The sequence below is a fragment of the Pygocentrus nattereri genome, chromosome 27, assembly GCF_015220715.1.
Source record: "Pygocentrus nattereri isolate fPygNat1 chromosome 27, fPygNat1.pri, whole genome shotgun sequence".
Classification (NCBI taxonomy): Eukaryota; Metazoa; Chordata; class Actinopteri; order Characiformes; family Serrasalmidae; genus Pygocentrus; species Pygocentrus nattereri.
Window position 1 is genome coordinate 12,859,027 of NC_051237.1, and position 72,089 is coordinate 12,931,115.

The window sequence follows — 72,089 nt, forward strand, 5'->3', positions numbered from 1 at the left end:
AATATTTAGGTCTCAAATGCAACATCAACATTATACTGAAGAAAATATGATGAAAATAGTACATAGTTCACTTACACGCTCAGAAGACACACGTCCTTCACCCGGTTTTGACTGAGTTCTCTTTGAATATTTTCACAATCATCAAAAACATCAAAATGTTCTTCTGTGTGTTATGTGCAACTACATATTTCCACCAAAGAGGTCCCCAAATCCCCAGAACTTACATATTGCAGCTTTAAACTAGTATTTACAAAGCCAATATCTAACATTTTCCCTCTTTTCTGGGCATGATAGTCCACATCACTGTGGACAGCACTGTGTATTATTGCCAGTTTATTTAAATGGGTTGCAGACAATAATCGAAAGCCTTCAAAGCACACCTACACCTACACACCTACTGTGAGAAAGGTTTTAGGCATCTAAGCAATTTTTTAAACAATGTACCTCAGCAGTGAGTTTATCACAATATACATTAGAATAAAGTCATATTCATAATTCAAATAAACATAAAAATAATAAAAAATAACAAGAATTTCTTGGGTTCATATTTTTTCTTGACGCCTTCACAGCCGCCACAGAGACTTGTTAATATCATCAATTACATCATGAGCACAATTTACTGAAGCACTGATTGGTCAAACCAGGAGCTATATATATAATATCATTATTAATCAATATTCCATACATTTTGTTTATTCAAATATTAACACTTCACAGCAAATAAACACATACTACACAAATAAATAGATTTTGAAAATGTGTCTTGTGCCTAAGATTTTCGCACACATACTGTATATCATAGCTGTTTCTGATAAAATGGACAATAAGTGTACATGCAAGGGACTTGTACATAATAAACTGCTGACTCAGAATATGTGGTATAATGTAACAGGGGACCCTTAGTAGTTCACTAATAACATTGAAAGTATGTTTTACTTATATACAGTGGGTTGCAAAAGTATTCATACCCCTTGAACTTTTCCATATTTTGTCACATTACAACCACAAACATAAATATATTTCACTGGAATTTAATGTGAAAGACCAACACAAAGTGGTATACAATTGTGAAGTGGAAAGAAAATTATACATGAATCAAAACATTTTTTACAAATAAAAAACTAATAAGTGCGACGTGCAAAAGTATTCAGCCCCCTTTTCCCTGAGTGCAACCAATTGCATTCAGAAGTTGCCTGATGACTGCTAATGACTCAAAAGGGTCCACCTGTGTGTAATCTAATCTCAGTACAAATACAGCTGCTCCGTGACGGCCTCAGATGTTGGTTAAGAGAATATTGGGGAGCAAACAGCATCATGAAGTCCAAAGAACACACCAGACAGGTTAGGAATATGGTTTTGGAGAAGTTTAAAGCAGGCTTAGGTTATAAAAAGATTTCCCAAGCTTTGAACATCTCACGGAGCACTGTTCAATCCATCATCCGGAAATGGAAAGAGTATGGCACCACAGTAAACCTGCCAAGACAAGGCCGTCCACCTAAACTTACAGGCCGAACAAGGAGATCACTGATCAGAGAGGCAGCCAAGAGGCCCATGGTGACTCTGGATGAAATGCAGAGAGCCACAGCTCAGGTGGGGGAAACTGTCCACAGGACAACAATTAGTCGTGCACTACACAAATGTGGTCTTTATGGAAGAGTGGCAAGGAGAAAGCCATTGTTAAAAGAAAACCATAAGAAGTCCCGTTTACAGTTTGCCAGAAGCCATGTTGAGGACACAGCAAACATGTGGAAGAAGGTGCTTTGGTCAGACGAGACCAAAATAGAACTTTTTGGCCACAATGCAAAACGCTATGCGTGGCGGAGAAATAACACTGCACATCACTCTGAAAACACCATCCCCACTGTCAAATATGGTGGTGGCAGCATCATGCTCTGGGGGTGCTTCTCTTCAGCAGGGACCGGGAAGTTGGTCAAAGTTGATGGGAAGATGGATGGAGCCAAATACAGGGCAATCTTGGAAGAAAACCTGTTGGAGTCAGCAAAAGATTTGAGACTGGGGCGGAGGTTCACCTTCCAGCAGGACAACGACCCTAAACATAAAGCCAGAGCTACAATGGAGTGGTTTAAAAAAAAGAATATTCATGTGTTAGAATGGCCCAGTCAGAGTCCAGACCTAAACCCAATTGAGAATTTGTGGCAAGATCTCAAAACTGCTGTTCACAAACGCTCTCCATCCAATCTGACTGAGCTTGAGCTGTTTTGCAAGGAGGAATGGACAAGAATTTCAGTCACTAGATGTGCAAAGCTGGTGGAGACATACCCTAAAAGACTTGCAGCTGTAATTGCAGCAAAAGGTGGCTCCACAAAGTATTGACTCAGGGGGGCTGAATACTTTTGTACGTCGCACTTATTAGTTTTTTATTTGTAAAAAATGTTTTGATTCATGTATAATTTTCTTTCCACTTCACAATTGTATACCACTTTGTGTTGGTCTTTCACATTAAATTCCAGTGAAATATATTTATGTTTGTGGTTGTAATGTGACAAAATATGGAAAAGTTCAAGGGGTATGAATACTTTTGCAACCCACTGTAGTTCCTCTCTCAAACCCAAGCTTGCTTTCAAGCATATCAAATAAACACATAGCTTGTCTGATGATATGCAGAATTCCAAGCACATCAAAGAAACACATACACATTGTCTAAAGATATGCAGAACAATGACTGCACTCTGCTTGGGTCATCTATGAGCACCTTTTGCCAAACAGGATTGCATAAACCAAAAAAAGCTTTGGCATAATAGTGGCTATGTTATGCCTTGAAAAAATAAAACTAAAAAGCTGTTTTGCTTGTTTTGTTATTGTTATTTTGCTTGTTTTGCTATTTTGTTTCATTACTACTGTCATCCTGTTGGTGGATTTTTTAGATGTGCATTATAGCAGTGGTCACATTACATATTTTCAACACGGAAAACTTGTATTTAAGCTGTCTTTGTTCTGCAAAGGCACTATATCAACCACTGGGGAGTACGTCACAGTAAGCATTCAAAGACCACTGACTTTAATGGACAATCAGAGAATTCTTTCATGATTCGGAATTTTTGTCCGCAACAGCATTATTATTGCAAAAATCATGTAAAATTCCACTGAAGTCAAAATTAAAACATAAAATAGTAATGTTAAATATTATTAACTAAAAATGGCACAGGAGTTCCAAAACTGCAATACTCATTAAGGATGTGAAGATTTATGAATATGCATGATTATGCAAATATTAAATGCTGCTAACACTAGGACCTATATATATATATATATATATATATATATATACACACACACACACACACACACACATATATATATATATATATATATATATATATATATATATATATATATATATATAGGTCCTAGTGTTATATATGTAGCTAATAGCTACATATATGGACCTAATATAGATCCTTATGCACCAGAATAGGTTTGCTCCCTCAAAATTTATCCTTTAGGCTTGAATCAGTTTGGCTTCAGTGAGCCAGTTAAGCTTTTAATGGGAGTTAAGCATTAAGTGGGAATCAAACCAGTGCTGTGGTGTTTGAAACTGAAGCATGTTAAGCTACTGCTACCTGCCACTAGAACAACTTTCCACATCACATTTGACAGTTTATTAGATTACTTCTGGAACTTTGACATATCACCATTTTAAATTCCACCTTTATTTATCTGTTTTAGCTAACTGCACAAACATCTCAAATATTAAGTTAGCAATGTTAGCACGGGAATGTCCTGAATATAGGACTGTAATGGGTTTAAAGTTGTTCATGACATGTGAAACTAAGCTGCTATACATAGCACCCCACAAATTCCTGTTTTATGAATGTCCTGAGAAAGTCTGCGTTTTCAGTGAAAAACCAGATAACGCTAAGGGGTCATTTGACACAAATATCCAGAGGGAGTTAACCATTTAACAAAGACGTTTCTAGGGGTCTACTTGAGTGCAGTCTTTGAGAGACTGGGGGAGAGTATTTTAGAGTTTGTAGAACGACATTGAATGAGCTATCACTCATACAGAGCTTGTTTCCACATAGACTTTATGACCAAGTTCCGGTCCTGGCTTTGCCCTCCAGCCAGCTCCTCTGATGAAGCCTGACAGTATGTTTACTTTGGATGCCACTTCTTTGAAATTTCTGCATGGTTTAGCAACCACCGTTGGCCTCTTTATTGAATTAGCTCTGTCACCCAAAAAGGAGGCCCAATTCCCCTTTGTTTCCTATATGCACCCATCCATGCTCTCATCCTCTCTCTCTCTTCCCCCCTACTCCGCCCCTATTGAGAGCGCTATAAATTAAAGGCACACTCTGACACGGGCACATACTAACCCTAACCCCAGTGCAAACACAAACATAGGGCACCTATTCAGAGGGCTATAAATCCAGGCTGCACTCTGACACGCAAGCACACAGACGCAAATGGTGGGCCGGGTCCTGTGTGATAATGTGAATGAGTGGACGTGCATACAGAGGGGCTTGGCTGGTGCTGGCCCGAGAGGGGCTGCATTGCATTTTATAGCGAGTGGGCCCCAGGGACAGATGCTACAGCTGACACACAAATCGCTCTATGGAGGAAGGCACGTCTGCACATCTGCCATGGCTAAAGTCTGCCCTGATCCCTTGACCAACCCCCAAATCAAGAAGAACAAGGCAAAGAAGACAGCAAATAAAGCAGTACTGACCATACCAGTGGAAAGAAGCTAAACATGTAGCCTGGTTTTACAAATGGAAAGTAACAAAGAGCAGCAACTTTGTTAAGAAAGCTTATAAAGTATCTGTACTAGAGTTTTTCACTCAGTTAAGACTTTTGACTTTCACTCACTACATTATAATACACTTCATTATATTTAACACTCAGATTTGTGACTGTATAATTTACATATTTATGGAAATCATACTGACCTTCCAGCAAGCAATTACGTGCCAAATAACATAAAGAGAGGCAAATTGCTTGATAAAGTTATTTGCAAATTTCTCCATTTCACCCATGATTAGCATTGGCAATGCCTTTTTAGGACGCTACTTTGGTAAAAGTTGAACTTTTAAATGAGTATTTGTACTCAAGTAAGGAATTTGTGTACCTCTGTGTGCCTAGTGTCAAACAAAGCCACCAAAATGTATGAACCAATGAATTAATCCGATTCTAATTTTAACACAATGTCTGTCTAAACTGATCTTCAGCACTAGTGAAGGCTTGCACCATGTGATTTCTCAGAACCCCTCAATCAGTTTTTATAGTTTAATAACTTAGTCTAACGTTTAATAATTTAGTCTTACGTCACCATGCGTTCTCAGATTATTACACTGGTGAGGTTTACAAAGGTTATCATTTGATCCTGTTCCTAACATGACCGTTTTAATCCAGTCTACAGACCAACTGGGATTAATCGCAAACATTATAATCCCAGTACTGAACTCATAAAGATTAGTCACATTGGATCTGGGGACAATGAGTAAACCACCAGAATGTAAACCTGTTTAGCATCAGTCCCCATGAATGTTACTTTTCTATTGTAAAGCCCATTGCTATAGCTTTCTTTTATTTCCCGCACACAGATATGTTCATATTCTCATGCTATAGAAAATACAAGTAAATAAAAATTAAGGGGACAAATAGTCCTTTTTTTGTTCCTTAAACCTTTCAATGCATGGTTCTTTGAAGAACTTATTTTTTATAGTAAGATGTAAAGTGTAAGAACCACCTTTTAAAGTTTAAAGAACCTCCACGTTATGTAAAGGTTATGTAAATGTTCTATAACTTTTTTTAGAACCATGCATTCCAGCTAAGGATTTTAGAGACCTTTATATTTATATAAGAGCAGCAAGAAACAGACAAGAAATGGTCAAAAATTAGGCCACAATGTTTATTCAGTAGTGTTGTTTCAACTTATAGATACAATACTGTCTGCATTTTGTAAGACTAAAAAAAAGTTACCAATACAGTCAGCTGTGCTTACACAACATCGCTCTGGCCGTTCTGATGTACACACACCTCCTTCAACCAAGACAAACACAAGCACATTTCCAAATGGTAGGCACTTTGAAGGTTTAAAACATTTTGTGAATATACATTTATATATATTTCTATATATTTTTTATATATGAATAAACAATTGGACGCGATGGTCAGGTCTTTACTTAAAAAAAATCTAAAGGCTAAAAAAATGTGAAAACTCAAACATGGCCAAGGGAATATGAATATGACACAGCAATGTGAGAATCCTATGAGTCTTTGGGTTTGCTTGTGTTTTTTCCCCAGTACCTTCCTTTGTTCACCTCCAGCTGAGCTAGGTAATGTTTGAGGCCAGGAAAGTCACTCAGAGAAGTTGGCAACAGCTAGGTACAACAAGAAGACAGTAAAGAGCAACTTAGAGGAAGTTAGATGTGAATGTGTGTGGAGTCCATTAGAGACCATGCCTTCATGACCTGTCAGGTTCATGTAGATTCAGATGGGGGGAAAGACAAGAAAAAAAAACAAACTGCTTCTTACTGGCCTTCATATTCAGCACCAGAAGATTAATAAGAGCAATACTCCATACCTAAGATAGCCTATGAGTCCAAAGAGTTACACAGGCTCCACAATTTATTTGGCCTGGGTCACCATTTACAGAAGACGCATGCCTTTCTCAGAAGAAGCATCAGACCTTTTGTCAAAAGGACACTTACATGTCTGATGGCGGCTGAGCCATGCTCAAAAACCAAAGGCATGGTGGCACAAATACGCCAGGGCAGAGGTTTGGACTGTTCAGCTTATGCAAAGCCCAAAGAAAGTATGCTGTGAGTCACTGTAGCCTAAATTTTGAGACAACATTATCTCTTAGACTAAACCTCCAAGCTGACATCAGTCATCCCCCTTATAGGAAGAGACAGGTTTCTGAAATACAAGTGTGTTATTTGCTTCTAACCTCAGACAAGACTTAAAAAAAACTGGAACATAAGTCAAGTATTTTCCATCTGCATGGACTAAATCTAATCTGACCTCAAGATGAATTCACAATGGACCCAAGTGGAAGTTATGATGACAGAAACTGAGACTAGGACCACTGAGACAGTACGGGGTGTCATGAGCAAGAAACAAAGTGGGGGTTGGAAGGATGGGTACCAAATTATTTGAACACTTCTCAGAATCTCCTCCACATGCCTTAAACTGATGAGCACCAAGTACCATATGAGTTTCAGATTAAATTAAATAATAAAACCTCTCCAGCTCTATATGGGAAGAGGTTGCTCTATTTAAGCCGTATCATCTCTCCCCTTAAAGTCCAACACCAACTTAGTATAGAGATGAATAAAGCTTAAGCTCTGCAAAGAAAATTAAATTCCATCGTAAATTGTTCACCAGAGCAAGTTAATGTGAGAGCTAATAACAATAATAATCATATTAATAATAATAATAATAATAAACAACATTGTAACCTTAAGGGAGAACATTTACATTGACAGTTAAATGTTAATCTGACAAAAGAGCTCAATGAAAACTACAGAAAGGCATTTTAAACACCAGAGAAAAAGATAAATTAATGAGATACACCTTTAAGATCAACATTAGACATGCTAAGACAAAATAATGATGAAAATGAAAATAGGATTGATACAGAACAATTATATTCAATTATTTCCACCTTAAATTGTTTTTTTTTTCTTTACAAATACATACTGCTACAGTTAAAAAGTAGTCAGTGACTAAAAACAGCTCCTTTGACAGAAGACAGATGCAAATTCCTCACCTTTACAGATTGTGTTTTTTTTGTCCTTTCAGCCTTCTCAAATAATACACAATAAAAGTTTAAATACACTGAGACTTACTGTAAAATGAGCATTGCTTGGCTTTTCATTAAAAAAAGAAAGAAAGAAAAGGTTTAATTACAATACTCTATGCAAAAGCTTTTCCTTTATGTTATTTATGTTCCTCAGTTGTTGTTTTGCTTTCTTTTAATCTTTATGTGAAGGTGTTTGTCTTCATCGATATGAGACCATCATCATGGTTGGTGAAGCTTGGCTTACGAGACAGGGGGGGATGAGGGAGTCTATGCATAAAACTCCTTGGTGGGAGCCTTCTGATAAGCTGCTCCAGAGGGCTTCCTTTCTCCGAGATCATAGCTGCCTTCATCCTTCTTCCTCATACGGTACACCAAAAGAAGGATGAGGAAGATGGCAAAGAGAAAGCCAATAACTCCGCCTGCAATGACGGCTGAAAGAGAGGAAATAAAGGAGAGGTTAAAGACAGCCCCTTGTGTGCACTCTCACTAACATTAAATCAGTGATTATCATCTGCCATTGGGCTATGTGACTGAGCCCTCGTTTCCCATATAATTCCACAGTTCATAAAAAGCAGGCTGCACTCTTCCTTAGTTAAGCCACACTTAATTGCCTAATTAGATAAAAGACCTCCTCGACAGTGCTAGCGGGCCTCTGAGAAGAGCTAGGCGACAGGATGCAGGAAAAGGTCTGTCAGCCCACACAGTGCAAGCTGCTTCATTCAGCTTCCAGTCTGTTTGGTGCAGGATATTACCCAGACAGAGCAGAGTTAACGTGACTTTAACATTTCCCCTCTAAATGTAAACTTGAGGAAACTGATCAGTTATTGGAGCGAGCTCCATATGTGTTTTTCATCTCTTCTGAAGAGAGAAATAAGCAGGCGTTATGGAGGGGCCTGTTCTGTGAACTCTGACAACTCCCAGTGAGGGCTACAGTTGAAGTTTAAGGAAGTGCATGCAGCCCGTAAAAAAAAAAAAGCAAGAACCCCTTTGGGAAAATCTCAAAATGTTGCTGTAATATTACTTTGAAAATCAATAGTGAAGATCTGGCTTTCTCACACTGAAAGCGATTAGCCTGATCAAATGCATTTCAGTGGAGAAAGGAAGTGAAATGGTTTTACTTTTTTTTTTCCCACACATGCCATGCAGCTTTAATCAAATATGATATCTCATTCAAACTGAAAGATGAGAATTATGAAAAAAATTGAAGCATGGCATTCAGGCCGAATAATACAAGTTATCTACTTATTCTTCGGCAATGTTACCGTACTATTAAGGAAGTGTTATTGGTAAAAATGAGACATCATTAAAAGTCTAACACTTGGCATGGATAAACAAATACAGAGAAAATGGCTCTAATGCAGCCTTACATACCTGCCAAAACCTCTGTCCTCTGGAAGAGATTTTCAGAGCGCACCTCAAAGGGCTCCACAGGGGAGCGTGGGGAGCTGGTGGTGCTGGTCAGAGGATTCCTGCGCAGGTCCTCTGTAACAGGAGCTGGAGGCTAGAAAGAAGGACGAGGAACCCACATTAGAACTGCAAGAGAATGCTTGTAAAACGTCTCTGGGCTTATAACGTCATAAACTGTGTGATCACAGTTCAGATCACACTTCAATAATACTAAGTGTCAAAATATTCTGTGTCATTTAATACAAGATTTCATTACCTAAATAGTCTTAAAGCTGCACTATGTAAGATTTAGAGATATGGAGACAGAGTTAGGCAGAATACTTAAAAAAGTAGTGATGGCTGAATACTGAATATAATGGCCTGAATGTATTCAGTAAAGTACTCCATTCCAATATATAAAAATGATCATATATTGGAATACATTTAGGGTACATTGCAAAAATTCTGCTGTCGCAATTTTTACTTACACTGTTCCTCACTGTTACTAGTTCTTCTGTTAATGTGTTTCATGAAAATTAACTTAATCCACAAAATTCTCAACATTATTTCGTCTCTCATCACTTGATTCAGTCCAATGCTGTTGCCATAATCCTGCTACTGCTGATTTGCTGTCTGAATTACATTCTGTAAGCATGCCGTTACCGGCAGTACATCTTAGTTAGACGACCGTTGCACATTTCCATTCCAGCACCACACATTAATTTCTGGTCTAAGCCACACCCACTTCCAATTTGCTATTTAGGTTTTCTATCCCAATCCCATCCTAATCCTAATAATCTTTAGAATATTAACTCAGCAATACACTAAACATGCATGAACAGTTGAGCAAATTTTACTTCAAACAAATGGAATACTCATTGACTTGAACTAACCTCTGTCCTGACAGGCTTCCTGGGCATTTCCCTTGGGATGTCCCGGGATGTGGAGATCTCTACTCTGGGTGTGAAGTCTTTGGTCGTGTCCTGTGTGGGCTCTGCTTTGGGTGCTATGAAGAGTGTGTTCACTGTAACTACCTCCTCCACTTCCTCTCCAGCACCTGAAAGGAGCACAAACTCTATCAAAGAAAGCACAGCAGGCCAGTGACCCAAATATTTGTAATGTGATTTTCAATTGATTGGTGGATGGCATGGTCTTTTCATTGAAGAACAAAGACTTACCTGAGCCTGATCCAGAGCTGAAGTCATCGTCGTCTTCAGGGTATCCTCCAGAACCCGTGTCCTCCAGGTATAGGTCATCAGAGGTCACAGACTTTGCTGCTGAGACCACTATCTGCAGTGGGAAATGGCAAAAATTTAGTACGGGGTATAAATCTCTGACTTTACATTCTGAATACAAGATGGAATCACGAAGCCAGTCAATTATAGCATTCCATAATCACTGCAATCACCACCTTTAGACGAATTTCTACATCCCACAATAATTTCATGATAGAAAACTACACCTTTGTTTTTAAAATTTCACTGTTTTTCAAAGCTCAAGGATGAATCTATAGAGTTTCCCAAACAGATGCTGGAATATTAAAAAGGCTCAAACACTGAGGAGTAGTTAGACAGACAGACAAAGAGCCAAAGCTGTAAACTGTGCATCTTATTCATGTTTCTTTTTCACATTTTAACATTTCTGTGTTATCAAACAATTTTATTACATTAAACCTACAATATTTTGTGATATATTAAAATCATGACATTGTGTCAATGGCCTAATCAAAACTGGAAAGAGCTATTTCTGTCATACTACATACTGCTCACTGCCTTGGCTTTTCTATGAATTTCTGCTGTGTTGATAACAGGCTCCGTTCTCTCCATGGCGTGCTGCAGTGCAGATTCTGCCTGTGCTGGAGAGGCTTCCTGGTGACACTCGTCACTGGTTTATGGCACATACAGCAGCAGCAGTGCCACATGTTCTCTCTCAAATTAGAGGAGTCACTGCCCCCCTCCTCCATCCCCCTGGCAACGGCTCTCGGAGGAATGACTGTTTGTCTTCCAGTGCTGCAAGTGTTCTATTGAAACGCCAGAAACTGGCTGGAGACTTGACAATACAAGAACATAAACCTGCATAACAACTGCCCTATTCACTAAACTCAACAAAACAATAAAAAAAAGTTCAAAACACCATCCCAAAAGGGAGCGTAACCCTTACAAGTCTAGTGTTATTACGGCCACTTTGCTGTACATTCAATCTATATTACCTAAATGTTTAAATGCTTAAAATAAGGTAGCAAGATTGAAAAAGACACATTTTTGCTCCAAACACACAATCAGCATGTTGTGGTTTTATGACTAAAATAATGTTTGGCACGTAAGTGCAGTGACTTATTTTAATGCTGCTGCCACACCTGTACCAAAATGCCATACAATAATTATCCATAACTTGTGCTAAATAGCCAGTTTAATTCATGCTATTTAAATAGCCTTTTTAAACTCAGAGGTGTAAAATTCAGGTTCAGAAAGTAAAAATCCTTCCCAGGATTTTGTTCCAACAGCCTGGCTTCTCTAGTTAGATCAAACCACCAGCAGAGCTGTCCAGGCAGTTGGAACAAAATCCTGGGAAAGCTTTTTACTCTCTGGACCTGAATTTTACACCTCTGTTTAAATTTAGCTTTCAAACACCTTTAAAAAGAATTTTAAATCCCCGTTTGTCCCATTTACAAGTACATGATGTTATTCATATTGTGACTTTGTGCAACAGTGGTGCTAATGTGTTTCATGTGCTCATTTAACCCAAACAGTGTGAGCTTCAAGTTGAAAAGGTCAATAAAAATCAGTCAATTTGATTATAAAGAAATCATAATTGGCCAAAACCATAATGACCAGTTATTCCCTAGTTTGAATAACTATTTAAATAGTTACAAGACTAGTTACATAATGAATTAAATTTACATTTGATTTGGATTCTGTATCCACATGTTTGAGGCTTAGCATATTCAATCTGTTTCAGTGTCAAAAGGATGGCATAAAAACAAGACTAAAATGTAAAACAAGATAATAAATGTTCATCAACTCAAACCACAATATGTTCTTTTACTTAATACAAACGTGGTATAATACACACTGTCAACAGCATTTAGTTTGTTTCATGGATGTATGAGAAACAATTCTTATGATATTACACCATGCTTTTTGTTAAGACTTCTACGAGGTAAAGAAAAGTGCCAGGTATTTTGTATTCTAATATGTGTGCTCTATATGAATAGTCCATTTGATTTTGTATGCAGTGGTTACACCTATGAGAATCAGCGGTGTGTCTTTGTGTGTAGCGGAATAGCTTCAGTGATTCCATGACGACCTCCATTAAGACCAAGCCTTACTCAGCCTCTGATGTCCATACTGATGCTGCTTTACAAAAAGACTCACAATGCAGCCAATGTTGAATCATCCCTTGTTGTGTGCAAGGTGGCCAAAGTTTATAACACAGATAGTGTGCTTTGTGTTAGCCTGTTTATCCCTTCAGCTGATAAATTCAGAGAGTCGATAAAGTTGAGTGAATGATTTTTTCTGTTTTCTCACCGAGCGAGAGATAAATAGGGAAAGGGAAAAAAAGATACGGTGTGCTAAAAAAAGACGAAAGCATCCGGCTGATAAAGATGTGGGTTTGTAGATTTGTGCATGTTTGCTGGTGAGTTTGTATGTCAGCTAGTCTGTGCGTACGTATGTGTGTGTGTGTGTGTGTGTGTGTGTGTGTGTGTGTGTGTGTGCATTCTAAGACAAGCAACACATTCTGTTGCTAACAAAGGGGCAGGGATGTGGTGGAGACCTGGTGAAAATAGAAGATGATAACAGAACAATAACAGGCTCATTCAAAAGCAGAAATGACTTCTTAAAGAATGCCATTCAAGCAAGGACTCTGATCAAAGAGGGAATTTGTTCAAAGCAACTTTATCTTAATTTCTTCCCAGCACTGCCATTCTTTCTCGAAACAATTCAATTGTCAATGCTATGCATTTGAATCAACACAACGAAGCAGATGAGAATTTCCATCCAAATCAACAACAAAGCCCCAGAGATAATTATGTAGGGCACACATAAGCATTGTATTGAGTATCTCCTTAATACAAGGGTTCCCATGCATCTTTGTACCACATTGTCTAATAAATGTGCTTGTTTGCAAGGTTGTGCAGCAAACAGTGTATTACTCCCAATAAACCAAAGGGCATTAACAAAACAAAATGAAAATAGCCTTTTTTTCAGTGGAAGCCAAGGACGCCCATATTTTCCGACTTCAAAGAACCCCTCTCACCACTTCACTGAACTGTAACCTGCAGAAAAAGGTTCACAAATACAGATATGACCACAAAAGCCTATGGCTTGTATTTGTTCCCTTTGACATGGAATCTACTGAAGCTGACAGTCGTATCATATAAGCCTATCTGCTGCTTCCCTTTGATCCTCAGCACTGCGCTCTGTTGTTAGAATGGACATCTGCCACAAAGAAAGTCGCAAACACAACACCCTCCACCCCCATCTTGCATGTGTCCACTCCCACCCACCATCAAACTCCCGAAAAGCCTTGTTAACAAACCCTAACAAATGCTAACATTCACCCAAAGGTCCAACAAAACACAATCTGGATGCCTGATTAAACTCCTGCCAAATCTGGACCACAGACGAGCCAGCAGTCTCTGAAAATATCAATATAGATTTGTTGTGGGTGACTTCCAGCAGGCTCCTGTGTGCCACACCAAGGATAAAAGAGCAAGGATAAGCACAGAACTTGATCAGTGTGAAGTATGGAAGCACTGGAATTTCAGCTGAACTAGTAAAATTGTGAACACAATAGCTGGACTGTTTCTGGATTTTTTATTGTATAAAAAGTATAAAACAATTTTTTCATTGGTAGTGAGAATTTGAAATAGCTGTTGTGCTGTTTTTCTGTTGTCTTGCGTATAATCAGCGCGAGGAACAGGAATTACTCTATAACTCAGACCTGTAAAAGGGAATGGCAGGTCAATAGCAAGTATCTTGGCCATGTGGATCCTTTTCACAGTTGTTCATCAGAGCATCAGAATAACCAGATAACTATGTATTTATCTATTCAGTGCCATATATGTTTTGTAGAGCAAGGACTTGTTAAAAGCATTGATTTTCAGTTTTTTGAAAATCATTATGTTGTCGTTTCATTCAAACTAACCAAAAATTAACTTATTCAAATTACGCTAATGTATTAAACTATAATATACATAAATACATAATCTCTGGTATTATGTGCTGAACTTCACTTTAGATTTCAGCCAAATGGGTCAGTTCTGGTGCATCACTACTGTAGAGTGTAAGAGATGAGGTGGAGAAATCTCAGTGGACATCCTGCAAACATCAGAAAGAGACAGAAACTGGCAACGAATCATCGGTACAGGGGCCTGTATAGTTCTGTGGCCCCTATTAGAATACAGCCACAGGAGTTACTTCCGTCTGCGGTCAAATGAACAGGCAGCTAGTGGGGGGGGGCCGCCTTGTTTCCATAGTGAACCTGGATGAAACACAGAAGTAAAGGAAGAATGAGAAGGAAAGGAGAAGCAACAATGTGACAGGAAAGAAAGAGAGGGAGAGAGAGAGGCAGAAAGAGAGAAAGAAGAGGGAGGAGAGAGAGAACACGCAGGGGAGCGAGAGAGATTACTTTTGCTAAGGACAATCTGTTGCCTGCAGGTTAGTCCGCTAAAAGCCTGTCAAACTGCACATTCATGCCTAGCAACCTTTGAAAGGCAAGAAAGGGGTCCCTCAGTGTGCTGCATGGTTTGCCGTGAGCCATGTTACTGCTGAAGCAGGCAGGCAGAAGAGACAAGGGGGAGGAGTGCAAAAGGGGGGAAGGGTGCTGGGAAAGGCAATACAGCTCAACACACCCATCGCACCCTCACTCACTGACGACAAATTTTTGCAATACTAATTCAACAAGAGCAAGAAGAAAAACATTTTCTTAACAAATGTAAGTGTGTGTGTGTGTGTGTGCGTCTGTGTGTGTGTGTGTGTGTGTGTGTGTGTGTGTGTGTGTGTATGCATATGTGCTGCGTGCACTCTTGAGATACGAGCTGGATCAGGGGCAGAGGCTACTCAAGCAGACATTCCTTATCACTGTATCACCTTTCATGCAGTATCGCTCCATGCCTTTCATGGCATCTTACATGAACTCAAAGAAGAAAGCTTAATCTTCAGAAGAATTATTGTTGTGATTAATTGCATTACTTGTACATTTGACCTGAAGTAGTGTGTTTTGTTAAAGCTTTAAGATAAGTTTATCTAATGTATCTATTACTTTCAGGACTTCAATAACATTATTTTCCATTATTTTCATTGTGTCAATGTAAAGTTTACATGAACCTGAACATGATTTCCATCGAGGAAAGGCAGTTTTCAATTTTCAACATCAACATTAAGTTAAGCGGGGGAGCTGGAGCCTATCCCAGCGGCCACCCTGGACAGGTCGCCAGTCCATCGCAGAGTAGACAGACAGACACATATAGGGGCAACTTAGCATGTCCAATTGGCCTGACTGCATGTCTTTGGACTGTGGAGGAAACTGGAGAACCCGGAGGAAACCCACGCAGATACAGAAAGAACATGCAAACTCCACACAAAGAGGACCCCGGTCACCCGGCAGGGTAATCGAACGAGGCCCTCCTCTCTGTGAGGCGACAGCGATACCCACCGCGCCACCGTGCTGCCCGTGAGAGTAGCAGTGGCTGCATATACCAACCATCCTTGGGTTTGAGAAAGACGATATATAAACTAAACTTACTATTGTTATTACAACTAATGAGTGTATGTATCCCTTGTAGCCTTCTCGCTTTCATATCGCAATGTTACATGTTATTTGAAGGGAAGCTTCACACTTTGCTTTGCTTTTGTTACTTTCCCACAAACACTGTACACCATAGTCTGCTGAACTGCTGATGTTGTCACATCAGTGTATTACAATTGTATGTATTTTGCTCATAAATAATTACATTATTAATTACATAGTATGTTACAAAATTAATTGCATTAACATTGATTTACAACCTGTATCAACAAGTTACAACTAGACATACCCTGATTCCAACTGTTCTTTTCCAATACCAATTCTGATATCTAAACTCTGGGTATTGTCAGATACCATGTATCCAGAGTATTGGCTTGGTGCATCACTAGTTCCAGTCTGCACTTTAGCCTTTTCTGTTTGTTTCAGTGTGAAACAGTGATACAACTGGGACATATAAACCTAATTTTGGCAGGAGCATGCACACTAGTTTCATTTCACAATGAATTATAACAGCCATTTATTTCAACAAATATTGTACATATTGCTTGCATGGACGATTTCTCCCATTCTGCTAGCCTACATTTTGTTCAGTCAGCACACAATTTTAAAGCCCCACTCTGGCTAACATGATAAAAAAAAGTTTTCAGGGGAGAAATGAGACATGCTTCTCCTCTGTGTTAGTCTAAAAATAACAAAGTGCTGAAGCCTGTAAGTTTATCTGTGAAGCCAGTAAAGAGCAGATCTATACTACAATCAATACTGACGCCTTAGCCACCACTACAGAAACCTGCAGGTCCATCAGTCAGCAGTGTGTTTACGAGGTCAGCTTTATCATCTTTGAAGAGAAAAATGGCTGGTAACATCTTTTTTTTGTGGGGACAGGAAAAGAAAGAGTGATAGTGTGTAATGGACAGCAGCCAGCTACTAAAAAAGCCCAGGCGAGTGTCTCTGGCAATATCCATCTTACATAGTTAGTACATTACCTGTAACAAAAATGACAAAAATACAAAAATTAAATGTAGACAATTTACAAATGTCCTCTTATCCCATCCAGGTTTAGTATTGTAGTGAATGAGTAAAGATATTTAGAGGCCAAAGATGGCTCATTTAATTTTGCAGTGGAGCTAATATAGCTAAGAAACAAAGGTTGCATGTACTCCCATCAATTCACACTGCACAAACATTGGTGAGCTGTTAAGCAGGTTTCTGATACTTCTGATACTTCAAAAATGGACAAAACATATCACACATATGCTTTTGATGCTTGCTTCATTAGCCCCGTAGCTCCAAGGCAAAACTAAAGAAGTAAATTTCAGATGGCAAACATGTCTTGGCTGATTGACTATGCTTGGGGGAAGGGGAAAACGGTGTAAATTTGATTTTTTTACGAAAGTGCTCCTTTTAAAAATTGATTCCAACAATGAGAAAAATGGAACAATTGGGGTTCAATCTCCATGCTGTTCCAAGTCTGAGATTTTATTGCCCTGCTGGGGATCATAATCAGGAACTAATTAATAGTCTTTCAGAGAGGCGAGGGAAAGTGGGGAGGCTGGGGGCTCCTCCAGGAAGCGGACACAAATCAAAGTCATGCCTAAAACCGAGTGGTCTGGACTAGGTCCAGCAGTGGGTGGGGGTGCAGGGGGTAGAGGATTTGGAGATGACATCATTCATAAACTAAGACAAGGCTAATCTGCAGTGCAGAAATCATCGGCACAGGAACAGGCTCAGTCAGGCCTTTCCTCTTTCTACTGAGAGGGTTATGAAGCACCACTTTGAAGCTGATCTTGAGTGATCAAAGCATTGCAGAATGATAGTTAACTGCTTAAACGCCTCAGTATTTTGTAGTGCACTTACTGACTTCTTATCCCTTATCTGGAAGGTTAGAATCAAAGGACCAGCATCAAATATCCCGTTCAGACGGATACCGTAGGAGTATGGTGAAGCCTGAAGGTATATATGCAGTGAAAGCTTCTGATTGAGCTTGGCAGGCTTTCCTGCAAGGTGCTGGTCTGTGTGGCCCTAAAGTGCTTCTGAAATCTAGTGAAAGCTCTATGAGCAGGCAGACCCAGCATGTGCATCATCCCAGTAGATAATAACACTCTCAAATCGCAAAACACAGATGAACTGGCACCACATTCCACAGCTTGAGGCCACAGGGAAGGAGAAAGGTAGCCATGAGCAGGACTGGGCATCAACATTTGTTACTTTTAGAGTATCAACTAAAATGTTTCAGAAAAGCATATTCAGTACCAAACTTTGGCCCCTAATTAGTCAATCTTATCAATATCAGTGATCCAATAAGGATGCATTCCTAAAATCCTGGAACTAGGCTCTAGGCTCCTTGGAACCAGCTATAACACAATAATAATTACACCATAAATTACAAACTGTCACAATAGAGGTCTAATGCATGGCTTTATTTCACCATAATGAAGAACATATTTTTACTTAAAATATTAAGATACTGAAGCATCATTCAGGAAAAAGTAGGAAAACAGTTAAAGTATCGGTATCAACATTAGGGATAAGATATTTGAACAGCCTTCAAAATTTAAAGTCACTACTTTCTTGTTTTGCAGAGACTAATGAATCTGTATACACAGTTGAGACTTGCCAGCCACTTGCTGGACCACAAGCTGCATTCCATAAATGACTGAGTAAACAAGCACAGCGAGAAAAAACATATAGAATCAGAAGACTATGTAGCAAGAACCTCAGCCCTGCTACAAAGTAAATATATTGCAGCAGCATGAAATTCAATATATATTACACTGAACATTAAATTCACTAACCTAAATGATAAGATGCAGTAAAATGGGTGGTTAGTTTTTCTAACAAAGCCTCTCTTTTCATTGCTCTAAAATGAAAACCAAAACAGTTATATTATAAAAATGCAAAAATATTTACAAAAATTTCAGCTTCACATCACACAGGCTCAAATGAAGAACCTCAATTTTAGAAGGATATAAGTTTCTCACTCATGCCTACATAAGTTCATATAAAGAGCTACAAAACAAAATGAATAATGCTGTGAGCTACTGAGTCAGTAAAACAGTTTTTTCCTCTGCTGGCACAATATCAGACAATACATACCATCAGTATGACTTCCTGTGTCCAGTATTGCTTCCTGAGTGGAAGACTTTCCATTTCAGGACTTCCAGTCCAAACAGAAATGCACAGTATGCTCAAGGCACACAGCTCTAAACCTTTAACTATCTTAGCTGAACAATCAATAACAATAATTACACTCACAATACAGAGTCAGATTTTGGCATCATGAAGTGGAACACAAGCAGAGGAGTACCTTTAATGCCTGCCTTTGTGTCCTCTGGGACACAGTGTACTCTACAAGTTTTTGACGTAATACCACATGACTGTCCAATCAATGTGATCCATTTACATCAACTGTTACAGGGTCCAGACAGAGGTTTGTTTTGAGTCCAGCAACATGTACAGGGTAATGAGCAAGCTTACTGTTTAGCTGAGCAATTTTAGCTGACATGTCTTTGTGGGTACGACTACCGGCAGAACTAAACATTTAGGCCAAGGGTGACCTGTTTTGGGAATATTTAAAGTGTCAGAGTACCACTTTTTGATTGAATCATGAAATAAATTACAATAGTAAGGCCATTTGGCTGTTCACGAACTTTCAAGTCTGTCTAAAACGTCAGCATTTTCAAAAGAATGATGCAAGATGATGCAATGCTGTACTGCTGATTTGTGTCAGAGACATGGTCATCACTATTTCAACTACAAAGTTGAGGCATTTTCAAAAGAATTTTCAGGGGAAAACCTGCTCATTGAAAACACAGAACAACTGCAAGCTAGTTATATATACTAACAACTGAAGCACGGCATGACCAGCTTGTAAAACAAACGTCTGCTTTATATTTGAATTGGTTTGTGAAGCAGTGCAGGCACGATATCAGTTGTTTATTATTTTTCAGCGGGCAGTTGGGCGAGCTTCTTAAGTTGGCATTCTGCAATCAGGTGCAGATTAAACAAAATGACGGATGAACACTTAATAGGAGTTAGCTTACTCATGCCCACGTTCAATAATGCGTGTGTGTATTGCACAAAATGACATGAAGACTGATTTTGTCGTGAATTGCATTAACTGCACAGCACAGAGTAGACCCATTAGTGCATAGTGATTACGCTATATACTTGACATATTTCATAAGCAGGCATATTCAGCAGCCCTGTTAAAGTCATTGTCACAGAGACCCTCCCAGCACTTAACTGCTAGCACTTTTAAAGATGTTTTTAATTTAACCCAGTGGACTGTTGTGATGGGGCTTTGCTCTCATGTCTCAATGGCTCCCCGTGGCTCCAAAGTGGATCATGGCCGCTCTGCGATTCCTCGACCCAGTTAAACAGCTTTTGACACACAGGAAACCCAAGATTTCTTTGTGAGCTGTGAAACATTATACACTGGGAAACAGGCTTCACCCTCTGAGTCAAGTTTTGAATAAAAATACTTAAAGATTTGTTGCAGAGGGTCTGTCGCTTCCAGTCAGAGCAGAAGCAGGAGGAGCAGATGTAAGAGGCCCTGCCAGGGATAAACCTGGCAAAAATGTATGGATATGATTTCATAAAACTGCTTTCATAAGCCTAAAATACTTTACAAATCCAGTCAAAGCAGGAAACAAGTTCAATATGTATCAGTGACAAAAAAAACAGTATTTTACAGAAAAAAAGATTCAATATTTTTTCCATTAATATTCTTTTAAGTTGAAGTTAAAGAATCAAATGTACACTTTTTCCCTTACTGCACATGTAGTTGATTGGGCAAGATATGGTGCCTGAAGCTTGTTTCTTTAGTTTAAGCTAAGTTACAGGACTAATGCAGCTGCCAAGTAATGAAAACCTATGACTACAGTTAACATTGTGTAAACTACACATCTATATCATCAGAAATTTGTCTCAAGCCATATGAAAGTGTTATAAGTAATCTCACATAGACTTGTTCATGTGTTTTCTGATATATATTATCCATAATAATGGACAAAAACATGGGCAAAATTCTGGTTTCAAGACACCTGCAATTGAACTTTTTATATATACAAGGTAACTTTGTAGGCTGCACCCTCATGGGAACTTTGTGCTGACAGACTTTACTTGGGGTAAGGGAAAAATAATGTAAATTAGATGATAGTGTGAGGAACTTGATTTATAGCTATAGCTTGTCCGCCAGGAGCCTTTATATCACTAGCATCAAGGTATCTTTTTGAAGGAAGGAATTCACATATTTGACGGCTTTGGGTGTGTAAAGTCTTTCATACTCATCCTCTAAAGACAGGCACAGATGAGATATATCAACACAAAAGTCAAATTTTCCTCATATATCAACTCCTCTTAAGTACTGCAAGATTAACTGCATGCATTTACCCTAAATCACTCACAACTGTAAGATATATCACCATAATGCATATCAAATGAAACATAACCACTAACATTTCTAACATCAAAACATTTTATTTCTATGACTCTATAATTTTCTAAAGACTAGCCCTCACTCATTCCATAAATCACACAAAGGCTTCATAGCCTCAGCACAAAAGGAACTATGAGCAGTACTTTTTGTTACCTTGACTGACTGTGACACAAAAGCCAAGCCTTTTGTGCGTTCAGAACCGCACATTATGTAAACTGTGATTTGAGATGTCAGGAGCTGTTTGTGAAGCTTCACTGCTTCAGCTTAAAGGCCAAACTACTTTGGCCCCTATATTTTATTGCTGAAAGAGCTAATATTCCAATGAATAATTTTTACACTATTGAAACACACAAAAATGATTCAATGAGTACAGAGAACCTCTTCACAGCCACATTAAATATGGTGCCAGCCAACAAAAGAGAAATAAACAGTGGCTTGCATTTCTTTCTTATTTAAATTATTGTGAGTTATCTATAAGCATTATTAACTGCTGCTCTCATTTCTTCACAAAGAAGTATGTTTGGCGTATATATGGGCCTAAAAATGCTGCATTATCCAGTAAATCACTACAACTTAGTGTAATCATTCAAACTAATTAGTCACAGATCTTGCAACCTTTGCTGCAGCACTTTCAGGAAATGAGCATTCAGCAATATGCACTCCTTAACAGTGCTAAGCTGATGACCTGTAGTGCAATTAACATAATGAAGCAGAAATTAGCACCTGTCAGGGCTAATTCACAGCCCCAATGACACCCCTTCCCTTTAATATTAACACAGCACAAATCAGATTTCCACTTTAGCTACTGTGCCCCTGGGAGGGGGGTGGATGTAAAACGCACATCTGGCCCTGCTGCCACACACTGCATCATTCCGAGTGTGCTGCATACCAGCCTGATCCTTTCAGGGCTCCACCTCCATCTGAGGTTTCCACTGACACATGCATGTATTTGCCAAGGCAGGAAATGAAATCTCAAGACAACACGCTGGCAAGTACTCTCAGGAGCCTAAAGAACATGCAGTGAACGAGCATTGAGGTGTGTGTTTTAGGAAACAGATGCTCCGGCAGTTAACAAGGTTCTGTTGCGAAAGCCCCTCATGTACTGGGCTCAGAGTCAGATAAAGCGCAACTCAGCCAGACGGCAGTCGCCCCGAACAAAGCTGGACAGGCTGGCTGGCTGGCATGTGGTGCAGGTCGGAGAGGTTCACTACAGCATGCAGTCAATGTTTAAAAGGCATTCCATCCTGAAGAAATGCTCTAGAGGAACTCCTGATTGAACATGCCAGATCTTTTTGGGAGAAGGAGAAAAGCGCTGACTGAAATGTCTTGGCAACCTCCTGGTGGGAGTAGGTGCTTTTCACAGGTTTACAGCAGTTACCTTGCTAGTGGATCAATAATCAACCACTACTGTGAGCACTGATTTATGCATTTTACAGAGTTTAAACTGAACGGCATCCAAGCAAATGCTAACAATGCTTACTGAAAATTAAATGGCGCTAACTGGAAATTAAAATATATAAAGACCCTTATTATTCCCAGCAGACTGATCCATTAGAGTGCAGTGGGAAAGCAGTAGTGAGCACACATAACCTAACATCTACCATGAGAGACCCAAACAAAATTTTCCCCACATGCTCCAGGGACCCCAGCTTTGCTCATGCTGTCCAGTGTATTCAGGGGATGAATGCACTCTTTCAGACCAAAGCGTGTCTGGAATTTCCTCCTTTGCTCTCCAAACACAGGTGGTACATCAGGAAGAAGGGAGGAGCAAGCTCATCCTTGGAGCATATGTAATTACCCTGACCAGCACATGGATAGGCAGGCTGGCTATTTGTCGGTGCAACTATATAGCTACAGAAGGTTCAGCGCAAACAAGGGGATACAGCAGAGTGAAATCAGAGTAATAAACAGAGGAATGGAAATTTGTTTAGTTTCCTAAACCTGACTGACAAAGGCTTAAAAATAAGCTTCATACAAAAGTTACCGGTATTTACTGGTATTACTGAAAACACCCCAGTGTCTGTTTTACACTACAACAAACACGCCTTTATCTATGGATGCAACAACAACAACACTTTTTTCTTCTGATACCTGATCCTTGAGTATTGGCCGATGCTGAGTACTGATACTGTTATTAACTCTAACTTAACTACATTATAAGTCCTGATATTAATACAGTTCCACTTTGAAATGTTTTATTTTGGTAAAAGCTGTGTTCTGCGTGACTAATAAAACATACCAAGCTTGAATGAATAGGATTTACTTGCTGGATGAATATTTCATATCTGTACATGTAAGCATGCAGCAGTTTCTCTTGCTTGGAAAAAACAGTGCAGAATGTTGTTTCACATTCGAATTTCGTAACTCATTTGTCTCGTGTTTATCCCGTTCATTTGCACTTGCGTCTTCAAGTGCAAAAAGCCTACAAAGGCTCTACAAAACCAGTGTGTTGTTCAGTACCATCTACTAGTGTGTGTACACGTCAGAAATTGCTTCACAATATTGGTCATAGGTATTGGTATGTGAGACAAATCACCCATTTCTTGGAATTTAAATGGTTTTTAAGTGTTCTTTACAGATACCACCAATTAATTTCACCAGTAATGTACAATCAGTCTGTTTATATGATGCAATAAGTGTATCAAAAACACCATTAGGTGAAATAAATAGTTGTAGATTATAATGAAATATGAGAGAACACTTTCAAATCAAATGTCTAAGCAAAGTAATTTTTATAAACCACAAAGATGCAGACACAAGTGTCAGTATTAGGAGAGACATATTATGACAGTAACCTGTTGACATCAACATTACCAGAGCACGACTGCATGAAGAGCAGTAGCAGGGCATCCGCAACAGGGATTCAATGCTTCAGTGCTAAATTCCTCCATTATACACTGGCTCTGTCATTGCATCATGTAACTGAAGTTCTCTCACTTACTGCTCTTCATGTCACCCATTTCATATGGTCCATGCTTCCTCCAGTCTGGTCAGATAAAGGTAAGACCTTTGTGCACCACCCCTCCACCCAAGAGACACTAATGTTTAAATTAGCTGTCCTTTCAGAGCTGAATTTATTCCAGATTTCAGCCACCACCAGAGTGGCTGTGGGATGCTTTGTCCAGTCTCAAGACTGGCCTTTTTCCTTCTATGGCAGGAAGCTCTTCTTAGGTGTCAGCTCATTAACCTCTCTGAGGTAGGAGGGGCTGGGCCTTGAAAGAGTTTCAACCGGATGAGGGGCGAAAGACGGCAGACAACAATGCCACAATGTCCTTTTCAGCACATTAAAGGAGAGCTGAGAGATCCTTCTAAAACATGCTCCAGACCCCCAATGTGGTGTGAGAACCACTGAAACAGACAGTCATTACTTTAATGCTGGCATCACAAAGACACCTGACCATTACTGCTGCTGCACATACTATATATGCAACAGATTTATATACATAAACTTTTGCAAAGTTTGTGACAACATAAAATGTCTTGCAATTAATTTACACAGACATCAAAAAATGATGACCTGCCAGAGTTCTACATCGCTTAGTGCACTAAATGGGCTCTTATCTGTGGAGATAAAAGCTTGGGGGCAATTTCACCGCTTCAGTGACTGATCTTCTCGAATCCTCACAGTGCTGCAATTGAATTCCCATCCAACCCTTTCCCTAAGAGGATTTGGCCTCCAGAGAGTCAGAGGGCCATGGCATTTGCAGCAGGGGGAGGGGTGTGGTCACTAGGACAGGAAGGCAAAAAGTGCCAGCTAGAGGAAGAGAGCAAGATGAGAAGATGAAAGAAGTGAAAAACACAAAGAAGATCATATGTCTGGCACTGAAAAAGGTTTTTCTGTAATTGGTTTTAGATTTGGGGACATTGCACTCACTTGTAGAACCAACCATAAAAAAGAACTAGGGATGTGACTAAATTGATATTTTAGAGGCAAGAGATGGGATACACTTTTGTATCACTGGAACAGGTAGGCGAATCAGAAAAACGGTGTAAAGAAGAGTTGCCAGCCGCAGGCCAAAGCACCAGGTGGTGAATTGTGATCCCATTATGTGAGACTAATCCACAACCTGCAGCACTCACAATTACTGTTCTAGGAACAGATATTCCATTTGTGCACCCAAGCTCAAAGCTTCATATTCAACTCTTACTCTGGAAACATAAACGTTTCAATCAATTTTGTTAGTGCACAATCTGTTCCAAAAACAGGCTGGTAACATGCACAAAATTGACTTTTGCAACTGGGTAACCTTTCTACAAACACTACAAGAATCCTGCCCCATAAACTGACTACACAGAGGCACAGAAGCCTGCTCTGCAGACCCAATACACATTCACACAGAGGCACAGTTGCACTGGGGATTAACAGTTTGGGAAGTCACTGAGGGTATAACGGCACATGCAGGGGATTAGTCTGATTCCCTGGGGTTCACCGGGCAAATCAGGACACATGCATAGAAGGTCTAAACCCTGAAGGAGAGGAAGCTACCCTGTACACTGAGTTGACCGTTTTGGAGTGTCACAGCTGGCTAAGAGGACTGCATCCTATAACTGGAACTTGTGACTGATTCTCAGCAATGCTGCTGCCATCTGTATCCAGGCGTCCACAAAAGTCATACTCTCATTAGGATTGAAGGATGTGTTAGTGCCTTTCTCCTGATGATGCACAAGCATCTGATAGGACACGTTTACAGAATTGGGCAGTCAGAATTGTTCTGGAATGAAAAGCAGTTTAAAATGATGCAGTGAATGGTTGCAACAATTAGTTGACATAGGCGACTACATTGTTTCTGAAAATTGTCAATGCAGATTGTTTACTGTCAATGCTTTGTTTATACAGAAAAGCAGCCTATAATGTTCATATGTCTGTTAGTTCCAACAGATTACAATACACTCACTATACAAAGGATGCAATACGACTTCTGTCGTTTTCTGGATCACGAAGAAGTTTTCCCTGTGGAAAAGATTAATATTTCAGTGATTACATACAGTGTAATAAAATGAATATCACACTGAGGTAGAAATAATGAAAGCCTAAAGACTTATGCCATTCACAAGACAATGTTTAAACAATTGATTACACAAGTGCTAAAATTGAGAATACAGGAACGCTGATCATTTGGCATATAAAAATAGCAAATAAATGATAAATATATAAAATAATAATAAATAAAGGAGTAATATAAAGTTATTTTTAATTTATTGTACTAATTGTTTGGAGGCTGTGGTAAATAATCTGATTCGTTACAAATCATAAGCTTCCCTTTTTAACACAACAATATATATTACAAAAAAAACAGGAACATAAACAAAATGACCAGGTCAAAGAACTGCTAGTATTATATATGCATCTACCAGAATATGCGTTTAAGCTTGTGAAGCTTGCTGTTCTATTATTCTGTTTTGGTTGCACTCTTGGCTTAAAATAAAATGCCAAAGTCCATACCCATGTGACTTTTCTTATGATTACTGCAAGGTATATTTAGCTGAGGCTGCTTATAAACATAACAAAACCCTATATCACTCAAAGGCTCTGTGATCTGTCAGGGCAACTTTGAATTCTCAGAACTAAATTTACTAAATCAGTAGAAGGAAATTTCCATCTACTGATCCAGACTGACTGAAAGCATGTAACCATGTACCTACTGAAACCTACTCCAACCTACAATTACTTAATAGCAAATGACGAAACTTAAAATACTGCGCCATAATCAAAAGGTTACAGTTATTGAAATCAGAGTTAAAGCAAAGTGCAATGAATTTGTGAACAGAATATTTAAATGTTATAAATTGTATTCACTGGTCTGACTGAAGTCAATGTCACTATTTCACCCCATAGAAACTTTATCAGTCACAATGCTAAACACAAACGCTTGAAGGGAAAACAGTTTTTTCATTTTCCCACATATTGTTTTTTGTCTTTGGAGTGTATTTAAAGCATAAGGACAGAATTTTAATTCATATTTTATCTTATGTAAATAATTGAACACCAGCAAACAGAAATAGGTCCTGCACCAGAGCTTGTCTGCACTTTAAATCTTTCATGATGAAGAGCGCGTAGGAGGAAGAGGAGTAGGCTCTCCCAGTGGACCCCTGAAGCTGCGCAGTTTATCGGGACAGAAAGCACAGGCTCCGTAGGGACCGTTTCCATGCCAAGGCTCCAAAACTGCCCATTCTGCCCTTCATCATACATGAGATAAAGACTGTTGATAAACTGTGGCACTAAAAACAGCTTTCAAATTGCTGCCAAACCTCACACTGAAGTTGGCCCAGCTCCTTTTCCTTCCTACTGTAATGCTGAAAGAATGTGTGCAGTTATCAAGTCTATCCTTTACCATCCCAGAAACAACACAAGCCTCGTTCAACTCAACCCTGTGTCTTATTGCCTCCATATGCGGTGAGGCACTCTAATCTGACTGGTTCCTGAGATGAAATGCTTGCTGGTTCGTGGGAACATGGGAGACTCTAAATAGCCTACCGATGATGCATAAAGCTCTTTTGTTCATCAAACAAATGCAGAAACTGGATGTGTGACAGACTACGGTCATGGAATGACTTGTGTTTAATTACCATGTTTCAATGACTTTTGCAACACCAAAGAAAAACCACAGGAGTTTTCCAGTCCCTGATGATCTTACCATGTGTTTTGTGCTTGGTACTGTAGATGCCTGTATATACTGCAGGACTATCAAGCATGTGTCCTTCATAAAACCTTTCCACTGGCACTATGCTTCATTTAGATTTCCACAGAGTAAATTAATAAATTAATTTCAACTTATTTCTAGCAGAAGCATATTAATACAAACATGGAGCTTTTTTGTAGTCATTAAATTATGGCATTTGGAACAAAAAAACTGCAATAAAAATAAGCCATACATTTACGAAATTACCATTACAAAAAAGAAAACCCATGAGTTTAGACACATCATAAACACTTGGATGGAACAATTCAGGATTTTAAGGCCCTGTCATCTCCATGACACAGTAAAGGGACAGTATTGTGGATTTTTAGGTATTAAAATTTTATTTTAGTTGTAAACACCAAATTGTAAGAAATTGGGAAAGATTTCTGTACACATCTGTTATTCCTTGGGCCACCGCTGTTTGCAGAAAGCCTGTCACACTTTTGTGTACCTCTTTTTGTGTATGGTGTCCCATCTCTACATGTCAGTGAAGGCATGTGGGGTTTCGTTTTTTTAGTCCAGGTGGCCAAGTGGTAGACCCTATCAGAGTTGTCATGCATGAGGGGGCCTGTGTAGTATCTACACATAGAAGTTATGTTATAAACATGTAAATACATGACACTACACATTTTCTATACATTTATTTTCAAGAAGTGTAATTGTGATTGACTGTAGGAGTTCACCTATAGCCCGTTCATTTAAATACAACAAGTTCATTTATGACTGAATGCTTTATGGTTCACAGTCAAAGAATAGTTTGAATGATTTTTGTTATATTTTTACTGTTTTGCATAGTTCAAAATTTCCTGTATTGTTTTAACATTTCATTATGAAAGGACCAAAAGGAATGGCCCCCAAAAAAATAATTTTACGTTAACTTCCAATGCAGGTTAATAATACTTTTTTCCTCCTGTAATGTTATCATTTTGAAGATACAAAGGTTTGTTCTAACAGCAAACTGGCAAAAAATACAATGTGAACGTTTCCTTAAAAATGAAATGGTTTCATGTTGCACAACCTTTTTTGCATCAACACTAGATACTCTTTGGACTGTCAGCACTCTTCCTTTTCTGTTAAATGTGTATGCTCTTTGATGTAATCAAGGCAAATTGCTATACTGTAAATATTTGCAATGTATTTGGGTAAGGTCAAAAAGGTCAAAAAGCCCAGGTTTTCATGTGGCAGTCTTCTTCTTGGAGTCTTGACAGATACTAGGTCACAAGCAACACACAACAATTTATAAAGCCCAATATTACCACATTCTTCCAAAGCCAAACAGACTGTACTGGTATACCATTAAGCAATGTATCAACTCCACAGAAAGGGCTCATTAAGGTTTTTAAGTGACCTTGCTTGACTTTGTATGGGAACTTCAAATTTGCTTAGTTATTATAGTCTCCATGGGAGACTTTGGCACTTTCCCTCCAATTTGAATCTGAGAGCAAAATGGAAAACACAAACTATCATGTCTGGATGAGACTGCCCTGCTCAGAGACCTGCAATTCCCACTCATAATGACAGGCTGCTTGCAGTCTTAAAAGAACAGTTCTGAAATAACTCTCACTTACATTTGCATTTGGGAAAAAAAAACACATTTGTTCAAACAATCTCCTCTAAAGCTTCTCAAACCTCTGCCCCCTCATTTAAACAGAGAGCACGGCAGAGGCCTGCAGGATGTGAGGGCAGATCAGATCCGAGTATATAGCACACAGATGGGTGTTAACAAAGTGCATTAGTCCAGATTAACTCCCGCTCGCAGAGCTGTCGCATTAATGCGCCTGAGCACGTCAAAACTGCGACAGGGTTGGGGTGCATTTTGACCCTCTGTGATTAAAGATCAACAAAATCTCAGCCTCTGCCCAATCATCTCAGGCTGCTTCCCCCCTTGCTCGACTCAACCCCCTTTTCCGTGAAATGTACCCTCTCCGAGTTTGATTATGTGGTCACAGTTTAAATCCATTGGATATGGTATCTGCCACCAGCGCCCCAGAAATCGATGTTTCAGAACAGCTGGGGGGACGGACTTTCAGTGCTCAAATTCTGCTTCAGAAAAATTAGGTTTTTTGAGGGACTGGATGGCCTCAGAGTAACCTTTAAAACTTCATCTCATGCCTATGTGTGTTTGTTAGCCAGGGAAAGCAAGATGCTATCAGCAAAAAGGAGTTTTCATGCAACCTTTATGCAATAGGGCTATTCATTTCTGAGAATTTTTGCTTTGGGATTAGTGAACAATTTAGAAGTATGTGAAGGAATGCAGTGACCATTAGCTGGAGGACACATGTGCTTAAGGAAACACTACTGCATACCTGCTACTCCTCTAAATCTTAATTATAATTCTAATCATGTATCAAGATCATCAACTTAGATAATGCCTTTTGGCCAATATGACTATGGCCTGCTCTGCCAGCACAGTTAGACCATAAGGCTGGGCAGAATGGAAACACTAGACATTAAAGTGCATTCTTCTGCTCCACAAAGCACAGTGGAGATTTCAATTAGATGTGTTTGACTGAGGATAAAGAGCACCCATAATTATGACTGATAACAGCTGTGCTAAATGTGTCATGACGCTTTCCACAGCAGTTTAAAGTACACAAAGGAAATGCTCACTGACCACATGATGGCATATTCATGAACATGTTCCAACACATAATGGTTGAAAATGCTACAGATACATTTTACTGCACTTCACTGCATTTTCTGTACTGTACATTCCACTTGTCATGCTTGCAAAGATGTGTATTAGCACAGCGATAATGTCAACACAGAAATGAATGAAGAATTGATTTGATGTAGGCACATCAACGCAGTGTCAAATTACATGCAGATTGTAATAAATCACAATTAGTCCTGATTCATGTTCATTTATCTTTGTGAAATCTAGTAATCTGCCACGTTCAGAGTAGTCTGCCAACAACTCAAAATGGCTGAGGAACGTATTCCTGTAATCCACAAATGGTATTTCTACTACAAACAAGTCAGCCAGCAAGCATGTCTCAGTATTCATCGCCACGCAGTAAGCCAAGCTCCTTTACTCCATGAGTACATCAGCATATGGCTTTGCCATTGCCCCCACTGACAAATGAGACAGTGACACTCCGTGCCCTCTCAGTAAAGAGCTCACAGGCTGCCAAAGCCAGCCCCCTCCTGCGTTCTCCACAAGCCTGAAATGCAGAAAGCAGACTGTTTAAAGGATCCCCTTCCCCCCATGCTGGAACCCTGAGCTTAATCACACTGTTCTTCAACTAAAAGCCTCCTAAAGAACTTTCCATGTGCTGTGCTATTAAAATAATAGTTTGACAGAAAAATTTATTTACCCAATTTCCCCCTTCTCTCCAATGCACTCAGTCCGCTAAAATATGTTTGCCTCTATTGCTTTGCTCTGGAGCTACAAAGTTAATGTAGCTAACTGCACAAAAGTATGATATGTAGCTAAAAACAGTATTAGCAGCTTGCAACCTGAATTCCGTCCATATTTTTGTCCATTTTTTTTTAAATAATGAAGTTGATTTCTGAACAACTACATTTGGGGGACTCTATAAGTTTGACTTTTCTGAAAACTTTAATGCATAAGAGAAATCAAAGCAAGAGCAAGTTGAGAGGGGCGTGTATAGTGGATAGTGTTTAGTGAGAGGGCAAAAGTTCTCAACAGACACTTTCAAACTGTCCATAGCAGTAGTTTTGGGGTTTGCTGGCGTATTAACCATTGACTACTGCCACATTCAGCTGCTCTCCCTTCTGCTTGAGCTGTTTGTGAATTCCCACTGGTATGAAAAAACTTTCTCCATGTGGAGAAACTGCTTCCAACTCTCAGAGTAAAAGATAGCCGAAAATATGGCTGCTCAAAAGCAAGCGCACATACGTCCCACAGATGTCTGTGCTCTTGATATAAACAAGCAGTCGGTTAGAGTGTATCTAGACAAATCTCATCACTGTTTCCATTTTTGAGGAAACAGGAGAGAAAGAATAATGCCACTGTTCTCGGGAGTAACCTTAGACAGAGTAATAATAACAAAGTGAAGCAGTTTAGCTCGAGGGAGAGAATCAGTAGGGCTAGAATTGCGTAGCTGATGACAAAACAAGACCACTCTGGGATTCCGTCACACGCGCCAGAGCCTGGCCTGCAGAGGCCATTAAGGATTACGTGAAGACATGGAGCAAGCCAAAAGACCCTGCTGCAGGGATGGCTTGAAAAAGGTGGCTTCAGTGTGTGTTCATGATAAAAATAATTGTATAAGTGCACTGAAACTGATGGACTACTGAGAGGAGAAAGACCATGATGCATACATTTGTGAGTAACTAATGTTAATGTAGCAAGTTTATCTTTATTTGCTGTTTTGTGGAAGGTCTTAACTAGAAATCTAGGCTTATGTTTGTTGTAAAGAATGCAATGTTTATACAACAATTTCATAAATTTGATGATTAAAATATTTGGAAAGAGTAAAGTTATTCAAATAACTGCCATTTGTACAATTTTTAATACACTATAATCTGTAATTAATTAATCAGTAAAATAGAAATTAAACATTTGCATGAAAATATTGGATCAAAAACTAAAATATATCATAGTTCCATCCTAAATATTTTTATTTTCCTCCCAATGTAGCTGGTTTCTCCTGCAGTCAAGCAGGTGAAAGGACAGTCTGGACCTTTTTCAAACTACTGGACACATGACACTACTGAGAACCTCAACATGTTTCTAGCAGCTCAGCAAAGCATCTGACTCTGCCATGTGACCAAGCATACACCTCACTGCCAGGCACGTCATTTTGTGACAAGGGATAGAGGGGCCCAGCGTACTTTTCCTCCAAATGAGATTCCAGCCAGATGACAGCACCAGCAGCACTGTTTCTCACAGGGCTGCGCTGAAAGCAGTGCTTTTACGAGATCAACCACTCAGGGGTATTACGGACATGTTTTCATCCGCAGATTATGTCATCACAGACTATCAGCACTCGAAAAGAACAGCAGGCAAACTGCTGTAGAATACAGATTCAGTGCACTGTATGCACTGATGAGCGCTGCTGAGTGTGATATATGCCGTCTTCAACAAATTATCAACTTTCTGGATCCACCTCATATTACTCAATTGCTGTAAGCTGCCTGTTAAAGTTTGTAAAGCTGTTTTACACATCAAATTCATAGTATAGAGCCATCACAATCCAAAATATAAAGTTTCTTGATCCCATGATTACTTTTTTACAAGCCATGCAGAAGAAAAAATATACTATTTGTCATCAGATGTTGAGTCATGTACAGCACTACAACTTCTGTCAGTCTGAAATCATTTTATGAGCTTTAATGATCCATGTTTAATACTGCACATTTACCAAAGCACTAAATGTACAAACCAAAACCGTGGAAATGCAAGCATGCGCCCAGGACCTCAAAGCTTCTAACAAAGAACGGAAAACCAGCCTCAGGTGAAAGAGCAGCAAGAGTTAGGGGTGAGAGAGCGGTCAGTGTGCATGTGAGTTTCTCTTTGATCTGTTCATCACTTCATCACCAAAACGTGTAACACATACAGCAACCAAGCGCTCTCAGGCAAGAGAAAATAAGTGACAGAAGCAATCATCCGTGGTGAGTTTGGCATACGACAATAAAAATTATTCTTCTCCCTGTAAACAAATGATCAGCTACTTTCACACTACCTCAAAATGATCCCTGTTAACCTGAGCTGTAAATATATGCCTTGCTTTGCTGGGATAACTTGTGTCACCATTAGCACTGGTTCCTCTAGCTCTTCTTTACCTGAAAGAATCATTTTTAATTATGTAGGCCTTCGGAAGAGGTGTAATTCCCAGCTGTTAGAAAGATATTTCTATGAGGTAAGTCTCAGATGGTGAGGGATCAGTGACCTTGCATAAATCTCCATTTTGAAAGCTGGAGAGCTCCCTTGCTTTCTGAGAAAAACCCATGCAAATGACACATTCAAACAGCTGGCCACAGACAACAAATCAAAACACAGTTGATTTATGTGGGAAAATTCTGCTTAAAAACACAGATAAAACATTAACACAAAAGAATGCATGAATATTTCTCCTGAACCGGCTAGACATAACATTAACTAGAAAAAATTGTAATTTGACTTGATTTTGGTGATTTTTTGTTTAGTCAGCTAGAGAAATGTGGTTTCTGAAGCACATCAGTTGTAATCAACACATAGATTTGCCTGGTGGTTACCAGTCAGAGCACTTTAATTGCCATGTCAACATGATGCCAGTATAGAGAATCAATGTGCTTTGCTAGGTTTCACTGAGATTGATACAGCTTTCATGGCTGTGGGGCACACTGACTGAGGTTCTGATCAATGGGAGGAGACAGCACAAACCAGCATGCCAGTCAAGCATGGAATTACACTGGCGCTAGTGCCAGCCCCGTGGCATTTCACAAGAACGTACAAGAGATTGGATCCTGGGTTATACACATTCATTTACTACAGAGCTGCTTAACTATGGACTACAATGAATCACTCAGTAGTGCAAGCACAAGTTCCAAAATTCATGACATATCACAGAATGACACTCCAGCCTCTATAGTGGAAACATGTACAGCACGTGAGACATTACAGAGGATTATATAAGATCATATTTAAATCACTTGGACACTAAACTATGATGTAGCATGTGGATAAATCTGAAATATTCAGAGATTTGGTAGAAGCCACAAAATAACAATACACAAGGCTGCGTATCCGACTAGAACATGAATCATAATTATTTTGGCCTGGGCAATTAGTTAATTATGCAAGGCCACAGTTAGTGTTTGTCATGAAGCTCTATGCCTAATGCAACACAATTAAAAATATTTCTTGTGCTTCGGGCATCTTATACTACACATTACACTCCTCCAGGCTATGCAGCTACAGCCACATTAGGTGAGTCATAAGGGAATTATTGCCATTTTTATACATAAGCCTTTCCATTTCATAGTTTATATTTAGTCCCCCCATTTCACATTACCTAGTTGTAGTTTATGAGAGATCCACATATTTAACTACACTTTTAAAAAATATTATTCTTTTAGGGTTCTCTAGTAGAGACCATGGGTCTATATAAAGCCATGAAGACTTAAAGAACACTTTGCATGATTAAATGGTTGACTCACCAAAAAGGATTCTTCTTGTTATGATGTCAAGCTTGTAACAATAGAAAAACCCTTTTTGATGTTATACAGAAACACTCAAAGAACCCTTCAAATGATTAAATGGTTCACTCACCAAAAAGGCTTCTTCTATAGTTATGATGCCAAGCTTGTGTCAATAGAAGAACCCTTTTCAAAAATGCTCTGTATAGAACGATCTACGGTATATTCTCCATCAATCTCAAGAACGCTCTTACAATGTAAAGAACTCGCTAATCATACAAAGGGTTCTTTTAGTATTCACGGTTCTACACAGAACTGTGTTCTCTACTAATTAACCCTTAAAAACTATCTTTTTTTAAGAGCGTAGATAGGTTTTATCTTCCCTGGTGATGCTTCATCTGGGCTATAATGCGTTTTCAGTTTTTTGTGCTTTTTGCATTCAGTCTTGTCTTCAGTAAATGAAATAACTGCTCAGTGGGTTCATGTTGGGCGACTGACTTCGCCAGTCAAGAATATTCCACATTTTGGTCATGAAAGCCCCGGAGCTGCTTTAGGTTGCAGCATGCTCCGGGTCTTTGTCCTGCTGCAAGACGAAGCACCATCACCTGGATCTGACCAGTGAAGGTGCTTCTGTATACTTCAAAATTCAACAGCAGTCAGATCACCAATAAGGACAAGTGAGCCAGTTCTTCGGTTCTCCACTAGGGTGGTCTTCCTTAGCCTGCAAGTTTGCTTACTACTGAAAAGTTCACTATACATTGTTTCTTCTTTACAAATGAACAAATTCGTGACTATGGTGCACTTATGGCTTTGTCTATGTCTCTGAGTGATTTTCAGCCTCATGATGGCCTGATTTACTTGCACTTTTTGGGTCTGCATGTTTAGAAACAAGAGAAACAGACTCTATGTGCAAATTCCACATCAACCCCAGACCTTTTTGTGGGCCTCTGTATGAACTAATGATGTAACAACACACAGCTGGTCTGGAAACAACATGAATCAGTAAAATGCCTCTTTACATTTGGACAGTGTAATTCCTAAGCAGTTGACCCAATAAAAATATATGCCCTCAAATTAAAACTGACGGTCTACATTTTTTACTTTTTTCATTTCAAATACAATTTCACTTCTTATGCTGGAGTACATTGCAAAAACAACAAAGAAAACGGGTGACTAGGCGTTTACTTAACGACTGCAATGTCAGCACCTGTCAATCTGATCAAGCTCTCTAAACTGCTCAATTCTGAAAAGTCCTACATGATACTAATACCACTAAACAGAGATATGGCGTGAACAGTGGACAGTCACTACACTGAGATATGTATATTAAAAGAGAGTTATGTGCCCTCGAGTGTAAGGCTGACTTTTGTCTAAGCTCTGTCTATTTCAAATAATCGCCTTCCCATTAACGAGCTGGAAAGCACCTGTGAAATATCAGAATTAAACACAATGGACAGACAGAAGAGGCAGTAAAAAAGACAAAGACACAGCGGGGAAGAATGTTAAGAATGTTATCTCGCCCAATTAACAAACTGAAAAACGCACAGCAGCTCAGAGAGGCATTTGCTCGGATTCACTGGCATAGATGTTTAGCAGACCAAGGCACTCCATGTCAAACTGGTCTCGGACAAACTGAAGAGGCGCGGATAAACAGTCCGAGGGAAAAGCAAATCAAAACCGCCGTCTCGTTGACAACGGCAGAGAGAGACACTGCTTTCAGATCATTTCGTAGGCAAATATGCCTAGTAATCATTTACTTTCCGCAGTAGGCTACTTTACATAAAAACTATACAGCAGCCAGCACAGGATACAGCTTAAACCAGCACAAAAGACCGAAAAGTTAGGCAGGTGTCGCCTCTCGTATTTCCCTCATGTGTGTTTAAAGTCCTAACGCTGGCAGAAACGGTCCGTTTGGTCGAGACGACCGTTAAAAGCCGTTTGAGGCATCTGACCTTTTAAAAAATCGTCAATAAACAAGACAAAGTGACGGAGGACGTTGGCGCACGCTAGATATTAATGAATACACGCCGCTGCCGCTACAAAGCAGACTCGTTTAAGACTAATACTTTTCCTACAACCTGCTGAAAGTGAAAAAGGGGGCGCAAAACAGAGGCAGTAAATAACCTAGGAGCCCAGGAGTGCAGCGCAACATGGAAGGCAGTGCCAGCCAACATCGCCTGCCGAAGAGTTTCCCACCAGCTACCCAACCCCAGAGGAAAAGCGGTGCTGAAACTCACCCTCTCCCCCGAAAGAAAGGCAGCCAAGCCGAGGGTCAATAGCATCCAAATGTTCCTCATAATTCCTCGGACAAGTGTGCGGCTTCGTGCAGAAAACGATAAAAAAATGAAACCCCGTTTCCACTTGTGAGCAACTCTCCCGTTTTCTCCCCCACCTCGGCCCTCTCTCCCCCTGCCTTTCACTCAGGAGTGCGAGCCCACCGGATACGTGTTGCTTCGCGCTACACTAGTCCTCCGCGCGCACTTTTTTTTCTGCACATGGATTTCTTTCTTCCTTTGTTTTCTTGAAACTCGTTCTCCTAGAAGCGCCGTGAGTTTAAGCAATCCTAATCTTTACTCTTTATTTTCTCTCGAAGTCCGCAGGTTACGAGTTGGCCGCGTCCACACGTTTACAGCGACTCGCCCTCAGTGGCAAACGCTCAGCGGAGCACGAATGCGGGTCAAAGGAGGGAGAGCCTGGCCAATGATTGACAGGTCCACCGACCATATGGGCGCATCGTCAGAGAGAGACGGGAGGAGGAGGGGGAGCACGGCGTGCAGTAAAAATGAGTGTTTAGTTTCCTCTCGCTGTCTTTAAGCTTTACTGCTGCTGAGGGTTGTACAGACAGCCTCTCGCGCCTGGTTTTGCTCTTTGTTGCAACTATATTTTCACTTTCTTCAGGTTCCTTACATTTTTTAGGTAGGGTTCAGAAATGTACAACTAAAATAGATTTAACCTTAAAATTGTGTACAAAATGTACATTTTTCTCACATTACTGTCTGCTCTGCCTTTTGTCTGCGAAGCTGAAGTTAGCTTCTTAGTCGAATTTTCCGTTCCACCTTAAACGGTGCAGCAGGTCCATTCTGGCGCTTTCGGATGCCTGTAAGGCTAGGCCGTTTAAGGTGGAGCGGAAAATTCGACTAAGAAGCTGTCGAATAGGGACCAACTTCATCCTCGTTCACCTGTACGATATGTGCTGTCTCCCCCTAATGGATGAATGATGAAATGTGGTGTAGGATCCAGAAAACACACTCCAGTCAGTACACAAAGAAACACCATACCAGATCTATTTTTCCAGATTACCTGTCTAACTTTGGTACTTTTAAAATATTCTCTGGAAAAGTATGGGTGCCATATTAAAGTAAATAAATATACAAAGTGAGGGCTGGAATATAACCATTACAGAGGACCTCTGCATAACTCAGACAAGGGTTGTGTGAAGATATCAGAGTTGAAGATGTCACTCCCACACTTAGAAATCATGCCACACAGCTCCCCCTCCCAAAAAACAAAACAAGTGCACGTGCGCGCACACACACACACACACACACACACACACACACACACACACACACACACACACACTTCACTGCTCTCCTCAGTAGGCTTATCCAGACCCAGATTACTGGCCACGGTGTCCCAGATTACCCAGCCAATTAGGGTGATGGCAAAGCTCCTTCTGCTCTTCTCAGTTACGCTCTTGAAGGCTGCCAACACACATGCTGGCACAAACGTCCGCCATGCCACAAGGGCTACACACTGACTGATGAAGCAAAGTGTCAGACACTTAGAAAATTAATTTTAATGATAAGATGTTTAATGTACACCTCCTATCTGACGATGTGCTGAATGGATTGCTTTAACAGTTTGAGTGTATGTATGTAAGATTTTAATAACACTGTATAACAGCACCACTTAGTGGTAGTGCCCTATGATTAAAGGAGAATTCCACCATTATTTTCAACATTACTGTAGAACTCAGCTAATCAGACGTAAGCAAAGTAATTTGATGTGAAATGGCTTATTGTATACAAACTTAGTGAATCAGATTTCTTTACAGAGGTGATAGGAACCAGGGGTTGTGATGTGTACAATGCAAATACAGCCATTATTTACATGTCTATATGTGGTGCTGATAATGGTAAAATAGTGGGTACTATTTCCCTGCATGTACCTCTCTGCCATGATGCATTTAAGAAATATACACATTTTAGACCAAAACGATCATAAAACAATGTCTGAGGCATCAGGTAACAGATTTGTTACCATTTCTAGTACTGGCTTTCTGAAGTAGGCGTTAAATGCTTCTGGCGCCTGGTTCCTTTCACTACTGTAGCATCTCACATCAAACCACTCTAAAAGACTGTGTTTACATCTTAACCATTTTTATGGTTATAAAATTGATTTATATTTATTCTGTTATAAAATGGATTTATAAATCAACCACACAAACAATGAGGTAAAGCAAGTTATACCTAAATAAAAATAAAAAATCAAATTCTTAGCTTAATTAAATCCCTTAACATTCCAAAACTTCTATTATACAATGGATAGTTCCATTCCTTAAATCTGATTGGCTGATACGATATATGCACACCTATGACTTTCCGCTGAATTGTGACTTACTGAATTGTGCATTACTATGCCATGGCAGAAAAAATCTCTTGTGCTGTTAATGGAATTATCTATGACTCTCATGCTGCTCATATTGACTAACATTGAGTATAATGATGAAGTTTCATTTAAACTGAGGGGCTTACAACTTGTGTTCTTAACTAGATCCAGCCTGATCTAGAACAGCTTTCAGATTCAGCCCCAGAACGAGAAGAGGTACACCACTGGACTAAATAAGATTCGCAGTGGTCATTTTGTGCCCAAAAAGTACTTATAAAGCGAACATTTTTGTATTTAACAGTGCCGTGTTATCATATGTTTATTGTTATATGACAAAAAGTTTAAAAATAGTGTATTTTATCATATTTTATGTTGGCTGCTGGTTTTATAAAAGCAATAAGCCAGTTGAGGCTGTGCATTACTGCGGTTTTATCATGGGGGAGTGATAAAATCATAATAAATTAGTAGTGATGCACAGGCTTTCGTGGCTTATTGTTTTATTATTGAGTTATTGACTTAATAACCAAGTAATAACTCCATCTTTACGTTTCATGTAAAATATTATTTAAGGTTTCATGTAGACAATTGGACACACCACACACAAACACACAGCAGTGATGGTCAGTCGGTGTCTGATGACAGCACCTCTGTGGTGGCTCTGGAAGCGTTAGCCCGGCTTAGGCTGCTGCGTTTGCCTGCTGATGCTGTGGTGGATCTCTGGACAATGAAGGAGGTCTTGCCCTCCATAATATGTGCTTCATACTGCACTGTGTTTTCATTTTCATCTTCCTCAGTGTTATCTTCATTGTCTCCCTCTTCACCCTCATCCTCTGCTCCATGAGGCATCAGTGTGGTGCAGCTAAACTGGCTCAGAGGCTTTCCCAGTACACCAAAGCTAGAAGGGTGGAGGGCAATGGAGAAGGAGGTAAATAATTAGTAGTAAATAATTAAATAGTACTATGTACTAAATAATTAGTCCCTTTTCGGTGGCATGAGGGAAGTAAATTGTAACTCATTTGTTACCTGAGCGAGGCTAACTGTTGACTGAGCTCTTCCATCAGAACCTCAGCCTCTCTAAGTTTAGGTGGCTGCTGTGTGTGGCTGAAGGATCTCTGGAACAAATGAGGGGCTTTTTCTTTCGGGGAAGGAAGAAGGGACACCATGAGGGGTGAGCGCTGGGTCAGAATGTTGCCCCGAGCTGGCCGCTGCTTAGATTTCCTGGGTCAGAGGTCAGGAGACACTGAGTGAGTGCTACTGACACTAGAGGAAGATCAATTCATCAGCAGTTGCCCTTTACGTTGTGTAAAAATGTTATGATGAATAGTAGTGTTGTATTACTCGAGACTGGGCTCAAGTTGGCAAATTAACAGCCTCCGTCTTGACCCAGCCTTAAAATCATTTAGACTTAGTCTTGCCTCAGTTTCAGGTAGAAATCATTCTCGAGACCACTCAAGTTCAGCTGAGGATGTCATTGATCTTTCCATGAAGGTTTAATGGGTTTTCTTTGTTTGCTGATGTTCATCAGTCCCAAATTTCAAACATCTACTGATCAGATCAGAATGTTACTAATATGTTTACATTTAATGATAAAATACTTTTAAGCTTTATATTATTTGTTATATTTTACAAAATATATTATAATATATAATGTTGTAGCCTGTCCAAGTAATGCTAATTTTAGGTTGGTGTTCTTCAGCATTACAATTAACTATATTGTAAATTTATTCATATAATTCCATTTTTTTATTTCTTTTTATTTTTCAATTCTGAAAAATATCGTAACCTGTTCTCGGTCTTGTCCCAGTCTCAGACCCTCCTTGCCTCGGTATTGACTCAGACTCAACTACTACAAAGTCTTGGTCTTAACTCAAACTCAGTGTGTCCAAGTCTCAGTCTTAGACTTGATTTGGACTCAAATCTAGTGGTCCTGAGTACAGTGCTTACAAATGGATTAACAGAAATCATCCAAAATATTTATGTATTATATTGTTCCATTAACATCCATTGGAATTAAGGGGTGTTTTTTCCTTCTGTAAAATTAAATAGGTAGGTTGTTTTGAAAGTGACAATAAGTATATTGATATTACATGCTGTCGCACATGGTATGTGTGAGCCCAGCATAGTCATATGACATTTCCTCCTGGCCAAAGCTCCAGTCATTAAGTAATGGCTGCATGAGTGGCTTCCTAAGATGTATTTTAACATCCACTGAACAATGTGTAATACAATAATAGATTGGCACACACAGTCCCATTACATATTATATTAGCAAATTAATACGTATTAGTACCCATAAAAAATTATCTAGAATTATCTAGGGTATTAATCAATTAGGGGTGTAAAAAAACATCATGATAATGTGAGATTGCAATATAAAACTGTGACAATGTGCATAACGGAGATGTGACAATGCATTTTACAAGCTGATGTTCATCATTAGAATCAATCTCATCTGAATTCATTTTAGTGCCTGGGCTTACACTTTCATCTGTACAGAATACTTAGAAAGCTCTACAGACTTCCGTTCAGTTTGTTTGATACTTGGCTCAGACCTGTTGGCTGGGACAGTTTGTCTGGACTCCCCAGGCTCAGACTGGCCCTCTGTCTGGGTGATCTCTTGCTCCTCCTCGTCCTGCTCCGGCTCCTGCTTTTCAATCCTCAGGGCAGGATTAAAGGTGTCAGATCGGAACAAGCGACCAATCTCAGCCTGGATTCCCTTCAGGTCCCTCCTTCCAAAGGTAACCCATGCCACATAGCTGAAGAAGCTGTACAGACACTGCCATACAAATGCATAACACACAGACCTTCACTATTAATAGATTATATGGCAAAAAGCTCTTTTTCTAAAGGCATGCTGAACAAGGAATTACAATCATTCACCCCTTGGTTTATTAATCAGCTATTATTCTTTTCTTCTTCTATTCTTATCTATTCTATAAGACTAAGAGACTAATCATAAGACTGAGAACTACTATTAATTACACAGTAACTACTAGGAAACTATGAGTGTGACAGTGTAGACCATATATAAACCTTAGAGTTTAAACTATTCACAATCTTAAAATGGACAGTTGAATAGTGAGTGTGGTCATGATGAGTAAAACTGATTCAAGAAATATTATGGCAAATTAATTTTGAACAACAATATAATATTCTTTTGTTTTCACCTCATAGAGCTGCCTGTCTCTGTAAGTGGATGACACCCTGCTCCTGTGGACATAAATCATAATATTTTAGAGCACAGTATGTCCTTAATTAACTACCACACCTTAGGGCAGAAGAAAGCCACATCACCGTAACCACCGTAAAACTCTTATTATATCCTAAAGCTTATCATTCAGTAACCCCATGGAAAACAATGCAAACTAGCTGAGTAATTCCGTACTTTTTGCAAAATGGAATGGTTAAAGCGGTAAGAGTAAGTAAAAAAGTAATTCAGAGTGGTTTAAGTGCAGAATTCTAGAGAAACCTCCTAGAGAGCAGTGGTGATAGCTACCAGATGTCTGAAGAGTTTAATGCCTTTAAAAGCCACCTCACAGGAAGTTATTACATGAAATTACTACAAATACGCTGCTTGATGCCCGAGACATAATTTTATAATACAATAGGATTTTGGCCTTAAATGTATGTTGAGAGGCAAATCAATCCCATTAGAAAACATACATTTTCAGATTTACTGCTATTTTCTATTCTCAACAGTACATATAAAACTTCACTGGTGCTTTTGTACAGAAAAAATGACTTTAATGATATTGTGGACCAGTGACTACTGGTTTCTAACATCAGCACTGAAAGATACATGAGTAGGCACATTTCTCAACATTACACCATCACATGTCAAACCATTCTTGTATGACTTCGTTTAGATCTGAACTATATAGAAATGTTAAAAAATCTGTGGTATTCCCCTTTAAGGTATAGGAGTGAGAAATGAACGACTGGACCTAAAATCTTTTTTATTTTATTATCAGAACAACTACAAAATGTAGCATGGCATAGGCAACACTTTTCATAACTCACATCTCATAATCTGATAAACCTGCTGGCAAAAGTGATGTTATCTTTAATGTGTCTGTCTTAATCCCATTGTCCCTTTTAAGAATTACTTATTCACTCAGGAGTTCTGATTTACAATGTTTTTACATGGCAGGCCTACACCAATCAGCTTTAAATCTAAACCAATCATTTGAACAGGCAATGACAGGCCAAGTATTGATGGTGGGCACTGACCTGCCACAGGCCATGTGATGATGTTGCGACAGGCCCACTCCCAACACCAGACTGGAGTAACAGAAGGCCAGATGCTTCTTGGCCAGGTCCAATTTAGCACTAGTCTCTGCCATCACCTGCCTCTCCGTCACACTCTGCTCCCTGCGACAGCCAAGAGAAAGATGATCACGCTGTTAACTAATCCAGATTTGCAATTAGCCATCACCAGTGCAGTGGGTCAGGTCAGCGCTAGCACTGCTGTGGTTTACACTTCATTATAATGAGTTCCAGAGTGTAATGAAGACATCTATATCAAGCCTTCAGTCAGAATGTGCAGCAGTCTCGCTCTTTCGCAATATTCTTTTCTATATTCAAATGGACGGAAATCCTGTCAGAATTGTGAATTTTTAACTTTCGTTTTGAGAAGATATTTATTGTGATTCAGATTCGATAAGAAGCTACTGTACAAACTGTTTTGTGGAAAGGAAAAAACACCCTTTACATTTTTGTAATGTTTTTGTCATTTTTTGCTATGGAAACAAATAGAAAAGGCCAGAATGTAGACATAATATGTGATCATGTAATTATATTTGGATAACAGCACAAAACTAACAGAACACTCAACATCTGAAGGTTATCATTATTTCTGAAAGTATACTGTTCTCCATTTACCTTCAGTATCTCTGTAGCTCCATTGCTGTGTACATATTCACAATAAACTGGATGCCAGTAGATGTAAGAAGCCATGAGATTATTTGTAATCCCTTCAAACATGGCCTGCTTTTACATAGCACTTAATCCCTATCTTCAGACTCACGCCATGCGGGGCTTGGGCCACTCCTCCAGAGCTTTCTTCTCCAAGTGGTAGTAGAGGTACAACAAGAGACTGGCCAGGAGGTCATCAATCTCTCGACTCCTGCACTCGAAACAACAAAGTCATTTTTACAGCTGCCGTTAGCATGACTCTAACCATGTATTGTTCACTAACTAGTTGGAAAGAAGGAAAATGAGCAGAAAAAGACTTACTTTATCACAGTCATAAAGCAAAGTGGAATGGGCAGTGCTTCATTTTCCTGCACTAATGAGACTGCAACCTCTATAAAATGAAAATGACCAACTCATTATAAGTTACTGAGTGGATGTGGCAGCATTGTGACTTTTGACTGTTTGAACTTTGACAGTATTATTATTTACATAAGCAGAAGATAAACATACGTTTAACGTGCTCGATTGTAACTGAGTCCCTCTGTGAACGTTTGACAGCAGACTTGTAGGCATTCAGCTCAGCTGGACCCACAGTTTTCCTGAGACCACAGTGCCCTCCTCTGGCTGACGGCTTGCATTGTGAGATCCTTTAATATTGCAATGTATAACTTTCAGTTTATTAGTTCCCTGCACATCTTGTCTATAAATAATTTACACAAATGTCACGGCAATGAAGCCACAGTTAGGCTACAGATCTGTAATGCAGTTTTGTTCACGTCAAGCTCTGATTTGTGAAGAATGCTTTTTGAATGCTTAATTTACTAACTACTATTACCAGTAGCCACCACTCATTTACAAGGCAACAAATAAATCAATAAATAAGATTCAGTACTCTATATGCTCATCCGTGTTTTAGAAATGTGTTAACTCTACAATCTGTTATTGTCTTATTCAAAAGCTATATCAGGTGTGTTTTAGAGTGGTTAGATGAAGCAAACATGTTAAATGACCAGCTTAAAGTATGTCTTAAATGAATGGTTCACTACGAAATCAGTTACACAATCACAAAAAATTGATGTACCTTTCTAGATGCTTCCTAAAAGACTCTTGATATGTAGATGTTGTCTTTTTTCTCTTCTTTTTAGTCTCCACAGATGTATTAAAACTGCACACAAGAAACAGTTAATAGTTTCCTTGAAATTTCTGCTCATATTTTATTGTTTCACACCGTGACCAAAAAAATCAGCACGTAAAAGACGGGTTAATCAGTTATTTACCAAACAAACTCCAGGGTTTGAGTTTCATCTTTCCAGCTCCATCTCCCAGGAGGTGGTAAACTCATCTATTGAGCACATAAAACAGGATAAAATGCGATCATTTTAAGTCAACATGCATTTCTGAAAAAGCTCTGAGCTTAGTTAACGTTGTTAGCTCTATGGCTACATCCGCTTGCAATCGATCAATGATACCGCAGCAACACGGCAGCAAAAACAAACGCAGTTATATTGACATTTATCATACGCTGTTTAATTCTGTTCACAGTTTTATAACTCCATAAATGAAATTCCTCACCGTTTCCTTGAGCTGTTTTGGCATCTTCTCGAAACTTTGCACTTCAGGCATCTCCTCAGAAACTCCAAATGACCTGAATTTGTTTACACTGGGACGCCGACAGCTGGTATCCTAGCAACAGCCAATCAGACCAAAAGCTCTACTGCGCATAGCGACTTTAACTGTGATCGTAACATTTATTACAGCAATTTTTCCGTTTTATATCTGTCACATTGTATCATTGCCACATCGTTATATTGTTGTTATACTTAAAATTAAGCAAACGCTAGTGATAGAGCGTGTTGTTTTAATTTAGCGATAGTGCATCGCGGTCTGTCCGCTCAGATTGTTAATAACAGCCTGCAGTCTCGAGAAACGGCGTGAAATGAGACGTGGATTGTTTTTTGACAAACCCTGAAAAACTGAAGCTGCTGACCGAAAAAAAGCTTTGGAAAAAAGTGGGCGGGACCCGCGCAGACAGACAGGAGGTTCAGCGTATGGCTGCGCAGACTCCCCTCCGCCCGACAGGCTACTCCTCTTCCTCTTCCTCTCCCTGTAAACTGAAGCGAGTCAGACTGAAGCCGGTTCTGACGGACTGTGCTACTGTCGAAATGTCCTTCTACATTAGCGTTACATATTTATAGTTAGCGCTTTACAGCCGTAGGTAGGAAGGTTTGTTAGCTTAAATCACTTTGTCAGAAAATTCTACCAGCAGCAAAACTCCAGGAAGGACTTCCTGAGAGTTTGAATCACTTCATCAAAAAGTGCGACCAGCTTTAAAATAAACAGGTGAGATATTCGGATAGTTCCTACTGCCCGAATCACCCGATCAGTTTACTGTTTGGATTGGTCTGAATCTCCTTAACAGAAAATGTTACCAGCATTAAGAGAATACTGAGGCTAGTGCCTTTGATAGCTTAAATCTCCTTATCGGGGCTGAGTAGTAAAACTGAGCTGAGTCTGTCCAGAATAAACGTTAAAAACTCGTTAAGACGTTTAACGCATGCGCAGTAGAAAAGCTTGATAAACACATTGACCACCCCTCAGCTCATAGTGGTAAGTCCATCTGGAATAACAAAAACCCACAAAACACAAGATCCTGATTTACACTGTATATGTCACGTCTTATGGCAAAGCCGCTAAGATTATTATACACTTTAAGATAGTTTCAGTTCTTTCGTATTCTCTAAACTGTAAGGCTAGATTACTGTGTTCCACTTCGTTGTTACAGTGTTGGTCCAGCATTTAGATGTGCAGTGTTTTGGTGGTAAATGCATTTACTATTATTTGAAAAGTGCATTGTCATACCACTGAGGGGTGTGGCCACCCCTCACGTGTTTCAGTGATTACAGCCAACAGGCCGCTGCATTGTGCTACACCAGCAACTCTCACCACCTTTGACCCATAGCCAGCGTACAGTCACTGTTGTTGCAGTGGCTTTGGAGACTTATTCCTCACCTTTGCTCGACACTCCTAAGGTTGAATATTCAGCCAATCAACTCTTTTGCTGTTTAGTTAGAGACTATTGCGTTCAAGTGACCAGCTGAAGAAGACACGTCTGAGCCATCCGAGAGTGAGATGGCAGTCCAGGCAGACAGAGTGATGGCACTGGAAGAATGGGAGGAAAGGTGGAACGAAGGCAGGATTGGCTTCCACCAACCGCACGTTCACAGGTGAGTGGCAGCTTTGGCATTTAATCTTTCAGTCTACAAGGCCTGTAATGCATACCACAGGTCAGAAGCTACTCATGAACTCATTTCACCCCATTACTTCATCCATTTTTTTTTTCAGATAAGTTACAAAACAACAAAATATAATACAATTTTGTTTGGCAGCTTTACACTATCAGGATAGCCTGTGGATAATGAGTTATGTGTGTGTGTATATATATATATATATATATATATATATATATATATATATATATATATATGTATATATATATATATATATGTATGTATGTATGTATGTATGTATGTGTGTGTGTGTATATATATATATATATATATATATATATATATATATATATATGTATGTATACACACATACACACACACACACACACACACACACACACACACACACACAGTATCTCACACCCCTCACATTTCTACACAGTGAGTACACCCCTCACATTTCTACAAATATTTTATTATATCTTTTCGTGGGACAGCACTATAGAAATGAAACTTGGATACAACTTAAAGTAGTCAGTGTACAGCTTGTATAGCAGTACTGATTTACAGTCCTCTGAAAATAACACACAGCCATTAATGTCTAAATAGCCGGCAACACAAGTGAGTACACCTCACAGTGAACATGTCCAAATAGAGTTACAAGGTTCCAGGTGTGAATGGGTAGCAGGGCTGTTAAATTTGGTGTTTTGGGTACAATTCGCTCATACTGGCCACTGATTCTTCAACATGGCACCTCATGGCAAAGAACTGTCTGAGGATGTGAGAAATATAACTGTTTCTCTTCACAAAGATGGCCTAGGCTATAAGAAGATTGCTAACAGTGGTTTTCCAGGACAGCTTCCACTCAGAACAGGCCTCGCCAGGGTCGGCCAAAGAAGTTGGGTCCACGTGTTCAGCGTCATATCCAGAGGTTGGCTTCAAAAATATGCGCATGAGTGCTGCCAGCATTGCTGCAGAGGTTAAAGAAGTGGGAGGACAGCCTATCAGTGCTCAGATCGCACACTGCACACTCACAAGAAAGCCCTCAAACAGTTTGCTGAAGACAAGCAGTCCAAGAACATAGAATACTGCAGCCATGTCCTGTGGTCTGACGAGACCAAGATAAACTTGTTTGGCTCAGATGGTGTCCAGCGTGTGTGGCGGCACCCTGGTGAGGTGTGCCAAGACAACTGTCTCTTGCCTACAATCAAGCATGGTGTTGGTAGCAAGGTGTCTAACAACCACCTGGTCCATGATGTCTTCATGGAGGAGTGGAAGAGGATTCCAGTAGCAACCTGTGCAGCTCTGGTTAATTCCAGAGGACAGTAAATCTGTACTGCTAAACAAGCTGTGCACTGACTACTTGAAGTTATATCCAAGTTTCATTTCTATAGTGTTGTCCCATGAAAAGATATAATCAAATATTAGCAGAAATGTGAGGGGTGTACTAATTTTTGTGAGATACTGTATGTATGTATGTATGTGTGTATGTATATATACATATATAAGCACATATTCTAAGGGTTATTGGCCTTTGTTGTTGTGCGCCCAGCCACTGTGGAGGCACAAGCAGGGGTGGGCAATGTGAATGTATTTTATATGTAAGATATTTATATATGTGAGATATGACATTGGAATGTTGTTTCATTATTGTTATCGCAATAAAATAATCACAATAAGTATTTCTAAGGTCATCACAGATATTGTATTACCACTGGCATGAGTATGTTTCACAAAAATATAGATTTCTGCGATTTTCCTTATGAATTTGAATAAACATAGAAATTTGGTACTCACTTATTGTTTTTCACCATTACTTTTACATTTGGTTCTTTTGTTGGTAACAACAAACCTAAGAAAATCTAAATTTCATGCCCGGTGTTGCTTTATTACATTTTTGAAATATCATCATCTACGTACCGTTGTGTATCTTTTGTTTATACACAAATGATGTGTATTGTTTATAACCATTGCTTAAGTGTTTGCTTTTCTGGCATACATTTATTCATAATGTTTGATGCCCTCTGTCCTCTTTCCTCAGAATGCTGGATAGCAATTTAGACAAAATTTTATGTGGGCGACAGCAAGTTAGGTTCTTCTTCCCTCTCTGTGGTAAAGCTGTAGACATGAAATGGTAGGTGGTCAAATTTTCTGAGCTTTGTAATCAAATTTGGATTCAACTAAATGTATGTGTTGTTTGACCTTCCTACTGTTGACCTTTTAGGCTGGCTGACATGGGTCATGTGATTGTTGGGGTGGAGTTTTCAGAGAAAGGCATAAAGCAGTTTTTTGAAGAACATGGACTGCAGTATAAAGAAGAGCCAGTGCCAGCTGTACCTGAAGCAAAAGTGTTCAAGGTACACTTAATGGCCTCTTCACATTTTGTTGAGTCAGAATCTGAATTTGAGATACAGTTAAATGTTGTTTTTTATGTTGTAGTGTGCGTTCAGAAAATGTCCATTAATTAGAACCTTTGAAAAGTTCAACTTATGTCAAAAATAGAAAACATCCAATTAAAACAACATCCTTAGCATGTATGTCTTCATGCCTAAGTTTGTTAGAATGTAGTATTAAATATTGTCTGAACATATCACACTGTGTGTTGATGGACTCCTGTGTAGAAGATTAGAGGTTCTCCCACGTTTGTCATCCCCTGAGTCATGTGTCAGAACTAAAGCAATTTGCCCTTTATGGTTCCAAATCTTGATACAGGCTTCACTAGAAAGCTTCAGTAAGAAAATGGAAGCAAGTGTAGTAAATATCAGATGGCACTGAACCACAAATTCAGTAGTTCTTAGAGACTGAACATCCCCCAAAAATAAAACCACCAGTATAACTTTGAAGGTCAGGCCTTCTCTCTGAACATAGCTGCCAGACTAATTTCAGGCAGAAAGCTACCGTGGAGACAGAGGCATCCGTATGAGTAGTGATGTGTGTTCCATCATCAGTAGCAGTCCAGTATCACACCTTGATATTGATTTTCAGTTTTCATTTCAGTTCTTTTGTAATATATACATATTTTTTTGCATTGAGTAGCAGTACTGAGAAAGCATAGGGCTAACCTTCACTCTCCAAGCTTGGTAACATTATGTGATAAAGGGACATCTAGCCAGTGGATGACATTAATTGGGAGAAAATTGGCTAAAAATAAAAAAAATGACTTTCATGAGAAAGTGACAAAGATGGATCCTTGACTGCAAAGATCTGGAAGAATTTTCATCATGAAGTTTGGGCACTGTGTGTGGTACCAATGAAATACTGCATGCCAGCTTGGTCATACTATTGTAAAGTATGGGAGTACTTGCATCATACTTTTGGGATGCTTTTCAGCAGTGGGGGCTGGCAGTCTTGATGAGGTCAGTGGAAACATACCAACACAGCTTCCCAGCAAACTTGACAGTCAGCTTGTCAGTTTTGGAAAGAAGAATAATGCAAAGAGAAGCCAAATTAGAGACTTTTCTTAAGAACTTTTGTATACAAGAACTACCAACAAATTATTGACTCAGGCTGATGCATACCAAAAAATTATGACTGCTGAAAAACTGTGGTAAAGGAACAGGGCAAATACCTTTTCAAGATGCTGCACAGAGCTTTCTGTGTCAAAAATATGTATTTTTACTGCCACCAACCAGGATCTGGTAGCTAATAATTATAAACGCAAACTGCAAAATCAACATACTCTACCGTGTGGTCTGAGGAAAGATGATAGGGATCGGGATACATGAAGACATTTTCATGATACGTGATACATATAATGACATTTAGTTTTTCTGAGGTTACCTAACAAGTTAAGAAACACACAGCTGGCCTGGAAAACAGTGCAGCCGGGTTTTAAGAAAGGTTCATGAAAGATTATTGTTGTATTTTATTCAGTGTTTGCAAAAATACACTAACAAAGGAAGGAAGGCAGGTCAAAGAATTTTTTAAATATACAAGATGATGAGCTAACATCCAGTCACATACCTGCCACTATACAGTTTTAATTAGACAGTGCAACACCGCTTGTTGTTAACAGCCTTTATAATTGGTCTATACCTCTCTCTTTACGGAACAGTGGTCAGTGTTCTGGAAAAACCAGCGATACCTACAGTAAACTAAAACTGCATCGTGACGTCATTTGTCACAATGATGATCGTTCTTCTGTGAGTTATGAGTCATGCTCATTCAGCTAATGCACTTTCTCTGTTCGCAGAGTTCCGACGGAAAGATTTCCATCTATCAGTGTGATTTGTACAAGTTCTCCAGGTACAGCTCATGCCTTCCAGTTTTAGGATATGAAACATGTCTGAGATAATTGATGTGGACTCTTTATCTCTCTCTCTCTCTCTCTCCCTCTCTCTCTCCCCCTGCAGTGCTATAGAGGGTCGGTTTGGTGCAGTTTGGGATAGAGGCTCTCTAGTGGCCATAAACCCATGTGACAGGCAGAAGTAAGCCATATATCACTGTTAGAGACGACACAATAACTGATTTTCTTTTTCTGTAATAATAATGATACTGATACCTTGAGTATCAGATGATACCTGTACTAATTCAATAGTGCAGTCATTAGTGCAGTCATCTCAGTCAAGATGGCCATATAAAAGTACCTTGTCAAGCTGCTCAAACAAATACTCACCTACTATAATAACTGGAAATAGTTGTAACTAGTACTAAATAGTAAATAGTAGTAAATGGCCTACTAACACTGGGCTGTTTAAAATGAAGGAATTGTAATTGTAATGTATAATACAGTGGTATTGCTCTTGTTCTTAATGTTTGGCTTCATGTGGCTACTGTTGTTACCATGTAGCATACTTCATTTTACATTGTTACTTTTGTGCTACAAACAATGATGTGATATTTCAAGCTAATTTTGTTACGGAACACAGAAATTGCTTGTTTTTCTTCTCCAATATCCAGTACTGGATTTCCATCAGTGCCATTTCTAATCAGCTTTATTATTAATAAATGTAGTCTTTAAATGTTAGTGTCAGAACTTAATACAGTATTTTGAAACTTGTGCCCATTTCATAACTGTTTATCCTCTGATTTTGTCATTGAGGTATGCCACGCTCATGAAGTCCTTAATGGACAAAGACTGCAGATACCTTCTAGACACATTAGAATACAACCCTGAATTCTACAAAGGTATCATTTACAAGTATCTTTTGATATTCAGACATTCATTTTAGTGTCGGATAAGCATGTGTATTACCATTTCTGTGTACTCATGTGGACTTTCATACACCAGGTCCACCTTTTTTGGTGACTGAAGAGGCTGTACAAGCATTATATGGTGAGCTTTCTTCATTTGCATGCTTATAATGAATAACTGCTGAAAGTATACTGTCATACACAGTGTATCATGAAGAGTGTCGATAAATCACGTCTTCCTGCCCACCAGGTGAAGATTGTGACATTGAGCTGTTGCAGGCTGTGGATGCCCTTGAAGAAAGGCATAAAGCATGGGGAATAGATTCACTTCTAGAGAAAGTCTACCTTCTGACTTTAAAACCTAACTGAACTAATTGAACAGATGTGGCCAGTGGGTACATAAACAGTACTATGACATACACTTAGCACTTTATTAGATACTCTTACTGTCAGTTTCATATCAGCTACACTTATATATGAGTACATTAAAGTTCTACAGTTACAAGCTGTAGTCCATCTGTTTCTCTGTATAATTGTTAGCCCCACTTTACCCTGTTCTTCAGTGGTCAGGGCTACCACAGAGCAGGTATAATTTTGGTGGTGGTGACACTGATGTGATGGGGGTGTTTTAGTGTGTGCTGTGCTGGTATGAGTGGATCAGACACAGCAGTGCTGGAGCTTTTAAACCACTCTGCTAGACACACCTACCTTGTTGGTCCACCTTGTAGATGTAAAGTCAGAGACAGTAGCTCATCTGTTGCTGCATATTTTGTCATCCTACAATCCTTTATCAATTATGCTGCTCACAGGACACAGTTGGCTGGATATTTTTAGTTGGTGGACTACTCAGAGTCCAGCAGTGACAATGAGCACTGCTGTGTCTGATCCACTCAGACCAGCGCAACACACACTAACATGCCACCACCACATCAGTGTCACTGCAGTGCTGAGAATGATCCACCACCCAAATAATACCTGCTCTACAATCTGTAAAAGCAGAACTACAAAGTGTCCCTACATGGTAAGTGGAGCTGATAAAATAGACAATGAGTGTAGGTACAAAATAGATGTACCTAATGAAGTGCTCAGTGAGTGTATATGTTTGAGGTAGACCAAATAACAGGAACACAATGTCCTGTTAATGTCCCCTCTAAAAGGGGAAGTGGACCTATTTTAATGTGTCCAGAATTCTAGCACAGTTCAAAAAGGTAAAACTTTTAGAAACAAGGAACAGCAGCTGAAAGCTCAGCTTCACCAGCAAAGATCAGTGGGCATTTAAAGCATCAACAATAAAGCCTCAGTTTATCCCTGAATTAACTCAGAACTCAAAATGTATTCATAAAGCTGATACACAATAAACAAAAAATGTAATGAAAAAAAGACAGAGCTGTTGTTTTTCACTCTGGTATCCAGTCCGGCATTATCTGATGGTATCAAGCCTGATGCAGATCCTTGGTATTCAATCAGTACCATCTTAGTGTAATGTCAAAAAGCATTACAGAGTCCTTTACATTTTCAACATATGGTTAGTTTTCTTTCTTGGAGGAAATCAAAGGAAGCCTTCAGCTCACGCCACCTGCTACTGACTGCCCAGTGTGATAGTGATCAGTTTCTCCAAGAACGATTCAATTTCCTGCTCGACAGTATGTTCAGGACTGCTCCAGGACACACTGGAGATATGAAGAGGACGGAATGAATCCAAAGCCCTTATTACTGATACATTCAGCTATTGCCTGGTGTTTTGTTTACCATTTTATATTTTCGTCTGCAATAGAAACTGACCATAGGATGACATATTGTGATAATATAATTGTAAGCAAGTCTCACAGAAACAGCTTGACTTTAGCTCTAGGAAGCTGAATGCACACTTCAGAGTTCAGTGGTGTACAAACATCAGCACTGCAAAAATATGAAGAAAATGAATGTGGTTAGATGGGTTTTCCTTCACCATATTCTCAACAAGTGGTTGAGTGCATGTGTGGCATTCACCAAGAGAATGGTACAGCCCTCAGTGTCTGACCTCTACAGTGAGGGTGGCCTGTGGCTCTGGTACACTGTATTTTGCTGCTGTAATTTGGGTCCCCTTGAAGGGAGGGGTCGCTGCACATCAACATCAAGTTATTCTGATTGATGACCTTTCTCCTATGAAACATTTCTATCCTGATGGGAATGGTCTCTTTCAGGATAACCTGTCCCAGTCACCAGATCTTAACTCAGTTGAACAAATATGGGAGATGTTGAGCCAAGATATTAGACAGTACTCTCCACTCAACCATCAAAACCACTTGGTGTTGAATATCTTTTGGAAGATATTCAAATACAGTTCCAGAGACTTGTAGAATCTATACCAAAGCAAAAATTTCTGTTCTTTCTCTATGATGAAACTCAACTGGGTTAAAGCCTGGCCTACTGAGAAGATATTGGCTATATCTACTGAAACTCCTTTTTTATACCATTAATGTGACAGAGTCTATAAGCGGAGTGGAGTGTAAGCAGAGCCTGATGTTGCCCAGGGTGAAGAAGAACTTCAGAAAACTGGAGTGTTGGGGTTCTGCCTTGCTCCAAAATAGCTCTGATACCACTTCATCCCATTACCACAACGTGCTAAGTTCCTCAGTTCAGCTGACATGCTGCTGTTTGGTTTTTCTCTAACAGTGTTACGCTGGTTAGTCAAAAAAAACTAATATGAAAAGTTCCAAACAAATGACTAATTACTCCAAACTGTAATGGGATTACTTTAATTATTATCCCTTATGACTAGAAATACTATATTAGAACAACATAACACTCATATACGAATGAGCATCATATATCTGTACACATACGTGTGAGCGGTTGACCTTGTCGTCTGTGGAGAAAATTTGAGGCCTTATTGCAGATTCAAGTCGTTAAAGAATTTAAAGCGCAAGCGTGCAGGGATGATAAAGGGTTATGAGCAGACTATAGTGGTTGTTGGAAAGGGTCTATGGTCCAGGTGGATGCTGGTGGAGATCAGTGCGTTCAGTAGCCGTTCAGTAATCCACTTGACCGCAAGATGGCAGTGGAGGGAAACGAAAGAACCTCGTCAAACCCTAGTTCATTTCTGTTATCTTCATTACTATCGAGCTGTTCTAATCGAATAAAAACATGAATTAATAATAAGTTAAACTAATCTCAGTTTACAGCGGTACAGCGGTGAGTTTACTCGAATTTGTTTCCACTGTTTAAAACAGGACAGGTGGAAGATGTGTTTTTATTCAGTCACGACGAAAGGTAATTAAAGAAAATGCTCTCAGATTTAAGTAGCGTGGAGTCCTGAGATAGCACAAAGCTTTCGCGCAGGAGTTCCTCAAAAACAGCCCGCGGGTTTTTGGGCACGGTGTCTATTTGCCCCTCTGAGTTTATTCCAGTATGGCGGGTTTTTACTGCTATCGATTGTGAGCCATCAGCTGTCAGCTTTAACCTCCAGAGGTCAAGGTCGAAGGAGCTCGCTGGTGAAACCGCCACAGCAGCCCAGATGTGTGCGTGTGTTTACTTTAAATGCAGCTTTGGAGAGGAGACACCTCGAGGGCCCTGCACCAATCAGAGGCGCCGGGGGGCGGGGCCTGTGGAACGTTGCGTGGATGATGGAAAACGGGCAAAATACGGCCCCGGGAGCTGCCGCTCCGACTCACCGAGCGCGAATTCGGGGCTTTTTTCTCGGTGTGGACGGCGAAGGGGGACAGTGAGTGATGCGTGTGTGATGTGTGGACTGCGGTGTGTGAGCTGTAGTGGAGGGGCGAGCGCCGCGCGGAGTGGATGGACGAGGTGCTACCGCTGGAGAACAGAGGGGGGAAATCGCCTGCCTTTGGGTTATTATGGAGAAAATGCGCCTCCGTCTTCGCGGCGACGGCGGGCGGGTTTCTGAAACGACGCGTGATTTTTAGAGCCTCGCGCTCGGATAGCAGCGCACGCACGTGAGCGCAACCTGAACCTCACCACCAAGGGCACCGCGACCATTGTAGACTGCCCATATTTCATAAGCATAAGCTCTGCAGCCTCCGGTGTTTGTCCGAAGAGGTGGACGGCGCTGGAACATAACAGAGTCTCCACAGAGGCGCCTCGTGTAGGGGGGGGGGCGGTGGGATGCGAGGAGCCCGTGCGTTTCTGCTTTAAGTGATAAATGGACAGATGTAAAAGAAGGCGGAGGATGCAATAAACATATAGATAATTAATTAATAACACGCCGTCAGCCGCGCGTTACCTGAAGCCGTCAGTGTGTGTTACGGCGGAGCGAAGGGAGGGCGGGGCTGGAGAGCGCGTGGCTGTCGAGTGTGTGTGTGTGTGTGTGTGTGTGTGTTAGTGAGTGAGAGAGAGCGAGAGAGAGAGAGAGAAGCTCCTGCTGGGGCGGTAAAGAGAGTGTCCGCCGTCCACAGTGGAGGGATTCACTAGCAGGGATAGTGGCAATCACCAGCAGTGGTCAGTGGACTGAACACTTCTTCATCACATAAAGGAAACCTCCAGTGGACAACAGAGCGAAGACTTACAGAGAAGAGGCTGAGAAGGATGTGAGCGTCTCGGGGCCATCGTGGAGGAGCACAGGCTCCACGGACAGGTAAAACTGATCATTCACTCACAGGAGAAGGTGCAGAAACGGAGGGACTCAAAGAACCCCCGCTTCTCTCAGATGATGCCCTTGTCTAATGAATGGCACTTTCACCAGTGTTGATAGTGGTGTTCCTGTTCTAGTGTGCGTGAGCGTATGAGTGGTTCCATGACAGATCCATTCAGCAGACAGCTGTATGTCCTGTGTTTGATGGATGTTTTTTAAAATGGTGCCTGTGCTCTGCTGATGTCTGGAATCTCACTCCCAGCTGAGGAGCAGTCCGGCATTCTAATTCACACCGTTGCAATCATCTCCTTTAATGAGGTCCCAAGACGAGACGGTGCTAAACTGTGGTCAAAACTCAAAGCAGGCTGGCAGTCGGACGTGATGTCCAGCTATCAAATCGAGCTGTCGAATCAGATCTGTCCGTCCAGAGCTTAGTTTTAAAATGCAGAACTGGTTTAAATCTTCTAATGAGCTGCCCTCAATAAATGTGTGATGAATGGCAGCATCCAGTGGAGTTTGACCTTTGCAGCAGGTCTTGGCATCTAAAATGAATTTCTGGTACCCTAGAGAGCAGCCAGGAAAATGAATGGAGTGTCCACTGCCACTGTGTAGAAAAAGAAAAAAAAAGGGGTAATGGGGAGGGGATGGAAAAATGGCTGGAATCTCAGCCTCCTTTGACGGGGTCCAATAACTCATTCCATAGCGTCATATGACCTAATGTATATTACTTCATTTGGGCCAGAGGAAGGTGAATGTGAGGAGGGTTGGGGGATGAATAGCCCTGCATTATGGCACAGTGGAGGTTCTGTGCATTCACAGCATCTTAATTCATTGAGAGGATAGCAGGAATATACATTTAAAGTATTCATAAGACCATAACTGCTAATGCGAAGAGAAGAGCGCTAATTGTCCCAGCCCATCCTGTTCGTTAATTAGCCCTTGTGGCGTGTGCGCGGGCAGCATATTGTTGAGACATAATTAATCAAGCCGACTAGTAATTATTGTGGTTTGGAAATTAAGACATGAGAGGCAGCGGGGGGCTTTCAGCGAAAGGTAAACATCTTATTAACTCAATCGCACCCTTTCAGCCTGTGCTAGACTGCACGTTAGAGTTTCTGTCTTTTCTGTTCTATTTTTCCTTTCACGTCTGCGAAATTACTTGGGGGACCCGGTGTAGTTTGGCCAAAACAACACAGGAAACGTTCTGATTCTCAGAAGAGCTTACAGTAGACTGATATAACTCTCGTATTTGGAGTCATTTGCAGGCTGTGTTTGTTCAAAAGCACATTTTGAGGTGAGGCCAGATGATGCGGCTGCAAACCCAACCACAGCCACAGACACCGGTCAGTCTCATTGCCACAAACATGCAGCACATCAGGGGCTGCCCCGACGTTGGCGGCACTGTCGCTTTCACTCCAGCCCATAATGACAGAGTCCCGCGTTTAATTTTAGCTAAACGTTGCCTCGCTCACCTCACCACCCCATTTGTTTTTTCTCCTAGTACCGCTGCAGCTTACACTACTTACACGTTCTGTCTTAGGCCAGCTGCATTTCAATCACGCAGCAACCCCAAACATGCTGCCAGCAAGCGGATCTTCTCTTCAAAGACAATGTGGTTATTCTGCAATTATAGCTGGGATATGCCGACCAAACAATCTGAGACTGTAGCTGTGGGTACAGCTTGTATATCAGACTCTATAGGCCCCTGACTGTGTTTTCTACAACATCTCCATTCAAAACACCTCTCCTGCTTCATAATAAAGTGAGTTACATTGCAATGAGTGGGAATGGGTGTCGATTGGTTGCCCCTGTTAAAGGATTCAGCTCTGTGAATGACTGAGGTGAGATTTTCTGTCATATTTTTTATAATCCTATTCAACCGCTTTATATGCCACCGCTCCAATCTTGGAAGCCTTGCAAGCATGTTTTTCTGTTGCAAGGAACCATCACTGCTTCTTGACGAATGATTTTAATCCTGTTTGGATTCAAAAGTGCAAAAAACGTACAACACAAGCAAACAATTTGCCTATCCATGCTCTGCCCACAAGTGCATTCTTTTGTAGTTACGTTTGTGAGGTTGGATAAGCTTTACAGAACGTTAGCAGAATTCCCATTCACTGTGGTACTGATCTTTGTTTAGAGTCATTGAGATTCCATTTGAAAGAAAGAGGGAGATCATTGATTGTCGTCGTCGACCAAAACTACACAGGTAAGAATTCAACAGATTTGCCACCATGTTAGCGTTAGCATGACCAAAAAAAAAAAAAAAATCTACATCTCTTCTATCCTAACAGCGTGACTTTCCACATGCATACAAAATAAAAATAATTTTCAATTCTGGATATTTTGATAGAAATTGAGATACAATTTATCCTTATGTTCGATTGGAGCGCTGAAAAGCTCGTCCAACCTCACAGCAGCTTTTACAGAAGAACACGTTTGTGAGCAGAGCATGGATAGGTCAGTTATGTACTCAACACTTCATTGGAAAATGATCAACCTGAACTCTGTTTCTGCCTTTCCTTTTGACCAGCGAGAAATCTGGTCACAAACTCTGAAAATAGCAAGATTGAATGCCAGTGGTCTTAGGTCTGCATGGTGGGAACAGTATTTATACAACCAGTACTCTGTTACTTAGGCCAGCGCGGGTCATAAAGAGTAGAAGAATGTCAATAGGGAGATCATTTCTGGCATATGTATTTTTTTTAATTGATTCATGTTGACATGAAGGTACATTCTTTCCTGTAACTACACACTGTCGGATGTCAGTCTCCGCAAACTCGAACCAATCACAACCACCTGGAGCTAATCTGACAGAATCCCCGTCGAGACAGATGCGAAAACAACTTGACCCTGAAGGAAATAATGCCGGTTGTGTCATCGGCAGTAACGGAGCCTAGAAAGATTTCTTTGACACAGGCGCACACTAAGGTTACTCCTCGGGGTTCTGCATGGGAAAGAGGTGGGGAGGAGATGAGCTGAGAGTCCAGCTGTCACTGGTCCTCCAAGTGAGAAAACAAACCAGGCTGAGGCCGTCTGGACTACTAGCGCGTCAGCCGTCAGGGCCCAGGGAACTAGCAAGTCCTGCTAACAACTGCAGCATGCTAGTCCAGTCCACCTGCTTGTTCTTCCCCCTCCAATCTGCAGTAAATCATCCTCTCGTGTACCCCTAAAAACAAAGAGATCTTTCAGTCTCAGGAAAACTCTTTTCCTGGAAAAAACAACACGGCAGTTAACATGATCTTTCAGTGGGAATAAAAACTAATGTAGACAATTTACACATTACCCCAGTTGTAGTTTATCATCCAGGACCTACTTGGTGTTCAGAGTTTGCTTCTTCGCTAATTCAGCTGACACAGCTATGACAACTAGAGGAATTAGCAATTAGCATTGTGTAAACTAAATCACCACACGCCTTAAACTGCGCCAAACTGTAAAGTAATTTCATATATACTAGCTTATGAGGTGTATGACATTCGGTTATGTATGAAAATGGCCAAAAGTATGTAGCATAGAAAAAATAGTAGTAGCAACTGTCTTAAAGCCTGTATTTTGAAAGTGTTATAGGGTGTATTTAGCAGTTGTATTGGTCTCGGTCTGTTTGGACCTATAGTGCAAACTCTTTCCACACCAAATCCCAATTCACAATTCTAGCGTGCACACCTCTGTCTGCATCCAGTGTTTACGAGAGGAGATCAAGCAGGAGCTGTAAAGACAAGGAGTGAGAGGTGGAGAAAGAGAGAGAGACAGTGGCAAAGATAGTGAGAAAAAAGATACAATCAGTGACAGAGACTGAGATGAAGGCTCTGAAATAGAGAGAGAGAGAGAGAGTCAGAGAGTCACTTCTGGCCTCCAACCAGTCATCTTTCCCTGTCAGATCCAGCCTGGCTCCCACCCCTGTCAGCCACCTCCTCTCCCTGGCCGGCTCTTGGGTTCCCCAAGCCCAGACGTGTCCTGGATTTGCATTGTGCTATATTTATTAGCTAGGCTATCTTCCTCCTGCTCCTGCCATCTATTGCAGAGGGATTGCAGGAGCCTCTCTTCGCTGTTGGGACAGATGTTTTAACTGCAATCGATTCAGCAGGAAAATTGAGATTAACCCCACCTGCGAGGCAGGGAAAAGGCGAATGAAAGAAAAGAAGGGAAATCAATGTCTTAACTAAAGGAAGGTATGAATTATTGATGAGAGGCATGTAACGGAATCCTAGGTGTCTGAATCCTGACAAATATCTGTGCTCGCTGCATAGCGCACTGTGAGAGGTGCGTCACGATGCGAGGAGCGTGTTATTGATCTAATGCTTATATGTGCCCACAGATAAAGAAATAGGACTGGGTTTGTGGACATGTATTAAACCCATTCTTTAAATAAAATGAAACGTCAATGCCGTTTTACCAATAAAAATCATGTTTAATTTTGGCTTAGGCTTAACCTGAGAGACAATACACAGTGTTGTGCTGAAGTCAGTGATCACCCTTCATTTATTGAATTTCCAATAAAAAAAAAAATCTACTTGCATAAGGAAGAGGAAAATCAAAGAAAAACAAACACCTTAAAAAGTGGAGATCAAAAAAATTACTAAAAGGTAGAGAGAAAATAGGATTCTAGATACCTGTGCTAGACTGCAAGACCTGGTAGAGCACCAAACCTGTCATCATCAGATAAACAGTACTTAAAGCTTTTATCTTTGAGAGAGAGAGGAGAAAATTAAGTTCCACTCTTGCTTTAGATCTGAAAAAAATCTACAGGTGTTTTGTCCAGCCCTCCACTGTGAAAAGACAGCTCAGCACAATGGGACTGAAAGAATATGGAGCTGTCAAGAAACAGGAGAAAAGAAATGAAAAAATAGTTTTAAAAAAGAAAAAAAAAATGCAAAGTGAAAAAGAAGTCCAGGCCTCAACATTGCTGAATGTGTTTGGAATTGCAGAAAATGCAACCAACTTCCAAGCCTGAAGATTTCTTTGAAAAACTAAAAAGCCTCCTGAAAAGAATGACAGCTGTAATAAATTTGGCATTGTATTTAGTCGTCAAGGGCTTCTGTGTAATTTTCTGTTAAATGTGATTTCTGCTTTTGTCCTGATGCTGAAAAATGAGTAAATTGTACTTGAAGACCACTTTGACTGCATATTAATGAAAAGAAACTGTTTTTATATATAATTACATAGTGTTGCATAATAATTCTATAATGGTCTGCAGTATTACATAGTGTTGCATAATACTTGTCAGAATTTACTGTTAAAGTGTTATAGAAATCATGGAATCTTTTTTTATAAAGTGGCCTGGACACTGATGCAATTTCTGTTGGCTCTTTACTCCAGCACACTGTATTTGAAAAGAAACTGTAACCTTATAGATGACTATAAGATTAAACCGCAGAATGTCAGTTTTGAACTGCATCTATATGAGATGTAATATAGTAATATATGTAATAGTTTAAAACTCACTGCCCATTTTGTTTGACCTTGGTTGTAGTTTGGATGGATTAATGACATATGAGCTTGGGCTGGATTGTTTCTTTATATTATGCTGGTAGAGCTCTAAGCTCTAGAATCAGCAAACTGACAGTGGTCTATAGATCCTGGTTATTCTGCATCTAACCAGCTGTACGACTCCTGTGTATATCCAACATTTATATACGCAAGTGGAATCCAACCCCAGCCAGAAAAGAGCAATTTGTTGCTCTCTGGGAATAATGATATTTGCACTTTTGTCTTGCTATCCAAGGAGATTCGGGTTGGGAGCCTGGCAAGATAAGTCAGGGGGAGATGGTCTGCCTACTCAAAATGCCAGAGGACAGGATTACTGGAAAGGTTTCCAACTGGGACATGACATATGCTTATCCTTGGTCAAAAGAACTTAGCATGGTTTTCTCTGAAGCTGACCTACAATACATATTTAGCAGTAAGTTGTGTTGCAATGCCAAATGGATTAAATGCATGTTATCAGACTGAAAAAGATGGTTGAGCTATGTACGACTGAAGCCAAAAGCATGACTGACAACAAGATTTAGCTATGCTCTCCTGTTTTTAGGCAAAAACAAACCCAACTCAGTTTTGCCCTTACTCCAAATGTAGTCAATCAACCAAGGCATACTTGGTGTGTCACATTTGTTTCTTTAGGTTTCCACTGGAGCTATGATGCTAATGTCGCTAATAAGCAATGGAAGCTTATGCTAACCAATTAGCACCGTGAACTGAATTCCAAGGGGTTGTGGGTGAAATCTTCCCCTAAGAAATGGGGCCCTCAAATAAAAAAGAACCTATTAACAGGCTACTAACATTAGCAATGATCTGTAAGCTCCCCTGCTAGTCTGCAGTGATAGCAGAGGAGTAGTAAAGTTCAGCCACGTCACTGCTGGGCTTGACTTACATTTAGGGCATCATACGCCTTCAGAGAGCGGGGATGCAACAATTATTTATTGTCACCCACTCCTAAATTTTTGGTGATATGAGTTGAAGTCAGCTATTCCCCAGCTTCTTGTTAAAATTTTCTCATTCCACCTTAAATGGTGTAGCAGTTGTGATGCCTGAGGCAGCACTATGTAACTGCTGGAGCGGGAAATTTAGCTAGCTAGCTAGTGAGACATCAGCATGCTACTAGCGATTTTTTATGCTTGTTCTGAAGAAAAGGACCTTAATACATTGAAACAACATTAAACTAAGATAATGCAGAGGTTACTAAATAAAACTCCCTTACACTTTTCTCTTGTCCCAGCAGTTTTTAACATACGTACATTTAGCATAAAATGTGTTCACCATTTTAATTGTAACATTTCACTTAAAAATCCTTATTTTTCTAACATTTACACAGATTTAAAAAAAGTACGATTAATTGTGATTAACTATATGAAATTCTGAGATTAATCGCGATTAATTTTTTAAATCGTTTGACAGCCCTACATTTTAAACCAAGATATTATCTGGAAACTCTTGTAAACAATGTCTCAGACATCATGTAATAACTTTCTGTGATGTGGCACTGAATGAGGCAGAGGTGATGAGGCATAACGCTCTTCAGACATCTGGTTCCCATCACCACCACTGTGAACAACTGTGATATCATACGTTCACATCAAACCACTCTGAATGGCTTTGTTTGCATCAGTTTTATTATGCAGTATTTTTGAAAATTGGTGGAATTCTTCTTTAAGACAAATAGAAAGTAATCAATCAAACATGTACTGCTCATACTTTGCAGTGCACTTTCAGACATCATCATAATTCCAGGCGTTCAGTGGATCACTTGGGGCGATGGATGGCAGTCAAGCACTGATAGAAGTAGGAATCAGCGTTAAGAGGAAGGTGAGGCAGAGAAAAGGTAAGAGAGAGAGAAGGTACAGAAGAAAAAGTGAAGGTAGTCAGGTGAGATGTGAAAGCTGTCTTTGTGCATCGCCTGGCACTAGAAACACTGACCTTCTCTGTGAGGTGCTGCACACACAAACACATGCACACACACACTAAGGGGGTTGTGAAGATGAGGGGGAGTGGGTTTCTTGGCAAACAACTCAACCTCAGAACTGCTGCATGTTTTTATACCAAACACAAAAAGTCCAGTCTCTCCCAAGATTAACGGACATCGCGGCCATAAAGCAGGTTTATTTTCTCTGCTCTCTCTCTCTCTCACTCTTAATTTCAGTTCCCAAAAGCTGAATTATTTTCCGCCCTTTTCCCTCCGTGTTGGCTGTATCTGTCTGTGTTCCACTGGAGCTTGGAGAGGGTCGATGATATCTCTGTGCAGCTCATGTTTAGCACGCTCAGCCCAAACACTGGGCCAGTGTGTGTGTCAACAGCCGAGCGGCGGCTCAGACCACCAGGCTAAACGCACCCATTTCAAATCAAGCATGGCCACATACTGGTGCACACATGCTCTTTTGTGCCTGCCATCAGGGCCAGGATGCCGCGTTGAGTGCCATAGCAAGCTGCTTTGATGTTGTAGGGTGAACACAGGAGTTGCTGACAAATGGATCACTTTCCATGGTTTATTTTTTCATACAATGGCTGTACTTACTGTAGGCTGAAGGAGTATAAATGCTGTGATTGTGCTTACAGTTTCTGTGTTTTATAGAAGTAGCTAGATTTGCTGTGTTCATTCTCCCATACACAAATGCAGTGCTTTGAAAATATATTACAGTATATACCTTTTGTATTTTGGAATATTTTGATGCCATATCAAAATATTTTCCATTTTTATACCGATTCCTGATTCAATTATGCAATGTTTTCATTGTGTACAGTACTGTGCAAAAGTCAGAGACCACATTTCATTCATTTCATTTCCAGTCAAAACAGACATTTCTTTGTCTTATGATCCCAAGACAGCAAATGTTATTTCCTTGAGCTCACAACTTGTTTGTCACAACTGGCAGTCTCAAGATACCAAAAGTGTATTTTTCTTAAGATAATTTGATAATCTTGAAATCACAACAAAAAGGTTGTGAGATCACAAGACAATTAAGCCATGATCTCAAGATAACAGTCAAGAAAATTACCTAAAAAAAAACTACCTCATGGCCTCTCTGGACGTCCGAAGCTACAGAATACTCACCCAGTTTATTCACCCATATTATTTTAAGAAAGCACTATAAAAATGTTGGACAGAGGCAGAAATACTGCAGACCATTATAGAAGTATTATACAACACTTTAAATCTGTTGGAAAATCAGAGACCGGCCTTCATTTTTTTTCAGTTAAAGTGGTTTTTATTTACAGGTTCATTGTTAGGAAGAAAAACAGAAAACACAATTTATGATAAAATTATACAGAAGCATTGACATCTAAATATCATTCCATTTTGATCAAATATAATATAAAACTTAGCTTGTTTATGCTTTGCCTTTATTATTTCATCCTTTAATGAAACTTGCTTTCAGTTTTTCGAAGAACTGTGCAGGGATATTTTTCCACGCCTTCAAAGTTCAGTCTTGGGAATTGGTTGCATTTTGTGCTTCTGACAATTCCAATTACAAATTTAGACTCATCAGTGTATGAAACTTTATTCTCATCTCAGATGTCTGGTTTCAGTGTTTTTGTGCAAACGGTCTTGTGTTCTGTGTATTTCCTTTTCTTGGTAACTGTTTCCTGACAGCCACACGTCCTTTCAGACCCATAGTGTTAATGAAAGCTTTCAGTACTGTTTTTAGTAAAAGCTTTGAACATCTACCATGTCTTGTGTGGTTGATATTCCATTTTCTCTATATCTCTAATCAGTTTTAAGTTGCATTGACTCCATACACCCATGGCTTGTCTCTGGTCTTTTTAGTTTATTGTATTATATTTATGTTTTAAAACATTACTTTATGAAAAGGTGCAAATATGTATCTTTCTTTTGGGGAAAAAAAAACTTATTTAAGGTTCACAGTTGGACCATTGAAGACATAGTTTGTGTTACATACATAGTATTACATAGTTTGTGCCTTCATGAACAAAAATGTATCCATACAGTATCTTTTATTCTGACCATGTAGAGTGCACAAAAATAAAGGCAAAATAAAGATAAGTTAAATACTGCTATATTTAAAATGCTAAGCATTGGAAACTTTTGCGTAATTTTCTGTTAAATGTGTTTTTTTCACACTGAAAAATGTGTAATTTGTACTTAATGGAAGAATATCAGTTGTCTATTTACTTGCATGCAGTATTAGGCTAGTGAGAGCTTGCATAAGTGACAGCGCTCGACTAAGTGAACAGAAGGCTGTGTAGTGAAGTGTGTTGTTGATTTCTCTGCTAGGAAAGCGCTGAAGCACTCAGTGAGCCATGAGGAGAGCACGACTGGAAAGAGAGAAGAAATCTCCCTTTATCACTTTCAGTGGACAACAAGACGAGGAATACACACTGCTACTGCTGCAACAGCAGGCTGGAGCTGGACTGTAGGCAGAGGAACACTGAGAAAAAAAATAGGGAAGAGGCAGAGAGGAAAGGAGTGAGAATCGTAGCTTCTAATGGACAAGCAGACGGGGCAGCAATGCTGGTGCTTGGCCCCCTGCCCACCTCAAGCTATGCTTTGGCCTCTGCGCCTTGTTGAAGCTCCCAGCCGGGCCCTGGAGAGCTGAAGGGCGCGCACGAGAGAGCCGGTCCCATGCAGGCACGCAAGAAGTACGTGCTGCTGGGCTTGTGCACGTGCTGCTGGCTGCTGCTCTTCTACTGGGGTGGCCTGCAGGAGCGGCTCCTGGCCCTGCTGACCCGCCGGCGGGGCGAGGTGGTGCGGCCGTGGCCGGACTGGCTGGATCGGGCCCTTTTGCCAGGCTACGCAGAGAATGCAGAGCTGCAAAATGGAGGGGGGCCTGGAGAGTCGCCCCGGCAACGCCGACAGGCCTGGGCCAGCATCTACAAGAATAGCCACTGCCGGATGGACACATGCTTCGACTTCGGCCGCTGCCGGGGACGGGATGGGTTCAGGGTGTACGTGTACCCGCCCGAGAAGGGTGATCGGGTGTCGGAGAGCTACCGTAAAATCCTGGCTTCAGTGGCTGAGTCCAGGTATATACATCTGATTATTGCATATAATATTATTGTCTGTCATATATAATATTAGTGTTTTGTTGGTTTTTATTTCTTCATTTGTTCTATGCACTTACATCAGTGATTTCTAATCCGGACCCTGGAGTGAAAGTATCCTGCCTCACACATTTTATGTTCTCCCTGCTGTACTGCTGCATTTGGAGAGTCTTTGTAAATTAGTGAATTTCTGAGTTTATCTAAAGCAGGTTGCACTCGAATGAATGACAACGTCATAAATACTAGTGGTAAAATCGAGCCAGTTCCATGTTACCCACGTTAACAAGTACAACAATTAGGAAAAATTATTAGCTAGTACATTTCCTGATACCATATGAATGGCAACCATCGTGGCATTTGTTCATCCTAGCAGAAATATCATATTGTCCTTTTAAAAATATCCAGTTGCAGGTAAAAGCAAAGAACTACTAGGAGGGCTGCATGTCAAATAATATTTGTATCGCTATCCTGATAGGAGAACATGGCATTATGATCTGCAATGAAAGAACTGATCAAATGAATCACGCATCAGATTAGTGTAATTATTTGGGTGGAGTGTAGTATTAGTAGCCATATAAGCACTTCTCCACACCAGGCTTCAACCATGCACTATGACTCCTACACGTAAGTTAACCATTCGGCTAAACAGACAATTATAGAACATACACACGCAAAAATATAAAACTATATCCTCATCTACTCTAACATGTAAAAGAAAATGTGATTATTCTCTCTTTCAGTGTTGTGTGAAAAATGTGTGAAGCAGTAATTGCTACTATAACAACAAACTTGCATCAGCATAAGCTTTTTAAGAAATTAAAAGGCCCATATCTTGGAAAAAAAAAAAATTTCCAGTGCTTTTTTAAAAGGAGTTTGAAGTAATGTTTGAAATGTATTTCAAAGCTTCAAGTTTCAAAACATACCATTCTTTACTCAGCCCATACGACCATATATGGAAACTAAGCTGCAAAAACAGCCTGTTTAAATTCACTGTTTCTGTGATGTCATGAGAATTGGCTCATTTTCAGCAGTATCGCCCTGCACATATATATTTAAGTTCAAAGGAGTGTTTCAGCTCTGCATACTTTTTGAAGAAGAATAAAGGACAACCAATCAGAACTGAGCTCATTTATTTTATGTAATTCTTAAACACACAACAACAAAAACAGCCTGTTTAATTTTAATGGATAAAGAGCATTTTTATATACACATGTTCTTAGTAGACTTTGAGGGGAAAAAAGTAAAATACATTAAAATAAAGTAGAATAAGAGCCCTTTAACTGCATATTTATTTTTTGTAGCCCTATTTAGAAAAGGCTGTTCATTGTTTCCTAATAACCTTCAAGTACACAAAAATGTGCTTGCAGGTCTGATGTAAGCAGCTATTAGTACTATTTTGATATTATCAGGGTCTGTACTTGCTGCACATCCATTGATACACATCATTTTAATCAGAACTTATTGCTTCTCATATGACTATAGTGATATCCAGCAGCTTTATTGAACATCACATTTTATTTTCATATTATGCAGATGTAACTGATCATTATAATTTAGTGATGTGACAATTTTGCTACCTTATGAGTCACCAAGGACAATCCAAGCTATGCGTTATGTCACAGTCTGTTCAAATCAGGGAGGCTTTGTTAGATTAGTTGGATCAGATGTGTTAGAACAGGGAAAACACCAAAATATGCAGACAGCGTTACACCAGGATCAGGGTTAGGAACCACAAACCTACTAAAGACTTCACTGTGCATCTTAAGATTGTAATGGTTCATAAAGTGTTTCTGATTTTGATTTTGAGGTATTACACATCAGACCCACGTGAGGCCTGCTTATTCGTGCTGGGCATTGACACACTGGACAGGGACCAGCTGTCAACACAGTTCGTGCCCAACGTGGACGAACGCATCCGCGGCTACCCACTATGGAACGACGGACGCAATCATGTCATCTTCAACCTATACTCGGGCACCTGGCCCAACTATACGGAGGACCTGGGCTTCAATGTGGGCCAAGCCATCCTGGCCAAGGCCAGCCTGAACACAGAGCACTTCCGGCCAGGATTCGATGTCTCCATTCCCTTGTTTTCCAAAGACCATCCGCAGAAGGGTGGCGAGCGAGGCTGGCTGCTGCGTAACACCGTGCCGCCCAGGCGGAAATACCTACTCATGTTCAAAGGGAAGCGCTACTTGACAGGCATTGGTTCGGACACTCGGAACGCACTGCATCACATTCACAATGGCAAGGATATTGTCTCCCTAACAACGTGCAAGCACGGCAAGGACTGGGAGAAGCACAAGGACGCGCGCTGCGACCATGACAACCAGGAGTATGAGAGGTAAGTTAAAGGATTCATATCAGGAAAATGAAAGAATCTGTTGGGCTGTGTAAACACTGTTTCTAAACAGATCTTTCCCTAAATACATACATAAAACCTAAGCTGCAAATACAGCCTATTTTGAAATCAACATTGTTACATCTTTAGGTTACCACAGCTTAGCTGCCTGTTCATGTTGACATGATGTTTTATTGGAGTTATGCAAGTCCTGACTGAAGCAAATGGGGCCCTCTGCAGCCTTCCAAATGATCCAGATTCCCAAAAGAATTGGTTTAATATTTAATTTCCTAATATCTCTGAATTTCTGAAAACGTAAACGCTGCATTTGAACTAAACGCAATATGATAGCCAATAAGAGCAGGGTATCTTTTACACATATCAGTCTTAAAGACACAGTGACAAAAACAGCATGTTTAATGCTAAGGGATAGAATATTCAGGAAATGGTTATATAAAAACAATGAAAATGAACTAGGGAAAGCCAAGAAGATTGCAAATTTTGGCCCCTTCGGTTTTCGGTGATCCAAAGGCAGATATGGATCTGAAGTGCCACATGTGAGAAAGCTTGTATCAGACGCTGGCTACTGGTTTCAGTAAACAAGCGTGACTGAATGAGGGATTTTTCAGTGATGCTGCTGGCTACTAATATGTGCTGCTGCATGTTCGCTATGAAGTAGCAGAACATGCTATCAGTTACAGCTTGAGGGGGTAGTTCGCCTGTGTAAGACATGTGTAATGGACAGTATGAAATTGAACATGTTATGATATGCAGGTAAAGATGGATATGTAAGTGTATCTGTGGGCTAAGTTACTGGCAAAGGATATTGATTCTGAAACTAAAGAATATTAAGTCTTAGATTGAGAGGGTCAGTGGGTGTCCAGCCTTTTGTTCATATCAAAAGAAGTGACTCAAGTAATCAAGTGATACTTGTAATCAAAGGACTTTAATTAGTTGAACATGAACTTGTATCCAGTCTGGAGCTTTGGGGAGTGAAGTGAGGATTCCTGCTTTAAATAATCATATTCACAGTTCTGGCTCACATTAACCTTGCAAAAACAAGTAGCCAGTTCTGGGCTGATCAAACAAATTAAAACCGTCATTGTGTCTACTACATATTGATCCGAATCTGAGAGATGAAAAAAGTAATATACAGCAGTCTGAAATGCCTGAACAATCATTTTAACACAGGCTACTGAGTTTATTTTAAACTCATGTGTTGTTGAGGAGCATTCCTAGATCTGGATGAATTGAAACCTACATTTAAGTGTATATCAAACAGATTGTATCTGCTTGTATACCCACTTCAGTAAGTAGTATCTAAATAAACATAAATATGAAGAATATAAAAATATTCTATAACAATATAGTAGAGTATTCAGCTGTAATAATTGAGCATTAAATTCAGTTGATGCAGGCCTACTGCATACTCTCTTAAAATTCTATGCAGCTCTGTTGGTGTCAAGAATATTGTCTTATGTAGCTCCTAAACTTTGAAATAGCATTCCAGAAGGGATTAGTAATGTAAGCTTGATATGTGTTTTTAAATCAAGACTGAATATACAGTGCCCTCCATAATTATTGGCACCCCTGGTTAAGATGTGTCAAAAGCCTTAAAATAAATTCAGTTTTTATTGTGGAAACATACTGTCACACTGAAAATTGTAGAAAAATGTAACCTTTAACTCAAGTAGAGTT

General features: G+C 39.9%; 4 protein-coding genes across 4 annotated transcripts in view; 2 read left to right on the forward strand and 2 right to left on the reverse strand.

Annotated features, from left to right (window-relative positions):
• Window positions 1–5,850: 5,850 nt before the first annotated feature.
• On the reverse strand, window positions 5,851–37,773 carry sdc2 (syndecan 2). The gene is made up of 5 exons (XM_017703108.2): window positions 37,342–37,773; window positions 10,330–10,441; window positions 10,045–10,208; window positions 9,137–9,266; window positions 5,851–8,196 (listed from the first exon to the last, which is right to left on the reverse strand). Exons 1-5 carry the CDS (start codon window positions 37,399–37,401, stop codon window positions 8,033–8,035), a joined length of 630 nt encoding a protein of 209 aa, XP_017558597.1. The 5' UTR covers window positions 37,402–37,773; the 3' UTR covers window positions 5,851–8,032.
• A 1,838-nt stretch (window positions 37,774–39,611) lies between these two features.
• Window positions 39,612–46,606, reverse strand: LOC108430538 (protein phosphatase 1 regulatory subunit 36). The gene is made up of 11 exons (XM_017703079.2): window positions 46,202–46,606; window positions 45,907–45,971; window positions 45,711–45,794; window positions 45,140–45,276; window positions 44,951–45,020; window positions 44,742–44,840; window positions 43,946–44,086; window positions 42,883–42,925; window positions 42,268–42,491; window positions 40,739–40,933; window positions 39,612–40,610 (listed from the first exon to the last, which is right to left on the reverse strand). Exons 1-11 carry the CDS (start codon window positions 46,250–46,252, stop codon window positions 40,337–40,339), a joined length of 1,383 nt encoding a protein of 460 aa, XP_017558568.2. The 5' UTR covers window positions 46,253–46,606; the 3' UTR covers window positions 39,612–40,336.
• Window positions 46,607–46,744: 138 nt separating this feature from the next.
• Window positions 46,745–53,604, forward strand: tpmt.1 (thiopurine S-methyltransferase, tandem duplicate 1). The gene is made up of 9 exons (XM_017703080.2): window positions 46,745–46,969; window positions 47,696–47,853; window positions 49,898–49,990; window positions 50,081–50,213; window positions 52,049–52,101; window positions 52,209–52,283; window positions 52,898–52,983; window positions 53,087–53,131; window positions 53,240–53,604. The coding sequence occupies exons 2-9, from the start codon at window positions 47,759–47,761 to the stop codon at window positions 53,356–53,358; spliced, it is 699 nt and encodes a 232-aa protein (XP_017558569.2). The 5' UTR covers window positions 46,745–46,969; window positions 47,696–47,758; the 3' UTR covers window positions 53,359–53,604.
• Window positions 53,605–56,582: 2,978 nt separating this feature from the next.
• Window positions 56,583–72,089, forward strand: part of LOC108430556 (exostosin-1c) — an 87,861-nt gene continuing 72,354 nt past the window's right edge. The window contains exons 1-3 of the mRNA XM_017703109.2: window positions 56,583–57,562; window positions 67,284–68,032; window positions 69,858–70,394. Coding sequence (XP_017558598.1) covers window positions 67,632–68,032; window positions 69,858–70,394 — 938 coding nt within the window. The 5' untranslated portion in view covers window positions 56,583–57,562; window positions 67,284–67,631. The remainder of the gene's footprint in view (window positions 57,563–67,283; window positions 68,033–69,857; window positions 70,395–72,089) is intronic.

Coding starts and splice junctions, on each gene's coding strand:
- tpmt.1 (XM_017703080.2), top strand. CDS start 47,759: ATGGCAGTCCAGGCAGACAGAGTGATGGCACTGGAAGAATGGGAGGAA. Junction 47,854..49,897: donor CACCAACCGCACGTTCACAG/GTGAGTGGCAGC, acceptor CTCTTTCCTCAG/AATGCTGGATAGCAATTTAG. Junction 52,284..52,897: donor AACCCATGTGACAGGCAGAA/GTAAGCCATATA, acceptor TTTGTCATTGAG/GTATGCCACGCTCATGAAGT.
- LOC108430538 (XM_017703079.2), bottom strand. CDS start 46,252: ATGCCTGAAGTGCAAAGTTTCGAGAAGATGCCAAAACAGCTCAAGGAA. Junction 45,021..45,139: donor TACAATCGAGCACGTTAAAC/GTATGTTTATCT, acceptor TTCATTTTATAG/AGGTTGCAGTCTCATTAGTG. Junction 44,087..44,741: donor TGGCCCAAGCCCCGCATGGC/GTGAGTCTGAAG, acceptor TGGCTGTCGCAG/GGAGCAGAGTGTGACGGAGA.
- sdc2 (XM_017703108.2), bottom strand. CDS start 37,401: ATGAGGAACATTTGGATGCTATTGACCCTCGGCTTGGCTGCCTTTCTT. Junction 10,442..37,341: donor CCTTTCTTTCGGGGGAGAGG/GTGAGTTTCAGC, acceptor TTCCCACTGCAG/ATAGTGGTCTCAGCAGCAAA. Junction 9,267..10,044: donor GGAAGCCTGTCAGGACAGAG/GTTAGTTCAAGT, acceptor CCTTCTTTCTAG/CCTCCAGCTCCTGTTACAGA.